This window comes from Prunus avium, chromosome 7, assembly GCF_965620075.1.
Source record: "Prunus avium chromosome 7, drPruAviu1.hap1.1, whole genome shotgun sequence".
NCBI lineage: Eukaryota > Viridiplantae > Streptophyta > Magnoliopsida > Rosales > Rosaceae > Prunus > Prunus avium.
The window spans coordinates 20178412-20247926 of record NC_142290.1 but is presented as its reverse complement, the minus strand read 5'-3'; the positions used below and the strand labels follow the sequence as shown (position 1 = coordinate 20247926).

The 69515-nt window shown below is 38.4% G+C and overlaps 7 protein-coding genes and 1 non-coding gene across 9 annotated transcripts; 2 read left to right on the top strand and 6 right to left on the bottom strand.

Annotated features, from left to right (window-relative positions):
- Positions 1-24339: 24339 nt before the first annotated feature.
- LOC110751703 (uncharacterized) lies at positions 24340-24702 on the bottom strand. The gene has a single exon (XM_021952209.1). It carries the CDS (start codon positions 24700-24702, stop codon positions 24340-24342), a length of 363 nt encoding a protein of 120 aa, XP_021807901.1.
- An 8604-nt stretch (positions 24703-33306) lies between these two features.
- On the top strand, positions 33307-34513 carry LOC110751709 (agamous-like MADS-box protein AGL82). The gene is made up of 2 exons (XM_021952218.2): positions 33307-33418; positions 33625-34513. The coding sequence occupies exon 2, from the start codon at positions 33630-33632 to the stop codon at positions 34323-34325; it is 696 nt and encodes a 231-aa protein (XP_021807910.2). The 5' UTR covers positions 33307-33418; positions 33625-33629; the 3' UTR covers positions 34326-34513.
- A 951-nt stretch (positions 34514-35464) lies between these two features.
- LOC110751702 (polygalacturonase-like) lies at positions 35465-37011 on the bottom strand. Its single transcript, XM_088244577.1, has 4 exons — positions 36547-37011; positions 36128-36417; positions 35795-36023; positions 35465-35683 (listed from the first exon to the last, which is right to left on the bottom strand). The coding sequence occupies exons 1-4, from the start codon at positions 37009-37011 to the stop codon at positions 35465-35467; spliced, it is 1203 nt and encodes a 400-aa protein (XP_088100703.1).
- Positions 37012-45550: 8539 nt separating this feature from the next.
- Positions 45551-49005, top strand: LOC110751701 (10 kDa chaperonin, mitochondrial). The gene is made up of 3 exons (XM_021952207.2): positions 45551-45790; positions 46386-46525; positions 48609-49005. Exons 1-3 carry the CDS (start codon positions 45686-45688, stop codon positions 48655-48657), a joined length of 294 nt encoding a protein of 97 aa, XP_021807899.1. The 5' UTR covers positions 45551-45685; the 3' UTR covers positions 48658-49005.
- Positions 49006-49071: 66 nt separating this feature from the next.
- LOC110751708 (serine carboxypeptidase-like 45) lies at positions 49072-51883 on the bottom strand. The gene is made up of 10 exons (XM_088244389.1): positions 51603-51883; positions 50976-51077; positions 50785-50880; positions 50598-50690; positions 50423-50493; positions 50054-50338; positions 49854-49978; positions 49647-49739; positions 49414-49531; positions 49072-49328 (listed from the first exon to the last, which is right to left on the bottom strand). Exons 1-10 carry the CDS (start codon positions 51847-51849, stop codon positions 49173-49175), a joined length of 1386 nt encoding a protein of 461 aa, XP_088100515.1. The 5' UTR covers positions 51850-51883; the 3' UTR covers positions 49072-49172.
- Positions 51884-53525: 1642 nt separating this feature from the next.
- On the bottom strand, positions 53526-56129 carry LOC110751711 (serine carboxypeptidase-like 45). The gene is made up of 10 exons (XM_021952220.2): positions 55797-56129; positions 55552-55653; positions 55362-55457; positions 55083-55175; positions 54932-55002; positions 54540-54827; positions 54335-54459; positions 54150-54248; positions 53930-54047; positions 53526-53839 (listed from the first exon to the last, which is right to left on the bottom strand). The coding sequence occupies exons 1-10, from the start codon at positions 56041-56043 to the stop codon at positions 53684-53686; spliced, it is 1395 nt and encodes a 464-aa protein (XP_021807912.1). The 5' UTR covers positions 56044-56129; the 3' UTR covers positions 53526-53683.
- A 1198-nt stretch (positions 56130-57327) lies between these two features.
- On the bottom strand, positions 57328-60705 carry LOC110751700 (uncharacterized). Of its 2 annotated transcripts, none has more exons than XR_015837074.1 (4): positions 60216-60705; positions 59303-59552; positions 58262-58370; positions 57328-58077 (listed from the first exon to the last, which is right to left on the bottom strand). It is a non-coding gene; the product is annotated as an uncharacterized LOC110751700 (transcript). The 2 variants fall into 2 exon arrangements; XR_015837075.1 differs by having other exon boundaries at positions 59303-59466; positions 60216-60703.
- Positions 60706-61612: 907 nt separating this feature from the next.
- Positions 61613-62450, bottom strand: LOC110751710 (microtubule-associated protein 70-1-like). Its single transcript, XM_021952219.2, has 3 exons — positions 62287-62450; positions 62012-62167; positions 61613-61910 (listed from the first exon to the last, which is right to left on the bottom strand). Exons 1-3 carry the CDS (start codon positions 62308-62310, stop codon positions 61803-61805), a joined length of 288 nt encoding a protein of 95 aa, XP_021807911.1. The 5' UTR covers positions 62311-62450; the 3' UTR covers positions 61613-61802.
- Between the last annotated feature and the right edge of the window lie 7065 nt (positions 62451-69515).

Below are 69515 nucleotides of genomic sequence, written 5' to 3'. Positions count from 1 at the left end.
TTTCGGTTTTCTTTTTTTTTTATTTTACTTTTTTATTTTCTCATGCATTGAGAGCAGGGTTTCCACCGATCCCCGGGTCCGGGGCGTGACAAAGCTCGTCGATGAAGCCTTGGAAAAGAAGACGATCGCGGCCAAGCTTGGTTGGAGGCTTTCCCGGAGTTACCTCGCAACACCTCCGATGCCATAGGGATCCTCAGCCTCCGATCTGCACGAATTTAGAAGGGCGCTGCCATTTGAAGCTGGAGTGTTGCCGACGCGCTATTAACAATGCCGTCGGATCTGTCCTTCATTGCCAACGACGTTCCTCTCATCGGCTTGTAACATCGCAACCATCATTAGAGTCGGAGGACTTGGAACTATTGACTCACCGGAAGATCTAGCCTCGTCTTCGACGCAACACTGATGATTAAGCTCCACGCACCGACAATGGTGCTCCACACGTTGGTTATGCAAAAGTTCCCCCATGTGTCTGGCTTTCAAATCCAGATAAATTTCTCTCTCTCTTGAGCCATTTTTGACATTTTCCCAATAATCATATGTTTGGGCCCAAATTTAGCACGCCGAAAACAAAAGCCCACACCATCTCCTAGGCCGCTTGTATCAGACGACCTCAAGCCCATCAGCACGACCCAGCCCATTAAACGAGTGGACAGGCCAAGAACACGGCCCAAAACATTAAAAGGCTTGGGAACAATAGGAATCAGAAAAAACTTGGGCCTCGAAGAAATCCAAAATTAGGCTCAAAAGCAAACTAGACTCAAGCTGGCCTTCAAAACGGAACAGTCCCACGTGATCCCTGACTTGGAGAAGTCAATAATTTCGGCTGAAAACTGAAAATAGAACAGGAGCAGGTATAAAAGAAGAAAAAATCTAAAGTAGCTTGTTGCCAGAAGATTAGAACCCGCTTAGTTTATCTAAAAGATATTCTGATATTTTGGAGGAATGCCATTTTCGAGGATAAGCAGACTCTGTTTTTATAAAAAGAGAGATAAGCGGGAAACAGGAAGCTGTCCAAAAGCTGAGAGCCAGCCATCTCCAAAACTCCAGACCTTTTGCAGAAGCAGGTGGAATGGAAGAACAGGCATGGCACTCCATCAAAAATACAGAAGTGGTCACCTCAGGAACTAATCGTTGAGTGCTTACTCGCCAGAAAATGGATAGAACCCCTGTTTATTTCATTTTTAAATTTAAAAAGATCTTTTGATTACTTGCCGCCCATTCTCGGAGGAACACTTCCTATATTTACAAGAGAGGGTGAACAGAGCAAGAGACAATCAATCAACCAACCAACCAAAACTCAGTCAAAAGACAAACACTCAAATGATCACTTGATCACAAAAATCCTAAACAAGTTCCAACAGACTTCGAGCCTGAAATATTCAAAAGCTTGCCAACAAGCTTGCAGAATCATCCTGTCTTCTCCCAGCAAAGACAAGTTTAAATCGCTACCTCTGGTTTGAATCCCAGTTCGCTAGTCAACAATAACGAGGTTTCTCTCGTTACAAATTTGGTTCAGTAAAAGCCAAGCTAAGCAGAGTTTCGAGTTTCCTCAAATATGAAAAACTCAACAAATTTGTGAAGAGCCCTGACTAAGCAGCACGGGTATTACAGCCCATTTCCAGCTCGAGTCCAGCCGCTTCTGCCCCTTTCAGACTGGAGAAGTCCCAGTTCTGCCCATCCAAAAGCCTTCCAGGGTTCGAAATAGATTAAAGCTCTGCCAAACTCAAGCTTTGGTATCGATTTGCAGCTGAAGCCTAGCAGTTGAAGTTGTTAAAAGTCCAGTCCAGCACAGGCGTACCCAGTCCAGCCCAGAACAGAGGCAACTATCCAGACAGAAATGGAAGCACAGCCCTCTTCTTGTCCTTGTATAGTCAGTTTTTCCCTTTTTGAGTCTTGTAAAAGGGAGTTCTGCCTGAAATTGGTTCAATCTGTCATCTTTCATTCTGGTCAGAACTGCCGGTTTTTATACTGAGATAAATTGTAAAAGTCCTTACCAGTCTAAGGCATAGAAAAGAACTTACTTGGGAGATATTCCTCACCCAAATTCACAATCGTTTGGTAAAAGTTAGTAACTTGGGGCGCAAGTTATTTTTACCATAAGTCTGTTAGGGTTGAAAAATTGCTAATAGTGGCACGCTCAACACATAAAGAAAGTTAATTCACTGACCAAAACATGGTCTTTGAATTAATGGGGAACTTTGCCCTGTCATCTCAGGAAGTAAATCAAAACGGGTGAACATCATATTAATATTTAATATAATTATTCAATAATTTAAGGATTTATAACTCTCAATAATAATGTTAATGTTTAATGTTTATTTTGAGTTAATACACTTTCCTAGTAAGTATTAGCACTTAATATCTATTTTGAATTTCTGTATATTTTTAATAAATATTAACAATTAATGTATTATTGCTTGAATTATAAAACATGCCTTATTTAATAATCCTATTATTTTATCAAGGCACATGTGATAAAACATGCCTTATAAGGACATAGAGCTGAAGATCATCCAAGTTTTGTTGGCATCAAGGTTGTTTGTGCAAATTTCATCCCGAGGAGAATATTCGCGGATGATCCTCTTAACACTCGATCCACTTTTCTTTTTCTTTTTTTTTTCTTTTTTTTTCTTTCTATCCTTGCAAAATAGATTCGGTCAACTGAGCACACCCAAGGGGTGTTGGCCAAATGCCCTCCGATGCATAAGTCAGTTAAATGGTCTTAAGAAGATACAACTTTAACTGAAAGGATGAAGCTTTCTCTACTGTACGAGAGAGAAGGGGGGTGGCGCATGGCCGTGAGAGTGGGAGAGAGAGAGAGAGAGAGAGAGAGTTTCCTATGGGGTTTTTCGAAGTAACCCATATGTGGTGGGATGCCATCTTTATATAGAGAATCCTCCTTGGCTAGGATTGGTAGAGATAATTCCTATACGGAAGGGAATTATCTTTTCCTTAAATGAGATGACAAGATAATATCAAGGAGATTTGCTGGGAATTAAATCCTTGATTTAGGGAGATATTCCAATCTTAAATCAATGATAATCAATTAATTACATTGGGTTTAATTAACATAATTATTTGACCTAAGGAATAATCCTTTATCCACATGTCACCTTGTGATTGGTTGTCAAAATTCATGTTTCCACAAATGCCCCCTAGCTTCTACATGGCGAGAGTCAGGCATGTAGGAGAAGTGAATTTCTTGTTCGGCTTTCCAAACTCCCAATTGCAGCTAGGTTCATTTTCAGACTTGGGCTCTTAACTGGAGGTTTTTTCTTTTGGATTCCTTCTTGGAGTTGGCACCAATCGTGGGATTGGCCAAGCATCTATGCTGTGTTGAGGTCTACTTGGACCAAGTAGCTATTGAGCTGGTCAACTTATGCAATGTTTGCTAAGGTATGTCTCGAACTGCTTACCTGCTTTACTCACATATCCAAAGTTTTGTTATATGTAAGTTCTTGTGACCAACTAACTTCTGTCTTTTGCTTACAGTTGACGAGATCAGTAAAAGGTTTGATCTTGAGCCGGACATGACCAAAGTTCGCCAAGCCACGAAAGCAGGAAGGTGGTCTGCCCCCAACTAGAGATGTTGAAAGATGGAAACGTCATGGTCCCAGCTAGGATGATCAACTCGATGAAAGGGATGAGTCCTTGAACGACGTGTCTGGAAAGAGGAGGCATGTTCCTGAGGGATCCAAGGATGAAGCATGTTTGTGACTAGTTGAATTCTCTCTTGTACTTGGACTGTAAGAAAAGGGCTTCTTCACTCTACCCTATTAGTGATGAAAAGGTTGAGCTGCTTTTTCCAGAGTAGTCTTCTGCTTAAGATGAGTAGGATACTGTCACGGACACAGATGCTGTTGAGGAGCTGGTAGCTGATGAGGCTAGAGTCGAGGAGCATGCTGCTGAGGAGAATACGGCTGAAGAGCAGATAACCGATGAAGTTGAAGCCCACGAGAATGTGACTAATGAGACTGGAGCTAAGGAGGATGTCAACAAGGGGGAGTCTCCTGCTGACGTCTCAAAGTAGATGAAGACTCTTTCTTCTTTGTAGCTTTATTGCTTTAAGTATTGGTCTTGGTTGACCTCTTCATCTGTTCTGCTAAACTTGGGCTTGTCGGCAGCTTATTAATATATTTGAACCTCTGAATCTGTTGATCGCCTGTTTTTTGTTGAGTTTTAGGTGTGCTGACCCCTTTTTGTCGGCTACTGGCGTTTTGAATGTGGATCTATTGATTGCTTGAGTAGCATGTTGGTACTCTTGGTTGGGAACTTGCGTGAATTGTCTCTTGAGTGAACTTGTTGGCTGCTTGGTTGGGCAACTACGTGAGTTGTCTCTTGATGGACATGTTGGCCTCTTAGTTGGGCAACTGTGTGAGTTGTCTCTTGAGTGGACCTGTTGGCTTGTTAATTGGGTAACTGCATGAGCCGTCTCTTGAGTGGACTTGTTGGCCTCTTAGTTAGGCAACTGCACGAGTCATCTCTTGACTGGACATGTTGGCCTCTTGGTTGGGCAACTGCATGAGCCATCTCTTGAGTGGACCTGTTGGCCTCTTGGTTGGGCAACTACGTGAGTTGTCTCCTAAGTGGACATGTTGGCCTCTTAGTTGGGCAACTGCGTGAGTTGTCTCTTGAGTGGACATTGTGGCCTCTTGGTTGGGCAACTGCATCAGTCGTCTCTTGAGTAGACCTGTTGGCCTCTTGGTTGGGTAACTGGCGTGAGTCGTCTCTTGAGTGGACCTGTTAACCTCTTGGTTGATCAACTTAGTGAGTTGTATCTTTAGTGGACTTGTTGGCCTCTTAGTTGGGCAACTGCTTGAGTTGTCTCTTAATCGGATGAATATTCAAGGTTTTAGAACCTCCAATGCCTAAGTCAGTAGATGGTATCAAGGAGATGCATATCATAGTGAAAGATTGAAGGTTATGTTCAGGTACTGAAGAACCTCTCGAATTCATCATTTTTTGGCTGAGTTAACATGTTAATCGAGAGAGTTACCATGTTATCAGTGTTTGAACATCTCCCTTAGGATGCTTAAATGTTTACCCACCTCTTACGTAAAGGGTGCCGTCCTCTACTGAGGGTTAATGTTTACCCACCCTTACGTAAAGGGTGTCTTTCTCTACTGAGGTTTAATTTTTAACCACCCTTACATAAATGGTGCCTTCCTTTGCCGAGAGTTATTTTTACCCACCCTTACAGAAAGGGTGTCTTCCTCTGCCAATGATTATTTTTACCTACCCTTACGGAAAGGGTGCCTTTTTCTGCCGAGGGTTAATTTTTACCTACCCTTACATAAAGGGTGTCATCCTCTGCTGATGGGTGAATATTTCTCGAACACTTCTTTTAATGAAAAATTGAACTTTCTTCGAATTGAAGTGGAGTGGACTTAGCCATCTGCTAGGAACTAAGCTGCACTTTTGTTGTAGTAGGACATCAATTGCTGCTGATAAGCTGTAACTCGTACAATGGGTTTTCTTGCTCCTCTTTGAGCATGTCAAAGTTGGTTCTCATATGCTCGGAGTTGTGATCAATGTTGCCCACCTCGATGCTTATGGATGGAATAGTGATGTGAGGAGGAATGATTTCTTTTGGACAATGGGGTTTCACGAGTTGATTACCTTTTGGTGGTGCTATAAGTCCATAATACTCCGGGCAGCTCGTCTACCCATTTTCCCTCGGTGCCTTCCAATCTCTTTTTCAAGTAATCCATCATGATCTTGTTGGAGACTTTTGCTTGACCATTGCCTTGCGGATATCTCGAAGTTCATAAGTGTTGCTTTATACCATACTTCGCGAAGAATATGGTGATATTCTTGCAATCGATTGTGATCCGTTGTTAGTGACCAGCGACTGTGGGCAACCAAAGTGGTGGATGATGTTCTTCGTGATGAATCGTTCCACGTCGGCTTCTTTAGTAGAGGAGAGCTTCAACCTCGATCCATTTTGTAAAGTAGTCAGTGGCCACGATCATCATTTCTTTTTTGGCAAGAGTCGGTGGCATGGTGCCTACTAAGTTAATGGCCCATTGCATGAATGATCATGACGATGGGTTGTTCTGCGAATGATACACTTCAGTTGGTAGACTAGGAATCAGCTTGCATCATTGACATTGATCACATCTTTTGACCTACACTATAGAGTCATGGCGCATGGTAGGCCATAATTAGCCTATGATGAGAGGTTTTTGGGTTAGAGACTTGGCACCAAAATGTTTTCCACATTCGCCGTTGTGGATTTTGTTGAGTATCTCAAAAGTTTGAAGGTACTTATGAGTGTGAGATGAGGACCAGAATATGATATGCGAATAAGCTTGTTATCTTGCATGTAGTACCTTGTGGCTTTCTGTTGGATTTTTCTAGCATTGGACCTTTCCTTTGGCAAATTTTTGTTTACCAAGTAGTCGATGATAAGGTCTTGCCAGCTGGGATCTTCATCGATCTGCATTAACTCTACGTGTTCTGCCTCTTCAATGGTTGGCTGATCAAGGTGCTCGACTGGGATTGAGCGCCCAAACTGGGTGTCCAGCACCAATCCTAGGCTTGCCAATGCATCTGCATGAGTGTTCTTTGCTCGGGGAACTTGTTGGATAGAGTAGGTCGACAATGCCTTCAAAATTTCTTGAACTTTGTCAAGGTATTGGATCATTCTTAGGTGTTTTTTCATGTACTCCCATAAGGCTTGATTAGCAAAATGCTAGGAGTCTGAATAGATGGCTAACCTTTTGCTAGGTGCAGTCCATCAAGCAATGCCTCGTACTTTGCTTCATTGTTTGAAGCTGGGAAGCCCATTGTTATGGCTTGCTCCAACATAGTTTCGTCCAGGGTGATTATGACGACGCTTGCTCCAACTCCCTTATGATTTGACGCTCTGTCTACGTGCAATTTCCACATGTCTTGAGTTGGTCAGGTTTTACGAAGGAGTTCTCGTCAGCTTTCGAACTGTCCTTGTCTTTGTTGGCCAACTTACCTTCTTTGGCTGAGGAGGAAGTAAATTTTGCAACTAAATCTGCTAAAGCTTGGGCTTTGATAGCAGTTTTTGGCTGGTAAATGAGATCATATTCACTCAATTCGATAGCCCATTTAATGAGTCGTTGAGAAGCATTGGGACTATGAAAAATCAATCTCAAAGGAAATTCGATCATGACGATTATCCGATGAGCTTGATAATAGGTCTTAAGTTTCTCACGAAAACTACAAGGGCCAAAATGAGTCTTTCCATTTTCGGATAGCGATTCTCTGCATCGAGGAGAGCTTTTGATGTGTAGAATACCGGATGTTGTGCCCCTAGATCTTCTCAGGTGAGAGCTGAGCTGACTGCTGAGTTGGGCACCTCGACGCCAAAAGAACACAACGACTCACAAAGGACCACATTGACTATGCAGGGGCAAAATGTCACATCCCAGATCGGCTCCGCCGTAGCACGATATTGTCCGCTTCGGGCCCCCCTCTCTGCCCTCACAGTTTTTTTTTTTGGGAGCTCACGACAACTTCCCAGTGGGTCACCCAGCCTGGGATTGCTCTAGCTCCCAACTCGCTTAACTTTGGAGTTCTCATGACTCCGAAGCCAGTGAGCTCCCAAAAGGCCTCGTGCTAGATGGATGCGGGCATGTACATATAAGGCACATCACCCCCTCTCCGTTGGTCGATGTGAGATCTTACAATCCACCCACTTTAGGGGCCCGACGTCCTCGTCGGCACACTCGCACCACACGGCAGAGTGGCTCTGTGTTCTGCTATCTGCCTTGTCTCTGTTAACCCTAAATAAAATAGGAAATATATCTAAATTACAATAGGAAGTAAATCTCTATTACAATAGGACTAAATAATAATTGGTAAGTAATCAAAATTCTAATGAAATAAGGAACCAAAATCCTAATTAAGTAAGGACTCGCCAATACATCACCCCCTCTCCGTTGGTCGATGTGGGATCTTACACAAAAGCCTTAATTGCGAACCTCAAAACGATTGAATGACCAGCCCTGCCTCATAGCCAAGAGGGCACGACACCGCATGAAGGAGAACTACTACGCAGGAACTGAGAGAGAGAAATGAAATGAGACTAACATAACCGGAATCAGTGCGATGAAGGTTGGCAAAACCTGGATGTGGAAAAGAAACAAACCCTAAAAATATCGCACGACTCTCCTTGCTAGCGAGAGAGCGACCCTCCTTTTACCCTGATGAGCCTCCTTGTTAAGAGTGATCTATTGTGATAAGGACCAAAAAGGATGGGCTAATGACAAAATACCCTCTGAAGGTTTGGGGTCAACTCAATATGGACCTTGGGGTTTCAATTTCATTAATTTACACCTCAATATTTTCAAATCTGACCAATTTAAGCCTTCCGTTAAGTTGACCATTTGGTCAGACGTTAACTGATGATGTGTCAACTATGGGACCTACTTACTAACCAATCCCAAAAAAAAAAAATTTATAAAATGATAAAATAAGAATAATCTGAACTTTTAAAATTAAAAAAAAAACTATAAAGATCCCAACCCCTTCCCTGCCTAGTGCCCCCTGTTCCCCATCCCCTCAACTCAGCCACCTCCACCACTAAGAAACATAGCAAGATGAAATCTCTGAATTCCTATTGATGAAAACACAATTTGACTCAAACAGATCATAAACTTATAATCTCATTAAATACATAGGTACAACATTTCCAACTGACATTTGATCGGTTCATAATTGTATATCATTTTGTACCCTTCTAGCTTATGATTTGGTTATGTTTTTGAGTTAAACTTGTGCTTTTAATCCTTTTTGTGTTTATCTTTCAGTTCATTGAGCTTTAGGTAATAATGATGGCTTTAGAGAGCATAATTCATGCAATTCAAGCCCCATTGAATAAATCTGGAGTCCGTTACCTAGCAAACACAGAACCATGCTTAGGATGGATCTTATCAGCGCGGAAAATGAGTTAGCAATTTGTTTTGGCCTTAACTTCCTCCTCCGACCTTGGATTGGCCCAAATAACATATGGCTGGAAAGAAGACATTCTGAACTTCAATTTCGAGTGCTTAAAGTCCTAATTTGATTAAGAGAAGCCCAAGTTGTAAGCCCTTGAAGTTGCTGGTCATGCTGACCTCAGCATGTGCTGGTTGGATGCTTGGTCATGGTGAGCTAGGTATGAGCTATCATTTCTGGTTGAAAGCTTGGTCATGGTGACATGAAGATGAGCTAGGGCTGCTGGTGGGATCTATTGGTGAAGTGCATCAACCAATTCAAGATTTTCTAATACAAGTGCATCACCCAATTTAGATTTTCTAATACAAGTGCATCAACCATTTCAGATTTTATAAAACAAGTATTGTATGCATTAGCCATATTGAATTCAGATTTTCACTTCCCCTAGGCCTATAAATAGGGAAGTTCTCTAAGCTTGTAAACACACCCCAAGGGGGGGAGCTCTCAAACACTTCTCTAGAGCTCCCTTCCCTTCTCTCCCTCAAATTCTCTTAGTTTCTCTTTCTAGTTTTCAATTGTTATAATGAGATCTTTGTGCTGAAATTCTCCTTAAGTTTTTCCAAGTTCTACTTAATTTTCATTGTTATGTAAATTCTTTTCTTTAGTTTCAAGTTTGATTAGTTTCCAAGTTTCAATTATGATTTTTGTTCTTATTCATTATGCTTATAAGTTAATATGCTAGTTTGAATGATTGATCACCATTTAGGCTTGCATGTTAGCTATCTTGGTTTGAATTAAGAGTATACACCATGCTTTAATTCGAATTGAACTATGAATAGGAAGAGTATGTATGGACATTCGACAACAGGGATTAGATACATACTTGGTTGTTTAAAATGTTCTTCTATGCTTAATGGGTTCCTAATGCTTAATTTTAGGTTAGACAACAAATGATCAAATTAGGGAATTAGGAACACAAGGTTATGACCACACACCATGGCTTAATCATACTTTAGCTAGAATCAATCCATTAATCTAAATTGAACTTGGGAACTTATCTGCTTGAGTTAGTTATTTCTTTCTTCCTTGTTTTATTTATTTCCTTTTGTTTTCATTTATGTTTTGTGTAGGGAAATGAATTGGATCATTCAATCACCAATCCTCGTGGGATCGACCTCGCACTTACATATGCTATACTACCTAACGGCTCGTGCACTTGCGAGTATCACAAGTTGAGGATGCAACTGAATCCATTTTGGTGCAGCTGTATCTACACAACAATATTTCTTGAAATCCAAGTCCAAGTATGCTATTAAATTTGGCTACCAAAAATGACTCTTGAAACAAACTACCTATATTATTAAAGGGAAACCACCAGCAAGAAGCTCCATTTGTATGATTAAACCAGGGCCCACACCTACCAAATCGCACCAAACTACAACGCGATCCACTCCACCCTTGACCATACAACCCTAGCAATAATCCCATCCCAGAAAAATCACAGAGAACAAACGAAAATACAGAACCACACATGGTGGCCCAACCCCTCCAATTCAATCTGGAGAATCACCCAACCCTTGTAATATTCTGATATAATTATAAACCCACAAAAAATGAATAATAATTACCATGACTGGCCACTAGTTTGCTAATTATGTAGCAAATCTCAGTGTCGGAGTTGAGGAGGGTGCCATTCTTGATCAAAATCTCGACGACGTGGCAGTAGAGGCGAGTGAGGATTGGGAGTCTGGTATTTCTGGGACAGCAAAACGGTGTCGCGGAGGGTCTGAGAAACGGAGATGAGGTGGAGGGAGAGAGCGTGGGAGACGGAGGTTGGGAACTAGGCGTCTGCGAGATGGGGTGGGGAACAGGGGCCACTAGGTTGTTGGGAAGGGAAGAGGCTGGGGTTTTTTAAGTTTTTTTTTTAATTTTATATTATTTAAAAATTATATATATATATATATATATATATATTTTTTTGAGATTGGTTAGTAGGTGGGTTCCAAAGTTGACATGTCATCAGTTAACGTCTGACCAAATGTTCAACTTAATGGAAAGCTTAAATTGGTCAGATTTGAAAACATTGGGGTGTAAATTGATGAAATTGAAACCCTAGGGTTCATATTGAGAATGACCCCAAACCATCAAGGGGTCTTTTGTCGTTAGCCCAAAAAGGATCATCATATTTGATGTAGAATATATGGCGGAAGCAAATGAAGAGGAGCTGGAGCGACGCGCACACAAAGGAAAATAAGTTAAACCGTGGTTAGAGTTATGTTTTGTTATTCTAGTTTATCAAATAAACCTTGAGGTTTCCTCATATCTTCCTGGTGGATTCCAGAGTTACATGTTTTAGGCTAAGGTTTAGGCAATTAATTGTCATGCCGGGTAGGTATGGCTGGCCCGATGAACAACCCAGATGGAGGTGATAGGACTCATGACACAAGGGAAGTTGTTACTCGAGTCAAGTTTGAGACCCTCTCTGCTATAGTGCTTGAGGTTCGGTGTTTATTGTTGGGCATGGGAAACCAAAACCCTCCACTGTACAACATCTTATTGTTGAGAGACGTCCTCTCCTTGAGAGTAACGATGAGTCTGAAGAAGAACTCCAGGAACAGCCCTCGATCGCACCTAATCAGAATAATCGTAACCAATACATGGATGATTTTTGGATTTAGGCTGATATTCTAGAGATTATGGTAGAGGTGGAGCGTTTCCTCGAGATTATGGAGGTTCTAGAGACGAAGATGGTGAAGATGGCTGCCTTTCGTTTGAAGGGTAGTATGGCTGTATGGTGGGACTAGCTTCAAAAATCACGGCATCGGTAGGGTAAGCAAGCAGTGAAGACTTGGTGCAATATGAAGTAACTAATGATGGGGAGATTCCTGCCTGCCGATTATGAGCAGTACTTGTATCGGGTCTACCACAATTGACACCAAGGTGATCAGACCTTTTCTAAGTATAAGGATGAATTTTTGCATTTGGCTGAGCACAATAATTTGGAGGAAACAGATGGTCAGATGGTCACTTGGTATATCACTTGGTTGAGAAGTTCTTTGCAGGAGAAAATTGGGCTTCAGACTTTGTGGACAGTTCATAAGGCACAAAATATGGCATTGAAGGCCGAATTACTAGAGAAAGATAAGCGTACTTGGTCAAGCATTAGTGGTATCAAGAAGAGCAGTTATGAATCCTCTACTCCATCCATGGAGAAAAACAAGGGTGTGTAGTAGGTTCTTGGGGAAAGTGATAAGCAAAAGAATTTTACCCCACGCGACGAAGGTAGCAGCAGAAATTGGGGAAGAGATTGCAACCAAATGAGTAATCCTTATGCTAGGCCGACGAATGATATTTTTTTATAGGTGTTCCAAACCAGGGCATCGCTCTAATGAGTGCCCAACCTGTAACAAACAGGTCAATCTAGTTGAGGCGACTAAAGACGGAGATGAGGATGGTAATGTTGATGCAGATTACGAAAGAGCAGAATTTATGGATGAGGATGGTGATGAGATGGTGAATTTAGTGTTGCAGAGAGTCCTCCTATCCTCAAAACAGGAGGCGGGGCAACGCAACAGGATTTTCCGTTCACTTTGCATCATTGACAATAGAGTGTGTAGTGTGATCGTGGATAGTGGCAGTTGCGAAAATCTTGTGTCCTAGAAATTGGTGGATTATTTACAGCTCCCAACACAGAAGCATGAGTCTCCGAATGCATTGAGGTAGGTAAAGAAAGGACTCGTAGTTTAGGTGACAGAAGTATGCAAGGTTCCCATCTCCATTGGCAAGCATTACAAATTGGAAGTTTCGTGTGACGTGATCGATATGGATGCTAGTCATGTATTACTCTAGGGTCCCCTTGGCAGTATGATACATCTGCTACACATAAAGGACGTGATAATGTGTATTTGTTCAATTGGGGTTCCCACAAGTTTGCTATGTCTCCTATCAGTGAATTTGGAAAATTAGAGAAACAAAAGAACTCGAGTTTTTTAGTGATGTCGAACAACGAGCAAGAGTTCGAGGAAGATATTAAAGAAGCTGATGTTGTGTATACTGTGTATGTGAAGGTGTTGTTAGCTGCCTTGCCAGAGGGTGTGTCTTGCCCGAGAAAGGTAAAGAAAATTTTAATTGATTTTTAGGACTTGATTTCAGATTATTTACCTAATGAGCTATCACCCATGAGAGACATACAACATCAGATTGATTTAGAACTTAAAGCTAATTTTCCCAATCTACCCCAATATCGTATGAGCCCTAAGGAGAATGAGATTCTCATAGAAATGATAGAAGATTTGTTGCAAAAGGGGTTTGTTTGAGAAAGTATGAGTTCGTGTGCAGTTCCTGTATTGTTGGTATTGAAGGACTGTACATGGCGCATGTGCGTTGATAGTCGTGCAATCAACCAAATCACCATCAAGTACATATTTCCAATTTCACGCATGGAGGACATGTTGGATGTTTTGGAAGGCTCTAAAGTGATTTCCAAAATTGATTTGAGGAGTGGGTATCATCAGATTCGAATCAAACCTGGAGATGAGTGGAAAACAACTTTTAAGAGCAAGATGGATTGTACGAATGGTTAGTGATGTCGTTTGGGTTGTCAAATGCACCGAGCACATTTATGAGACTTATGAATTAGGTTTTGCGTCCCTTTATTGGTTAATTTGTTGTAGTTTATTTTGATGACATTCTGATTTATAGCAAAACCAAAGAGGAGCATCTGATACATTTGAAGGAGGTTTTGAAGGTTCTGCAAGAGAACAAGTTGTTTATTAACCTGAAAAAGTGTACTTTCATCACAAACAAGTTACTTTTTATGGGATTTGTTGTTAGTGCAAATGGTATCCACATGGGTGAAGATAAAGAGCGAGCCATTCGGGAGTGGCCTACCCCAAAAACAACTAGTGATGTGAGGGGTTTCCATGGCCTTGCAACCTTTTATAGGCATTTTTTTCGCCATTTCAGTACCCTGACTGCACCAAAAACTGAGTGCTTGAAGCGTGGAAAATTTAATTGGGGTGAAGAGCAGGAGCACAACTCTGCCCTCATTAAAGAAAAGTTGAGCACATCATCGATTCTAGCCTTTCCTAACTTTGAGAAGTTATTCGAGGTCGAATGTGATGTGAGTGTAGTGGGTGTGGGAGTTGTTTTGTCTCAAGAGAAGAGATTGGTTTTGCATGTTTTCAGAAAAACTCAGTGAAGCACGCCAAAAATGGAGCACTTATGACCAGGAGTTTTATGCAGTGGTTCCAGCCCTGAAACAATGGGAACATTATCTAGTGCAGCGGGAGTTTGTGCTTTACATTGAACACCAAGCCCTGAAATTTATCAACAGCCAGAAGAGTGTGAACAAGTTGCATGTCAGGTGAGCTACTTTTGTGCAAAAATTTCCATTTGTTATGAAACATAAATCTGAAGTTCTTAAACATGTAGTAGATGCATTGTGTCGTCGAGCAACTTTGATTATTACTTTGGCTCAAGAAGTTGTGGATTTTGAATTTCTGAAGGAACTGTATGAGACTGATGAGGATTTTCAGGAAATTTGAGCTAATGAGGGCAATCGATTGTGCATCCCTATTTCTTCTTTAAGGGAGAAACTGATTCGAGACTTGCATGGGGGTGGATTGAGTGGCCATCTGGGCCTTGATAAAACCATTGCCAGTATGGAGGAACGTTATTTTTGGCCACACTTGAAGTCAGATGTCAGCACTATTGTGCAAAAGTTCTACATTTGTCAGGTATCTAAAGGGCAGTCCCAAAATACTGGTCTTTATATGCCTTTCCCTGTCCTTGATGATATTTGGCAAGCCTTGTCTATGGATTCTGTTTAGGGAGGTTGTGTGGTTGCATGGTGGTCCTAAATCTATTACGGCATACTGTGACACCAAATTCCTTAGCCACTTTTGGGTAACCTTGTGGAGGATGTTTGTTATGGACTTGAATTGTAGTAGCATTGCTCATCCGCAGACAGACGGTCAAACTGAGGTTAACAACAGAACCCTCGGAGACATGGTTAGGAGCATTTGCAGAGTTAGGCCGAAGCAATGGGATGTTGCACTACCATAGGTGGAGTTCGCTTACAACAATGCTATTCATTCTTCCATAGGAAAATCACCCTTTGCCATTGTTTACACTTCGGTGCCTAGGCATGTGGTTGACCTAGTCAAGGTTCCAAGAGCCCAGAAGACTAGTGTAGCTGCTGAAAATATGGCTAAATAGGTTCAGACTGTGAGTGAAGAAGTGAAGGACAAGCTAGAGAGGACTAATGCCAAATTTAAGGCCACCGCTGACAAGCACTGCCGTGTGAAGTTGTTCCAGGAAGGAGAGTCCGTGATGGTCTACTTTAGGAGAGAACGTTTCCCAGTTGGTACATACAGTAAACTGAAGCCTCAGAAGTATGGCCCTACAAAGTTCTGAAGAAAATAAATGACAATGCCTATGTCATGGACCTTCCTTTTTCCATGGGCATATCAAGCACTTTCAATGTTGCGAATCTACATGATTTCCATGATGATGAGTCAATTTATCCTAATGATAACTCGTGGTTGAGTTCTTTGAAAGTTGAAGGGACTGATGTATAACAAAGGGCGGAAGCAATTGAAGACGAGCTGGAGCGACGAGCGTGCAAAGGCAAATTGGGTAAACTGCAAATTTGGGTTCTGAGCTCATAATTGGGCCCAACACCCGTCGATTCAAAGAGAATGGCGTCATGAGTAAAACACATCACTTTGCCATGACATATGGGCTTTTTCGGGCATCCAAGATTGTTTACTAGCTCGAAATCTAGTTTTAAAGTTTTTATAGTTTTTGGAGTATTTAAGCACACTTTACCCGTGGTTAGGGTTATGTTTTGTTATTCCAGTTTATCAAATAAACCTTGAGGTTTCCTCATATCTTCATGGTGGATTCCATAGTTACATGGTTTAGGCCCAATCAATTGTAACGCCGAGTCAACATTAACATTGTGGCAAACTCGCAATATGGTCCATTGATACAATCATAAATTTTTTATATCCCCATTTAAAAACCATATTTCACAAAGTTAACTTTTTTTGTCCAAACAGTTTTCCTTTTCTTTTCTCGGTCCATGCTTTTTCCTCCACTCCTAATATTTGTAATTAATAAACAGTGGCAGATCAAGAATTTTTGGTATGAGAAGTCATGGTGTAATAGTTCCGAAATCAATACTGTAATATTGACGTTAATCCTTGAGAAAGTAGACAACGCAAATATTAACCTTTTGATCAAGGTAAAAGAAAAAGAAAAGAGAGAGGAAATACAAATGATCTAATTGCACTTGACATACATTATCAGAAATTTCATCAATAAAAACAAACCCCATTTTCAATCAAATAAACAAAACAAAGATTGATTAATTTTGAAGTTGGCATGGAAAAGAAGGATTAGAAAAGAAAAGGCAAAGCAATAAACTGAAGAAAGAAAAAAATTCGAAAAGTCAAAGAATTAGAAAAGGACTTGGTCTTGCAAAGAGCTGACGATTTGCTTGAGCTCTTGGCCAAGTTCCTTCCCAGACATTAAAGAGAAGGCAAATAGAGAAATGAATTGAGGGTTGGGTTAGGGTTTAATGAGGAATTATGTGAGAATTAGAGAAATTGGGGTGGGGGGAATGTCGTTGCTACTGCTGAAACTTGGGAAACGCTTTGGAGCTTTCCGTTGAACTCCTAGTGGGCAACCTCAAGGGGTCTCACCAAGACCTCACATCCGTTTTCATGGCTTTCACGGGGTTGATCAACCCCACCACTACAATCAACGAGATTAAACTTTGGTTGGAATTGAATGCTATTATGAACATTTTCATATGTAATAAAAATACTGTGTTATGATCAAATTAGCACTTACTTTTGAGAAAGCAAACCATAACACGAAGTATTTACAAAATATAAGGGCTCGTTTGGTATCCTACTTGGATCAAATTTTTTAAAGTAAAAAATAAATTTGAGTCCAAAGCCCATAATTCTCGTTTGGTAAAGTCCATTTTTCAAAAACCTAACTCAACAACTTAAAAAATGCCTAATTTTAAAAATAAAAAAAAAGTGAGGTTTTACAGTTCTCTCTCTCTCTCTCTCTCTCATTTCGTTTATTAATTTCAATTTGGGAATCTAGGGTTTTTTTATTTTAATTCAATTTTTTTTTAGATCTTAAAAATATTTTCGAGTTCAATACCAAACAAGTTTTTAGATCTTAAAATCAGTATTTAAAAACTCATGTTTTAAAAATAAAAAAAAATCATGATTTTTGAGTTCATTTTTTTAGTAGGATACCAAACGGGCCCTAAATTTTGCTTCTCAACTGGTATTTTTATGCATGCTAACTAAATTAATCATTCATATGACCGTCTTGCTTATTCTTCTCCCTCTCCAATGAATCCTCACTAATTGCAACACCTTTTGGTTCTAGGGGTTTCCCTTGGAACCAAACCTTTTCGGGTAATAAAGGCATCTCTCTCTTTTGGCTAATAAATTGGGTCTCTCTCTCCCCTGTCATGTTGTAGAGAGCTTTTGTCTCTAGGTTTCCACTGGATTTTGTCTTCCCCTTGAGTTTGCATTGGATTTTATCTTCCCCTTGAGTTTGCAAGGGTTTTGGTCTCTTCCTGATTCTTGGGGTGTGCATACTAGCCTTTTGAGCAAGATTTGTGGATATATATAGTGTTTGTGCAAATTTCTCACTGGAGAATATTCGCTTGTAGATCCTTCACCTTTTAAGCTTACTTCTCTCTCTTCCTCGGTTCTTGTGAAACAAATAGGAGTAAAAGACCACACCCGGTGGGTGTTAGCCAAAGGCCCTCCGATGCCTAAGTTAGTTCGATTGAATCCTTGAGAAACAATAGCTAAAAACGGTATGGAGTTTTCTGTATGGGGAGAACAGGGTGGCCGGAGCTGTGTGTGATGGTGCTTGGCCGTGTGGGAGAGATGAGAGTGGTGAGGCCGGCGGCTAGGAATGTGGTTTGCTAGGGGGGAGAGAGAGAGAGAGAGAGAGAGAGAGAGAGAGAGGTTTCGGGTGTTTAGGGTTAAGAGAGGAATTTAGAATTACCTTGTGTGTTGAATTTGGCCATGTATTTATAGGGCTCTAGCCATCTAGGGTTTTTCAAAGAATATCTTCTTATTTGAAAGGAAGATATTTTTTCCCCAAAATGTAGAGATTGAGTCTCAATTAGGGATTTGATTAGGATCAAATCACTAATTGATGATAATATCCCCAAAATGAGATATTATCCTAAATTGATGATATTGTCTTTTAAATAAAGATAATATCTCATATTTAAGATAATATCCCTATTTTTAGTATCAATTAATTGGCCAAATAAATGGGCTCAATTAATTGACCTAGGAGATATTCTTCTTGTTCACGTGGCACCTTGTGATTGGAAGCTGGATTATTTGCTCCGACATGTAGATTAGCCACTCTTGGCCTCTTAATTTTCTGGTTTGCACTACTAGAAAACCTCAATATAAGCCACAGATACACTTGTGGCTTATATTCATGTTCGCCACAGACAACCTGTGGCCATAGGCTATTGGCCACATATAAAGTGATTGTGGTAGTTGTAGGTGTTGCCATTGATTTTTTGTCATGACTAGGGGTGTCTGTGGCAAATAAAAAGCTGGGCCCCACCCATACTCCACCTCTCCATCTGTGGCTCTTTGAAAAGATAAAAATACATTTTTTTTTTTTATATTTAACATGGACACAGATTCATTGATTGTGGCTAAAATGCAAACTTCTTTAAAAAAAAATTAAAAAAAAAAATTAATTTAGATACCAAAAAAAGTAAACTTTTTATTATAATTATTCTTTTGTACAACTAGGAATTGGTTTTTATTTGCTATTGATGTCTTTGAAGGAGGAGTTGATAGATCTTTGATGGATTTGCCTTTAATGGGTGTTGTGAGATCATGTGGGTTGCTGGAGGCACTGTGGTCTTCTCTAGCCAAGTAATTGTTGAGTAGTCATGCCCTTTCACTTGTTGGTGTTTTTGGTCTCTAGATATTATAGAATTTTATCTACCATGGTCTCTTTGATGCACTGGTGTTGCAAGGAGTATCATGATCCTCTCTCTTTCAACTCTCAGTGAGCTGCACTTTAACTTAGGATTTAATTTCCTCACTGTTCTTGTTGGTTTTCTTTTCCAGATTATGTATGCAAGAACCTCCTTTGGGTGTGTTCTTATTGTAAATCTATTTTATTTTCCCATGGTATAATGAAATTCTGCTTGTTTGAAAAAAAAAAAAAAAAAAAAACCCTGATATTTTTATGTTGGTACAGAGGACAATGCCCATTTGAGGAATTTGTCAATTGGGCTTTCTTGAACTTTTAAACCTTTGTCAAGGGACTTCTAGATTAATGTAGGCCCATACAAATGTATTTGTTACCAAGCAGCGGTCATCCTAAGTTGCAACTTTACATAAAGTTTAGATGAAGATAAAGAAAAATGTTGAATAATTGAGTTGCTTCTTTAATGTTTTCTTAGGAAAATGATTTTTAGTTTATTTTTTTCATTAGGCCATCACATGTTTCTCATATATGTTTGATCTATATTTTACTTATAGAGTCTTATACTAGCAGCTTTTCACCCACATCCATTTGCATGTTAACTGAGTGCGCTTTTCCACACCTATCCCTAAACGAGAATTTATTAAAAATAGCCAAAACTTGACTCCTAATTTCAAAAATATCAATTTTTGTAAAAAATTTCAAATTTAGCCAAAAACTCACCTAAATAGACACAAATATCCTCAAATTTTAAAACCCACATAAACCTAAAAAAGAAAACCCTATTAGATTAGAAATCTTTGTACGTCCGTTTGTAGAGAGTTCGTTCACAGACGTATTGCTGCCATAGTCAAACGGTGAGTGCAGTTCTTCCTTGGTTATTCGTTCAGTTTCTTATTCATTTCTTCATTTATTCTTCATACTATATTTATAAAATTATCAAACTTGTAAAAGTTTGTTTTATCGAGTATTTATAAAACTAAAAATGGTGTCCTGTTTTTGTATCTTTTATTCTTGCGTCGTCCAAAGTTTAGAGTGCTTAGAAACTGTCATTTCCTTAGTATTAACAGTAGTCATAGTGGAGGTTACAATTTAAGAAAAAAAAAGAAGTTGTCATCTGGAAAAGAGGAATCGTATTTGTGGTCAAATGTGGATTTGGAGTTTCCATGTTGGGCAATACTTTGGCCTCTGGTGGTATCATGAAAGCTCGTTTAAGTAATGCCTTCTTTTCCTCCTATTTTTTTCTCTCTGACTTCGTTCAAACTACAAATACAAAAACATACCCACATGTAAATATACATATGTATGCCGGAACTTCCATTTTATTCATGCCAGTGAATAAATGTTGATGTAAAATTTTTTGAAGTGTATTTTTGTGTCTTTGTGTAACTGCTAACATATTCATCTTTAACCTTTCAATAGTTCGAGGGGAATCAAATGCCTCCGATTTGCCCATTGTTCCATAGTTTAAAAGCTGTATTAATTTCTACTTTGTTCCATAGTTAATGTTTTTGGCTTCATCGTCAATTTTTGGTCTGTAAGGTTATTTTTTAATTAATGTTGTTGTTTTACCTTTTCAGGCAAATGTCTAGTTTGACAATTTTGATTAACTATGGTGGGAGGTGGGCTAACTCAACGTATAAAAATTGCAAAAGTAAAGGACTACTTGTTTTAGACAAAATTACATTTGAGGAACTCCGGAATAAACTGTATGACATTACCAATGTGGACCGAAATGAGTATGAGTTAACTATGAAAGTTATATATGCTACAATGAAAAGTGCACGGCCCACAGAGATAGTCGATGATGATGACGTAAGAGCTTTTATTTTTGAAAGCCTATCAAAGTCTTACAAGATTCCATTGTGCATTACAGTGAAATGTAAAGTATTTTCTTACGGAAGTGGAAGCAATCAACAAACTCCACTGGTTGAGTTCGAACCCATGCCAATGAACCTCAACTTGGGTACTCAAGGTGATTTAGAAGATTATGAGCAAGATAAGGATTCATAATATGACTTGGGAATCGAAGAATTTGTGGACTCAGAATATGAAGTGGAAAATAATACAACACATGTAGATGAGTTGCGTTCTTAGAACATGCAATTTGAGGATATGCCACATGTAGAGGTTGATAATATTTTTCAAGATAATGTTGCCTTCGATGAAAACATGAGAAGTGACGAAGTGCCAACTATCAATGTGCAATGTGATGAGCCTAACTCTAACAATCCAATTGCTCCAAACAAGGATAAAAACATTCTACATGGATCAGACATGACAGAGCTACGCAATTCAAGTGGAGATATAATTGTAGGTCAGGTGTATGAGACTAATGAGGATTTAAAAACAAAGTTGAGTATCGACATTATGAAGAAAAATTTTGAGTTCAAAGTGAAGAGATCTAATAAAGAAAAATTTGAAGGTGGTTGCGTGGATGATGGATGCATGTGGAAACTGCATGCATCAAAGGTATGAAAATCCTCATATTTCATGGTCAGAAAGTATGTTACTAAACACACTTGTTCATTGGATGTTATCATTGCGATCATCGATAGGTAAGTAGTTATCTTATTTGTCAGTGCATAAAGTCTAAGTACGAGGGTGTATCACGAGTACATAGACCCCATGACATTATGCGTCAGGACATGGGTGTGAGTATAAGTTATGTGAAGGCTTGGAGAGCTAGGGAACATGCATTGGAGTTGGTTAGGGGATCACCAAAGGAATCTTACATGAGACTCCCATCATATTGTGCTATGCTAGAAGCCAAAAATCCTGGTGCGATAACGCATATTGAAACTGACAGTAATAATCATTTTATGTTTTTTTTTATGTCTCTTAGACCTTGCATTAGAGGATTTCACAGTGTTATCAGGCAAGTTATTTTAGAGCTGCTAAGACATATCGTGTTCCCAAATTTGATTGTCATGTGGTGCAAATATTTAATGTTGACCCTTACGTGGGTAATTATCTTCATGCAGCTGGATATGAAAAGTGGGCTCGTGCGTACTTTAATTAGAAGTAGTACAACCTAATGAATACAAATAACCAGAGTATTTAAGAATGAATACACTTCAAAATTGGTTTCATAAGCGTCGAATTGAGGCAGCCAAAACGGATTCACATTTGACGGAATAGGCTGACAAGTTGGTGCGAGAAAATAACCAAAAAGGATTATCATTGCACATATTTTAAATTCATTACCTTTTTTTTTTTCATTGTTGCAAGTATTTAATTTTAAAGAAATAAAACATACTGGGAACTTATCCTTGGTATCCTTGGCTGCAAACAAAGCTACCAAATGAGAAAGAAAAGTTAGTAATATTAATGGGCATATCATGCAATTAAAAAATATATTTTTATTGAATTTCATTTATTCTTTTCTTTAAGGAACAAATTTGTTGAAAAGATTTCCAATAAAATGGTTGGGGAGTATTTATAATGCATTTCACTTTTCTTGAATTTGTAGGTTTCTCCTTTTGAGGCATACTCATTTCATGTATACGATGGAAGTTGTGTTGAAATTGTAAATTTAGAGGGGAAGTGTTGCACATGCCGAGAATTTGATCTTGACCAACTACCATGTGCACATGCTTGTGCTGCATGTAGGCATCGACAAATTTCGTGTTACCCAAAGTGTTCAAAATATTACACTACAAACTCATTGGTAATTACGTATGCATAACCTATATGGCCAGTTGGGGATCAAACAGATTGGGTGGCGTTTGATGATGTACGAGATAGAATTGTGCTACCACCAATTACACGAAGATGGCATGGCAGGTGCAAGGAAAAGAGAATCCCATCACGAGGAGAAGAACCATCAACTCGTAGGTGTTCAAGATGTGGTTCAACTGGCCATTATCGACAAACTTGCAAGAATTCAATTGCACTTCATCCTACCTCGTATACAGAGTAGTGTAATATTTTTCTCTTTAACTTTATGAATTGTAATGAATGAATGTATATATATATATTTAATGTACATTGTTTAATTGAATTTTTGTTCTACAGATTACGTCTAAATTTGTGACAATTTTTGAAGAATTAAAGTTATGTGAAATAAATTTTTTTTGGGTGAGAGGAGGAAATTATACTTGTGCATTGATTCAATCATTTTCTGAATTTTTTTATTCTAAATACATTTTTTTGGCCAAATAAATACATACATTTACTTGGAGACAAATGGGAGAGAAGAAGATGAGAAGAAGAAGAAAAGAATTTTTAATTTATTTATTATGAATTTTAGAAGTTAAGTCCAAGAAAAATAATATTAAATAATATAAGTGGACATGTGGCAGTAGCTGAAGGTGGTGGCGTTAGTGTTTCTGACAGGTGGCATTCTACAATTGCGCCACATTCCATTTTGATTACCTTTTTCAATTTTCTTTGAAAAATTTCATAACAAATTAATTAAAAATCAGACAACTACACCAAAAATTGCTAAAAACTCCTTACAACATTATCTTCGACTATGGATGTCTAAAATCATGATTCCACATATATGTTTCTAAACCATCTAAAACACTAGTTGATGTTTTATAGCCTAGCACTCATGTTGTTTGATCCAACGATAATTGTGAACTCAAATATGTAGAATCATGATTTTGGACCACCATAATTGAAGATAATGTCGTAAGCAGTTTGTAGCAATTTTCGGTGTATTTGTTTGATTTTTTATTAATTTTTTAAGATAAACTTAAAAAAGTAATCTAAATGACATGTGGCACAATCATAGGATGCCACCTGTTGAAAACACTGACGGCCCCACCTTCAGCTGCTGCCACGTTTTATTCACTATAATTTAATATTAATTTTCTTTGATTTAACTTCTAAAATTCATAATAAATAAATTAAAAATCCAAAAAATACACCAGAAAGTCCTACAAACTCCTTGTAACATTCTCTACACAATCAAGCTCTATAAAAAAAAATTTCACTTATAAAAATATAAATTGATAACAAAAACTAAAATTTGTTTCTAAACAATCTAAAACACTAGTTGATGTTCTATAACCGAACATTTATGTTCTTTGATTCGATGATTACCGTGAACTTAAATATATGGAATCATGATTTTAGACCTCCAAAATCGAAGATAATGTCGTAAGGAGTTTGTAGCAATTTTCGTTTTTTATTTTATTTTAAATTATTTTTGATGAATTTTTTAAATATAAATATGAAAAAGTAATCAAAACAATAGGTGGCACAATCGTGGGATGCCACCTGTCGGAAGCACGGATGGTGCCCACTTCAGCACCCGCCATGTGTCGCGATATACTATTTAATATTTTTTTATTGGATTTAATTTCTAAATTCTACTTTCTCTTGTACTGTGAGGCCCAAAGCTGCTAGCAGAAGGCTTGATGATATCAACCAATATTTTGGCTTCTCTCTTGATGATTTCCTTGTCAATCAAGGTATCTCAAAATCACATTCCATTTTGCACTTACTGCACGAAACCACCCCAGCCACGATAGAGGCTTTTGATCTCTCTAGTTGCTTTAAGGTCACTATTCTATTCCCTTCTTCTCCAATATCTACAATGAGCTTTCTCTTGCCTCTATCAGGCCAGTTTATCTCAACCATGTTGACATGCATATTTGGAAAAGGATTGGAGTCCACCATAGTTGGTGCAGGTTTCTCTAGGGTGATATCCCCTTTGACTATCATATCTTGGACTATGTCCCTGAATTGAACACAGTCGTTAGTAGAATGGGAATAAGAATCATGAAGCTTGCAATCTTTATTTCCTCTCAATTCTTCAGCTTTAGGCATTTTCTGTATAGGGCCAAGCCCAAATGGAGCTTGTGAATGGTATTCCAAAGCTTGAGAAACCTTTACAACATGTTTGTGAAAGTTTTCAAATGGGAAAACAAACTAGGGTGCCTCATAAGAAGTCTAACACCATTCATACTAAAGACATCTTAGAACTTGTTCACTTAGATCTTGTCGGACTAGTTAAAACTATGTCCTTAGGAGGAAAAAAATACATTCTTGTCATTGTTGATGATTTTTCCAAGTTCACATGGGTGTTGTTCTTGCATGACAAATATGAGACCTTTCAAAAAATTCAAAAACATGTGTCACCTTGTTCAGAAACAAAAAATTACTAGTCACCTTCCCATTGTCAAAATTAGAACTGATCATGGAATCGAGTTTGAAAACTCTCAATTTGAAAATTTTTGTGATGAAATGGGGATCAAGCATGAGTTTTATGCCCCCATTACTCCTCAACAAAATGGTGTTGTTGAGAGGAAAAATAGAGTTCTCATAGGAATGGTTAGAGTCATGTTAAATAGTATGATTTTAGCCAAACATTTTTGGGCTGAAGCTGTGTTCTAGTTAAACAGTATGATTTTAGCCAAACATTTTTAGCCAAACATTCATGAGGAGTGGTTTCTTGCTACTCTAGAAGAACTCAATCAGTTTGTTCGAAATGATGTCTAGTATCTTGTTCCTAGGCCTACAAATACAAATGTCATTGGAATCAAGTGGATCTTTAAAAAAAAAATTGATGAACTAGGTTCTGTTGTTAGGAATAAGGCTTGACTAGTTGCTTAGGGATTAACCCGGATGGAGGGTGTTGATTTTGATGAAACCTTTGCCCTAGTGGCAAGGTTGGAGTCTGTTCGATTGCTTCTTGCCATTGCTTGTAATCTAAATTTCAAATTGTTTCAAATGGATGTTAAGACTGCATTTTTTAATGGAATTCTAAATGAAGAGGTTTATATTGAACAACCTAAGGGTTTTGAGGACCCTCATCATCCCAATGATGTGTTTAGGCTTAAAACTTTACGGTTTGAAACATTACGGTATGAGAGATTATCATCTCACTTACTAGAAAATGGCTATGTTAGAGGATTTGTGGATGAAACATTATTTGTTAAACAAGTTGAAAGAAATGTGGTGATTGCTCAAGCCTACGTGGATGATATCATAGTTGGGTCTACCTTTGAGTCTTATGTCCAAGAGTTCATCCATGTCATAACTAGTGAATTTGAAATGAGTCTAGTTGGTGAACTTAATAACTTTCTGGGGCTGCAAATCAAACAAGGCCAAAATGGGATCTCAATTTCCTAGTCCAAATCTGCCAAGAATTTAGTCAAGAAATTTGGTTTGGAGTCGGCAAAAACTGTTCGAACTCTAATGAGCACTAGTGCTAAATTGCATAAAGATTTAAGTGGGAAGTCTGTAGATCAAACTCTTAATAGAAGTATGATTGGCAGTCTTCTTTATCTGACTGCTAGCATACCTGATATTGCTTTTAGTGTGGGGGTTTGTGCTCGGTTCCAAAGTGATCCAAAAGAATCTCATCTCTTTGCTGTAAAAAGAAACAAAACTCTATGTCTCTATCTGTTACAAAGGCATAATATTTTGCAGCTAGGAGCTGCTGCACTCAACTCCTTTGGATGAAACAAATGTTGTTTGACTATGGTTTTTGTCTATCTACCTTTCTTGTTTATTGTGACAACATGAGTGCAATTGATATCTCAAAAAATCTTGTCCAACACTCAAGAACTAAGCACATAGATATAAGGCATCACTTCATTCGAAATCTTATAGAAGATAACATTTAGATTTTGCACTTTGTTCCCTCTGAAAAATAGTTTGCTGACATACTCACAAAGGCCCTAGATTTTCAAAAAAAATTTGGCTTGAGAAAGTCTATTGGACTTTGCTCAATTGATTGAATTACCTTGGTCCATCCATGTTTTCATATTATTATGGTTAGTTGAGTTGTTCTTGAAGAAAGACTCAGTCGAATTTTCTTTCTGTGAACAATGGATTGCTTTAATTTTGAAGTTGCCTACTCTACAAGTGTTTAATATATTTTTCTTGTGTTTGTTGTCATTTTTTTCCCTTTTGATTTTTTTTTTCCTTTTGTTTTGTTGTTGTTGTTGTTTGTTTGTTATTGTTGCTTTCGATACCTGTGTCGCCACATGTCTCTTCCCCCTCACGTCTTCTCTATCAAAACGGGTGTTTCAGTTTCAATCTGTCCAATTTGTCTTTTACGACCGGGAATCTAGGTTTTGTTTCAAAGCATCGTTTCGTCCCATTCTCTAGATCTGAGCATCCCACCATGTTTGTGTTGTCTAGGCTTTGCTCTTCTACCAAAAAGGCATGTTCCTCTCAAATGGCGTCTAATCCTTCGATCACCATTCAAGGCTTGTCTAAGTTCACTTCTCCCAAGGCTTCTGAGTTTTTCTCCTTAGTGTCCAAAAGGCAATTTGTTCCAGAACGCAGGTACATTCTGGATGATCTCTACCTAAGTGACATGTTATGTGCTGATGCTCTATTCACACATTATGGGTTGCACAAACTCAATTATATTTCTTGTCGTTTTAATGCTTCAGTAGTGCATGAGTTTTACTCAAATTTCTCTCACATACATGCACACACTAAATATCATGTCTCTGTTCGTCACGTAATGGTGCCGGTTTACCCTACTGTCATTGATAGGTTCCTAGAGTTTTTGCCCTGTCCTAATGTTAGTTTTGATGCTTTTGCCTTAGCTGCCTCTAAATACACCATCTCTTAGTTTAGGTCTATAGCCTATGTCGATCCATTTCTACCATTAACTGCCAACTCTTAAGTCCTTCTTAAAGCAAATGTATAAGTTTCTTTGGGATTTTGTTCGCCGTAATATCCTGCCTACTGCAAACAATTCCAATCCCACCTTGTTTGGCTGTCAAATAATGTTGTCCCTCATCAATAAGGATCATGTTCCTCTTAGTGAAATCATATTTCATGCCATCTGCTCCAAATCCCAGAGTCATGGCAAGGCTCACAAGGGCTCTCTGATATTTCCTTCTCTCATCACATCCTTATGTGAACTCAACTCTATTCCTGTTCTTGGTGCTGATATCTGGAATGATGCCCCTGTTCCCTACTCTAGATCCTTTATCTCTTTAAGTGGCAAACTATCCTCTCACTAATTAGTTCAAATTCAGGGTGATTCCTCCTTCTCGTCCTCTATCATACAGAAGAAAATTCTGCATTATGAGTGCAAAATTCAATACTTGAAGGGTTTGCTTCATAATGATCCTTCAGTGGCCTCTCCCCTTGCAGACTTAGCTGATTCGGACTCTGCTTCCAAAGATTCTGCTGACTCTGTGGAGCTTACATAATCTCTCTGATCATTATGATGTATCTTTAAAGCATGTTTTGTGTTATGGGGGAGATTTTGTGTTATAACCTAGGGACCTCATTTATGGTTGGTTATGGGGGAGTACCTTCTTTTGTATGGACATGTTTTGTAATTTTGGTTGGCCTGTACTTAAACCCCTCTAACCTGTATTGTGCTTATCCTTGTTTAATGCAATGCTCTTTTAGCCTGTTTTCTCTTTTTGGCTACCTCTTGTCAAAAAATGGGGGAGATTTTGTTTAACTCATCCTATGAACTATCTGCACTTGATGTTTTTCGAGATTGTGTTTGTCTTGCAGGTTATTATGGTGTTTTTCCTTAATGGTTGGGTTAGTCACTCATAGGTTGTGTTAAAATAGTTTTGGTCAAGGAAAGCCAAAAAAGGGGGAGTTTGTAAGGTTTTAATATTACTTAGTTTTTTAGCTTTCCTTGACACCATTAACACCGTGTAATAAGCTGCTTAAAGAGGATTAGGATTAGACTAAAGTTGTTAACTTAAAGTGGTCCACACATAAAGCGATTGTCTGCTCCTCTCACAAAGCGTGTGCCTGCTCCTCAACAATCAGCTTTTGGCATTACTCAACAAAGGTAAAATCATGCATTGCATTTCATTCTGTGTTGTTGGTCCATTTTGAATAAGCTGTCATAAGGATGGTACAATCTTACCATTTTCTACCAGCCCTTACACCTCTATCCAGAAATATTCTCTTTGTCTTATTTGATAGCCATTACATTGTTGACATCTGTAGGTCTTGTCCTAGGGCAGCCTTTCTTTCTCCTTACTATAAAGGAGGCATTTATGATAATCAGCCATCACCTCTTAGAAAACATTCGTTGGCACTTTTTGGAAAGTTTGCAGGCATAATCTTTTTCATTGTGAGGCCTGTGATGTTGCATTTATGAGATTTTAGGAAAAATCAGTTTTTCATCTAGAATTTCTAAATCATACACATCATTTAGATCTAGAGTTCATATTTTAAGATTGATTTTCTCCAAGAATGATTTCTTGAGAAAATTGATCCTTTCTTAAATCTACATTATCATCACTGCATTTGGTTGAGTAGTGCTGTATTGTTGGTGCCATGAGATGTTTGAGCTGAAGGATGAAGCTGCCATTGTCATGATATACTAGCTGCAAGCAAAGTTATTGAGAAGAAGAAGATAGCTTGGAGAGGTATAGCTGCTCCTTTATAGAACTAGGAAACTTGAGTTGTATCTGTTGATCTTTGTAACTATTTCTTCTTGTTAGTGGATTGCTTGGTCGGATTGATGACCCCCAGTTTTTCCCAGTGGTGGGTTTCTGGGTAAAAATTTCTGATGTGATTCTCTAGTTTATATGTCTAGTCATACTGTATGCATTATATCTGAAATGTTGATGAATGTCCACACACCTATCACTCTAGTTGTTGCTAGCACAGGGGATGCCTATATTGACGGTCCTTCTAAGTGCATAGGTTGTCACGTAGCGTTCTTCTAGTTTTGCAAGGGTATGAGTATTGCGTATGAATGTGCTTGGTTTGATTAGTCTGCATTCATAAGCTTTGTAGCTAAGGTTTATCTAAGTCTCATATTGGTTTGGAATCCTTGGTATTTGTCTTCCACGTGCCTGTTTCTATTCATTGAGGGTTTTAGTTTACCCTCCTCACCTAAGTACCAATTACATACTCTTCATTTTAATCTTCTTGAAAATGGCAATGAAGTCATGAACAAAAGTGATCTATGGTTCATATTGTTTCAAATCAGTTTAATCATTAATGGTGATCACTGGTTCAGGTCCATAAAACTGGTCATAGAAAGTAGCTTCCATCTCAGGCCAAGTCCTAACAGAATTAGGGGCCAAACTAGAATACCAAGTAAATGCCTAACCAGGCAAAGAGCTACCAAACAATCTTAATTTATGGAGAGGTTGTGTTTCTATAGATACACAATGGGCAGAAAATCGCCCCACATGGTCTAGTGCAGAAGCATAACTATCTTCTCCATTAAATAAATTAAAGGATGGTACCTTGAACCCTATTAGAAAAGGCATGTTATCTATAGCAGCAGGATAGCTTTATGTAAGTAGGCCTAGCTAGTCTTCAGACACCATTTTGTCCATTCAAGATCATCTGCCTTAATCAGCCATCTCATTATGTATAACCATATTTTGGTCATTATTATCTGTCATAAGAAAATTATTATGTTCCATATGAGGAAATTCCTTAATTTAACTCTTCATCGGACTCATTAACCAAATCCACAGGAGATAGAGGTTTGGAATTCTGTTCTACCATTGCCCATATTGCTACCATTACTGCCATTGCTGGCATCATTGGTTTGATTGATTGCATTGTTGGTGGTAGCAACTTGTTTCCATCTTTCTTTGTATTTGCCCCCTTGATCCAAGTCTTGGTATACCTGGAGGAGGTAAAGCAGCTCCATGCTTTGGAGCGTGATATTTTGCTTGAACCACTTTTGGTTCTGTTGGTTCAGACATAGCCTACTTGTCTTTACCATTGTTTGGTTGGATAGTCGTTGTAGTATTTTATGGGACATTTAGACCCAGGACTGGCCCAGTATTTGGCAAAAAAGACAATGGAGAGCTCTGAATAGTATTCTCATGACACTAGGTTGGCCTTGGAATAGAATCGGACTCTCAGTTGGTGCTGCAATAGCTTGGAGACTAACGCTCTCTCTTCTTAGACTAATGGACTTTTGTTCCAACAGTTCAGCAGCTTTGTTATAACTAGCCTCAACTTCCATTGTGATGGCATTGTTCTAGTTTTGATTCAAACCACTAAGACTTTCTTGCATTTTGCTGAAACCTTCCCTCATGATTTGCAGCATATTGTCGAATTGCTGTGTAGAAAGGATTATTGCGACTTGATGTTCCTGTTCACTAGTTTGAACAAAAATAGTATTAACTCTAACCTCCTTGATGGGTTCCATTTGGTGAACTGATTCCTTCATGTAAATCTTCCTCCGAGTTTCGTTAACCATACAAGTGGTCCCATCAGGTGTGCCAAAAATATGTATGGGCCAAAAGTGTGTTTATGGGCTTTTGGTGAACACTGCGATGCCCCAAGTTCTTTGCTGCTAGTATTTTGGTTGTGATGTGTTGCTTGCTGGTCAAGAAATGCTAGATTGGGCCCTTGGAGTGGGCTCAATACTGGCCTTTAATTTTGATGCGTTTAGGCGTACCACTACTAGTGTTTTACTCCCCTAGTAGGAAAAGGTGATGAATAGTTAAGTGATGTAATGATTGTATTGCGCCCGTTGATCTCAACCTCTAACCAAAGCTATTGTACTCCAAGTGAGGAATCTGGCTTGGATAGGTTCTTTTCTATGCCTCAATTAAGAGGACTTCAACATTTCACTGGAATGGAATAAAACTCAAAAGAAATAATAATTTTAAATTAGTATCAGACAAAAAGTAAAATATAAGTTTAAAGACAAAGGTGTCTGATGGACATAGTATCGTTACAAGTAAGCAAATACAAGCTCGTATGGACTCAAATACACTTAATGGAAACAATAAAAAGCCTAACAAGGCCTAGGAGGACCTTATCGGACAGAAACAACCTTCAAACACCACTATAATCTACTTGAGACAGTACAATGAGTCAAATATGCAATGCACAGAGAGGCATGTAGATACGAATTTGCTTTTATATAAGTTAGAACAAGTGACCAACTTATAAAATCATACCAAGCATTGATGTTGGCATAGCGTTAAGATTACAAACAATATCAATGTAATTCCAATCAGCAGTTCTCAATTGAGAATTAGACAAAGTATGTGTTTGGGAAAAGAATAGAACTCCAATCATGAGTGATCAACTAGGAACTCAAAGAGTAAGAGACGATTTTGATTCAAGTCTTGACTTTAGTCTGCTATGAGACGCTTTGATAAGGTGTTTGAGTCGAGAGTATTTGAAGGTTGTTCAAATAAGTTGTTTGTTATTGAGAGAAATTGGTTGTCCCTTTAATCAAATCTTTTGCTGCTATTTATAGTTCTTTTGGCTCCTTGGCTTTGCACGCTTGGCAAAGGAATGTTCCAACTATGTACCAGTCTCTACTTTGTAAGTAGGATTGATTGATCTCTCGTTCTTTCTTAATCCTCGAGATTTAGCTCGCTCTAACGAGTTGATGCGGTTGTCTCGCTCCTCCCCCTCCTCTTTTTTTATAATGATGTGGTTGTCGAGATCAACCTTGAGTTTAAATCTAGATGTTCATGCTTTTAATCGGGTAAAAGCAATGGTCTATTGGGAATAACCTAGGTCTTTCAAATAAACAAGCTTTTTGGGGCTTTTTTTTATTTTAATCCAGTTATCTCTTTCATGAAGTACCACGTGTTGGCATGACATTTTGATTTCTTTTTCAAGAAATATATTCCCTAAATTTAACATTGATTGTTAATTTATGAAATTGAAATAAGAATATATTGGGTACTCTGATAGAAATAGTCTTTTATCTATTTTTTAATAACCTTTTTTAATTTTGGTTTAAAAAACACATTAATTGACTTTTCAAAAAAACATATCTTATCCGATTTAGTATTTAACCCCCCTCTGACCATTCGCTGGCCCATTTTCCAATCTAGTTTGGGCTTTTAAACGTGTTCAAATAGTTTGGTATGTTGGGCCTTTTAGCTATTTAGACCATTGATTTGACCCAAATGGCTGGGGAATGGGTACAAACAGACTCTCCTAACTTCAGAGTAGCAAGGAAAAAAACGCTAGAAACAAGAGTCGTCACTTGGGACTGCAAACACGAAATACAAATTTCTAACACAAAGGGAAAACTAGTTAAGTGAAAATAATACAGTTAAACAAGCGGCGTTCTTGTTTCTGTTTTAATTCATCAAACTCAGTTTCTCCTTTTCAATTAATCAAACCTAGCCAAACCAAAAAAGTACTTTTATTTATTTTTGCTACAAAAACCAAAAAAATATTAATGAAACCCAACCAAACCAAAAACAGATTAATCCCACCCAAGAGAGAGAGAGAGAGAAGAAGGTGCAGAAAGAGAAAGAGGAAGAAGATGATATGACTTGTGCTATCTTTCGGCAAATAAGTGTCGGCATGAGACAACGGCTAAACCCTAGGAATAAAAGCAGACGTGGTGGAATAGAAATAGGAAACTGTAGAATATAGACGGCGTGTTAATCAAGAATTATATTTTGGGTTTTCCTCATGAAATATGGAAACTACATTTCTATAAATATTAAAAATTAAATAAAAAACCAGAAAAATTCCCATTTGAATTGAGTTTCCTTAACCGCCTCCTCCTTCCTTCTCTATAAAACTCAATCACAACCCCGACCTTCACTCTCATATTAAGATCTCCCAAAAACCCAAGTCACAGGTACTTTCGTCAACTTGAACAATCCAAGTTATGTTTTTTTGCCCTAGTTTTCTTTTTCTTTTTTCTGTTTTTTCAAACAAAAGTTTTGCAACAAAGCTTCTAGTTGTTCAGAGTCTCTAGATCCAATTAGATCTCTGCTATTATTTTCTTGGGTTCTTCTAATCTAAACATCAAAATTTTTGTCTCTATGTTTTGTGGAATTATAGAAGATATGGTGGCCCCTCGAAGAAGAAGCTTAGAACTCATACCTAATGAGGGCACTCGGAAGATGACCTTTCGGAAGCGAAAGAAGAGTATATATAAAAAGGCCGACGAGCTTTCAAAGCTTTGTGATATTGATGTTTGCTTGATCGTCTATGAAGCCGATCAAAAGAAGGGAAGGGCAGTTCAACCGGAGACGTGGCCGCGAGATCCAACTCAATTCAAACGCATTCTCAACAAGTACAAGGATTCTAAGGATATGTCTGCGCCCGGATTGAAGAGAAACTTTAATATGTCCGATTTTTATGAGGACAAGAAAGATTACAATGACGAAAAGTTTCAAAATTTAGGGAAGAAGATTTTTGAGGAGGAATACCCGACAAAGTTTCAAAATTTAGGGAAGAAGATTTCTGAGGAGGATTACCCGACATGGGACGATCGAATAGATGATTTTTCGCAGGACGAATTGACTAAGCTCATTGCTTCACTCGAATCTAAGATACAAGTAGCAACCAAGAAGATTGATTCTATGGAAAGATATATGGGGTTTGCTAAGAAACAAAATCAAAGTTTGGTCCGGGAAGAGACTAATCATGATGAGCAGCCGGCCTATGAAGTCCCTGCTTTGAGGTCTCCTCCATCACTTGTGCATTATCCAATGTTGCCAAGTGCATGGGTTTCAAGCTCAGAATCGGAGAAGAGCTAATGACAACTCGACAACCTCAGTTTGATTTTGATCCTTTGTAATCAAATTTCTAGTATTGTTTAGTTCGATTTTGATGTACCTTTTGGCTAGGGATAATATAGCCTTATAATTTTTGTTCACCTTCCCTCAAGGTCTCATATTTAAGGCCAGAGCTTAGCAATTATTTCATATATCTATTCAATTTAATTATGGGGTCCATAAAAATATATGGTCTTTACCACGCGTCCAATATAGTTCTGTCATACATGAGCAGTGAGCAGTTCTTCTATCTCTCTCTGAGGTTGTATGATGAAGCTAAGATTATTCTCTGAGTTGGTATGATTAAATAACGAAACACATCAGTGGACAAGCCCTCTATATGTTGATGAATTGGTGGGGGCTCAGAACCGATGCCAATCCATAAAGCTTGTTTTCCTGCTGCTGCTCATCAAGGGAAGGTTGGTTATGGTTGTTGTGTATGGTTTTGGACAGGTTATGATTATATTCGGTTTGATGGTCATTATAATTGTTTCATATGACAGGACGCTGTTGGTGCTTTGGTTTGCCCATTTTGCAATGCTTGTTTGAGGAAAGAGAAAACAAGCTATGAAAGATGCTTGAAGAAAAGGGGAAGGAAGAAGAAAAAGTTTGCTCCAAAAGGACTTTTATAGGCACTTATTATTACTCCCACAAGAGAGCTTTCACTTCAGGTAATATAATATTGTATTGCAAGTTGCTGCTGGAGGTTGTCAAGTTTGAGTTGAGGGGTTGGTAAGAAGTAAACCAAAGACAGATGGAAAACTACAGTTTGCCTTTGTTGAAAATCTTATTAATTATAGCTCTGTTTTTGTACTTAGAATCAAAATGAGCAGGAATCAGAATAAAAAGGAATGGCAATGGGAAGTAATCAAAACAAGTCATTTCCACTCATCTGAATGAGGGATTTCTTGAGAATGATTCCCATTCCATGTAAGTAAGCATAAGATGACGGGAAAAAATGAAGTGATTTCCAATGTATTGAATTCATTTCAGAAAAATATAATTGAGTTATTATTAACTTACTAATGTATAAAAAGAATGATATTTATGTACAGACTTGCTAGCATTTTGTGTGTAGACTATGCACATGTATCTCATTATGCCTAATCTCATCTTCAGTATTACAAACAACTGTTTGGTTGAACAGTGCCAACAATCTTTCCATTTGCATTGGCACAATGTGACTGAACCTCTTGATTCCTGCAGGTCAAACTCACGTTTTCGAGTCTTATCCCACTACATGGATTTGTTGCGCTACAATCAAATTTTATTGCGATGGCTGTAGCTGATGTTCCTTGAATGTTCCGGTACATGACATCACTAACTTTCACACCTGATGCCTATAATATTGAAACAAAATGAAATGTGCATTAGACATTTAGTCAAGACATACGTTTATGAATGAATTCATGATCAATTACTACGTACATTGTGATTATAGTTTTCATTACCTGAGCAGGGCAGTTGATGTTGTGTGGGCAGTAGTTTTGGTCTATTACGATAGGATTTTGGACATTTAACATTACGACATCAAGGAATTGAACACCTTGAACAAATCCGTTGCTCGGCCTTGCCCAAGACTTAATCCTCAAACCATTTTGAGTACCCTTGAAAATTGCATTTTTAACTGTCACATTTTGGACCCCTTCCTCTTCCAAGTCTTTGGCTAAACTCCCTATGCTGCAGTCACCACATCCATGTATGTATAAGCTAACTATAATATTAACTGTTACGAGGTTTTCATATGGAAGCAATGCAATATTCCAAGAGCTATAAAATCTGACCTAATGCCATGGCCAGGACCACAAGTTATTTTCTCTATCCACAAGTCCTTTGTTCCAGGGCCAATCGAGACACAATCATCTCCAGTTTTGATAGAGGTGTTGAAGATTGCAACATTTCTTGACAATTGGACATGGATGCCATCAGTGTTTGGGCTATTTCCAGCTGCATTGACTCTGACCCCTTTGATGCGCACATCTTGGCAGCCGTTTATCACAATGTGGAACATCTGGCTGTTCAATGACATTAGTCCATTGATGTTAATGTTTTTGGAGTTTGTAAAACTCAGACTCTGCGTATCAGTGGGAACAAAAATATCAGAATTTAGGAAACAATAGAACACGAAGAGACTGGTAGGGTAAGGTAGACAACAAATTTAAACAACATTCACTTGATCGACAAGAAAGCATAAATTACTAACCGTGGCTCCTCCGTTGGGGCAATCAATGCTTCCAGCTAACTTGCATGCCCACAAGGCGGTACCTTTAGCGTCGAGGGCACCTCCGATAATGGACACACCGGTAACTCCTTCGAAGCTTAGCCAGTTGTTAGCTTGGCCAAGGATTCGGTAATCAGACGAAGCTATCAATGTTCCATCAATTCGAAAAGTAATATCTGTGCTTTTGCAGTTATCACCTTTGAAAACCATAGCATTGCGAAGCAAATACCTCCCTTTTGGTACACGTATAGTAGTGGAATCAGAGGAGGCGCATGCTGCAGTCCATACATCCAGAAAAGCTTGTGTAGAATCTATTACACCGTTAGGCTTGGCTCCAAAGCTTAGGACATTGAAAATTAATGTACTCTCAGAAACACATGATTGGTGTAGGATATATAGGATGAGTAGTGCTACTCTGCTAAAACAACTTGTTGTAACCTCAGCCATTTTCTACTTTTCTATTTTTCCTTTTCTGTTTGAGAGAGAGAGAGAGAGAGAGAGAGAGAGAGAGAGAGAGAGAGAGAGAGAGAGAGAGAGATTAAATTAAACCGATGACGTCGATGGTAACGAATGAAGTTGGGAACTGAGAGGTTGATGTGAAGAAAACTTGAACATTGTAGGGTACTTATACTCTTGATGATACATGCATGCAGTAAGTAATTAGGTTGATATAAGTATAAGGGATGTTTGTATATGATATTATATATACAGAGAGAGGTGGTGTAGGTTTAAAGAAAATACATATGGAAAGCATATATGTATTAAGAAAGCTGCGCCGGCACTAATTTGGTAGCTACTCTTTTGTGTTTTACTGTATATATAAGTAATATGGATGAATCAATGAATCATATAATATTATATGAATCGATAATAATCTAATTAAATATTAGTTTGGATATGATTACTTCTGCCGTTGACTTGTTAATGAATCAATTCATCCCAAGTGGGACACACTTCCTGTACTTAAATCCCTTCATGGCTACTCATTCGTCAGTGGAGTAACGCGCAGGATAATTTGTAATTTCAGTATTGTATAGGTAGTAGATAGATATATGATAACGAGCATTTTGAAATCACTGCTGGGGTGTCCTAATGCTGGCATAGGCTTATTGTAAAGTCCCACATTGAAAAAATACGCAATAATACGAATGCTTATAAGGACTTACATGACATCTTGTAATTTCCGAGCCTAGTAGTGTGGGTTTGTAACTAAGCAGAGCATTAAAATGATTGGTTATTTGAGCAAGCCTTGTTAGGTAAGGTGTGGTGGTCTTGCACTGTTCACCTTGGTGAAGTCGCACAAGGCACGCCCCCTACCCTCGGGTTAGTAGGGCAGCCCATCCTCAATGGGTGGGTAGCAAACCTCAACTTGGTATTAGATTGGGGTGTTAGGTACGAATGCTAAACCTCACAGGTCAAGAGCCATCACACCACAGCGTGCTGCCTAGCTTGGCCTCTCATCACACAATCACTTTTTTGAGAAATTGGAAGTGGTCTCTCATTTTTGTTCAATAAAAATTGAGATAATGTCTATTTCTTTTTTAATGCTGCCAAATCATCCTTCTTATTTATTGTTATTTTCCAGCAATATGTAGACTGTGTACAGTATTAATTAGGCTCCATTTGGATTGATTGATATGAAAGAAAAGATTTGGATTTGACAACAATTTGCTTAAAAGACAAGAACCCAATTAGATTAAATGTATATGAACTAACTAGATGATCTCGTATATTCAAAATGGATTTTGAAATAACTATATCCAAAGAATAATTTGAAATTCCTTCGTTTTCTTTGTTTCTTTATAGTCCCAATCATGTCATTGATGTCCAAACAAACATGATGGGTGGTCCCATTTGGTTCGGGAATTAGGGACTAAACTAACCAGATGATAATTTTGAAGAATACTAGTTTTTAAAACAATGTAAATTCGTTGTGTTTCCACATTCTTCTTCTACATTAATCTTGATCATTGGAAAGAGCATGAATTCCAGCTTCACTATCCGGAGAAGAGCTAATGACAACTTGACAACCTCAGTATATCTAATCCTTTGTAATCGAATTTCTAGTCATGTTTAGTTCGATTTTGATGTACCTTTTGCCTAGGGATAATATAGCCCTATAATTTTTGTTCACCTTCCCTCAAGGTCTCGAATTTAAGGCTAGTGCTTAGCAATTATTTCATATTTCTATTCAATTTATGGGTTCCATAAATAGATAATGGGCCAAACCACATAAGTATAATAACACCCGATACACTATAGTAACAAAATTACGGAAATTCTCCTATTCGGACGTCTTCACGTTATTACAATGCGATTGCCATTGTAAACAAAGAGGAAAGTAAGGAGGGGTAATACATGGTGTCCACACAATAATAATTTCCAGACTTTCTCATAGAGAATTTCTCTAGTTTTGTTAGTTTAAAATTATATTTTTAACATTAAATTTATCTTTGTATAATGTTTTCCACATTATCATAAGTTTTTTAGTACGTATGGGACTATTGCTAACCCTGGCCCCCTATCTCCCAACAAACAACCCTAGAGTCGTTTTCACTTTGGGGGGGAGGAAGAACACTCCCTTCTTCTCTTGCTCCCTTTTCCTCTTCCCCCATTTTCAGAGATAGAAGGTTTTTCCTAGTTGTCTTCGTTTTGTTATGATTTTCCTCCAACCATCACAGGCACATGCGTCTCGACGTCGAATCTCCACTTGCTTTTCGGTGTCGGATCTCCACTTACATTTTGGCGTCAGACACCATCTTCTTTCTGGTTTCTTTATGTTTAGAATAAGTCATAGAGACTCTTTGGGTTCTCTGTGTAGTTTTAACCTCTCTTTTTGTGAGAACTTTTCACCTCTCCTTTGTGAGAGCTTTTCACCTCTCCTTTGTGAGAGCTTTTCATCTTTCCTTTGTGAGAGTTTTATTTGTATTGGTATGACTTGGTTTTTCAAGCTTGAGCTCTTTTTGATTATTCTGAGTTTGCAATCTTAGTTGGGATGCCTATTCCAGAGTTTCTTCTATCATGCATGATTGTTAGTGGCAGCGCACCAAATTGTCTTAATTTTGATGTTAGATCGCTCCATTATTTTAATGCCCTTTTGTGGCTAGTGGCTTTTTTTGTGTGACTAAATTATGAATGCAACCCCATCATTTCTAAAAAAATATACTAAAAGGGTGTAAATATACTAAATAGGTTCAAGGAGTTAATGGGTTAACCTAAATATTAATTCAACCAACTCATCTAATAAACGGGTTACTCCGTTGTGAGATATGTTTGGATATAGGATTTGTTAGTTGGTTTTGTTTTTGTTTTGTTTGCTGCCAGGTCTTGGGTAGCTATCGGTGGTGCTCTCTATCTTGACAGAGGTGGTGGCATCAACGTCAGTGGGTTTAGCATCGGTTGCTATGCTGGTTTGTTTTGTGTTGTTGAAGCAACCACCGCGAAACACCATTGTCTTCATGATATAGTTTTCGTTTTGGCCCACATACACAAGGATTTGGCTCTAGTTCATACTTTGGAGTTACAAAAATTGAAGTTATCGGATTGTGTGGGTTGGGTTTAGCCGGTGCGGCACTAAGGGTTTAGTCAGTATGGTGTTATGAGTCTCTTCAGTTGCTGGAGAGGATGTGTGAGCGATGATCATTTTTCTTTGTATGTCTTAGTCTAATAATTTTCAAGAACTCTTTAGGAGTTTGTTGTGTTTTATATATTAGTTTTCAACTTTCAATACATTTTGCCGTTGCGCGGTTGATCTTTATTATAAGTCTGAGTACATGTGCTTCGGGCTAATAAATCAAGGATTTAAGTCTTTTTTATTTAGGTGTAATTCTCTCCAAATCAAATCAACATGTTGTTGTGTTCGGTCACTGGAGATATTGTACTCATATTCGGCACTATGGCTGCTTTGTACTTGTTCTGTTTCATCAATAATTATTATCGTTTTTTGTTTAAAATAAAATGGATTACCCGAGTCATGTTGTGTTACCCCTGTAATAAACAGGTCGTGTTTGAGTTGGGTATTCCTTACTCATTTTCGTATTCGGATTGGAAATACAACACAAACCTGGCACAACCTATTCATGTTAGAAGTATGCCCTAGAGCTAATCATGAGATGTAAACTCTAAGGACATTTCACCTAATTAATTAAGGGCATTATGTTGTTTTGAGTAATAATCTTAGTCATTGACTTAATCGATAAGTCCGTAGATCGTGAGACGAAGAAAGTGACTTAAAGAAGTTAAGTTCAGGAGACCTTTCTGTACCATGTCCACATCATAAATAGTTCATGGACATAGGATAATCAACTGGGCATTGATAATCTGCAAAGACCATCATGCACAAGTATTTGCTCAATTAAGAGGACGACTGGTCTCGAGTCATTCATGTATAGACACTAAGATAAGTGTATGGGTGTTTAATAGAGAATGGATTCATTGAACACGATCAATAGAGAGAACTTGAATGGAAGTTTTACCTACATGTTAATCAGGATCTCTCAAGTTGGAATAGTGCAAATTAGTCCCTGACCTGAGGCACCACAAATTGTCTCATGGAAGTGCCGTGGGCCCTTGGCCATGTTGAAGCGTTGTGTTCCTCTGTGCAAAACCCAAAGATATAAATATGGTTCATGATCAATTCATGGAGACATGGAGTGTACAACAAGTGAACTCTACCTTCAATAAAGGAGGAGAATGCTCAAAATATGTGACTCAAAAGTCTTTGACCAAATTAGCAAGTTAGATCAATAATAGAGATTGTGATCATGCTCTAATGAATCACATGAGACTTTAGATCACGCTAAGGGCTTGACACGAATTCCATGCCCCAATTAGCATGATCAAGAGCATTAATTAAGAGAAGAACAGTATTGCCACTACTACAAAATAGTTAACCCACGACACAAAGTAGACGACGGTGCATCTTAAAACCGTCGTTATGTTTTAAAAGACGACGGTGTTTTTAAAACCGTCATGATATATCATCTTATACACTACTAGCATTAGATTATTTTTAAAAGACAACGCTTGTCACTAACAAGCGTTGTCTTTTAAAACACGCTGAACAAAAAAAAGGCCACTTGATTTTTAAAAGACGATGCTTGTTTTGACACGAATTCCATGCCCCAATTAGCATGATCAAGAGCATTAATTAAGAGAAGAACAGTATTGCCACTACTACAAAATAGTTAACCCACGACACAAAGTAGACGACGGTGCATCTTAAAACCGTCGTTATGTTTTAAAAGACGACGGTGTTTTTAAAACCGTCATGATATATCATCTTATACACTACTAGCATTAGATTATTTTTAAAAGACAACGCTTGTCACTAACAAGCGTCGTCTTTTAAAACACGCTGAACAAAAAAAAGGTCACTTGATTTTTAAAAGACGATGCTTGTTAGTGACAAGCATCGTCTTTTAAAAATCAAGTGGCTTTTTTTTTGTAAAGACAACGATTTTTTTTGAAAGAACTGTCGTCTATTATATGTAAAGATGACCCTTTTTTTTTAAAGAACCGTCGTCTATTATATGTAAAGAACTGTCGTCTATTATATGTAAAGACGACGGTTTTTAAAAAAAAGGGTCGTCTATTATATGTAAAGACGACGGTTGTTTTTAAAAAGCATCGTCTTTTAAAACACGCTAAAAAAAAGGCCGCTTAAGTGAATTCACGCTCGACAAATTTTCAAATTTTCCCCAGTCTTTGAAAACCTTATCTCTCATTAACAAGCGTCGTCTTTTAAAACACGCTAAAAAAAGGCCGCTTAAGTGAATTCGCGCTCTACAAATTTTTAGATTTTCCCCCGTCTCTGAAAACCTTATCTCTCCCTCCTTGAAACCCTCCTGAGCTCTCTAAAACACCCTCATGAAACTCTTTACAAAATCATCAAAAAATCGATATCAATGAAAGAGTTGAGAGATTGAGGTCTTCGCAGATCCATAAGATGGAGAGGGAGGTTCTGTATTTGAGAATCAAAGCTGGTTGAAAGTTTTGATTTGAAAGTCACCTAATCTCTCAATACCCTTCTATATCTTGCTAGTGAATTCTGGATTAGTCTCTTTGCGTTTCTGGTATGTTCTTTGTCTCCCTGATTTTAGATTTTCTGTCTCTCTTGATTTGTCTGGTTTGTTTACATCTTTTTTTTATTTCTGGTTTCTTTTTAGATTTTCTGATTTGGTTCTCAGGAGATGAGGAGGAAGCTTGCAGATTTATAACTTTTTCTTTTGCAGGTTTTCTATGTGAGTCGTATGTTTTTTTGTTGTTAAAAATTTGCCCATAGGAAATAGTAATTTTCCAATACCTACCTTTACCTGTTGGAAATAATAATGTCTCAATGCTCCCTTTTACCCATTGGAAATAGACTAGCTCCAACACTTCCTTTTACCTTTTGGAAACCAAAGAGAGTCTTCACCTTCTATAAATTGGGAGGCATTGCCCAGGCAAAAAAGACCCTTTTGGTTGCTACAAGCCTCTCAGTAACCATGAGAACTCACATTTCTTCAACTGCCACAAGCATTCCAGTAGCCATCACAGTCATTCTTGAGCCATCAACTTCCATCCTTTGGCTGCTACAAGCATCCCAGCAACCATCGACCAACATCTCTTGGTTGCTCAAGCACCATAGCAACCATCATACCATTTTCTTTCCTCCCATCGGCCGCTGCAAGCATCCCAGCGGCGATCCTAGCCATTCCTCAGCCATCACAACCATGTCTTCTACTTTCTCCCCCTTGAAATCCTCCATCTTCCCTATAAAGCCTCACCAAGCATAACTCCAAGCTTTTCCTTCCTCCTCATACCCCTCCAAGCTATAAACACCATAGCTTTCAAGCCTCGAGCTTTTCCTCCCATCCTCCTTCTCTTGAAACTCTTAAATCCCCATAGCCATAGCCACAAACAACAAATTATCAACACCCAACCTCAAGCATATCCAACACCAAGCTAAGCACAAGCATTCTCATTTGCTAAATTTGTGGGTCTTTAGCTCCCACACTCCAAGCTCTCATGCTAAGCTCACACAATCTTTATTCAACATCAGCAAGTCATCTTCAACCATTCCAAAAGCGCGACCAAGCATTCATCAAGCTGCTGGAAATCTACTCAAGCCACCCATCCTTTCTCTCTCTCTCTCTCTCTCTCTCTCTCTCAAAAAGCTCCATCCCAAATCTGAAACACCCATCCTCTCAAGCTAAGTTGAAACCGTAGTCATTACCCTTTTGGTAAGAAAATGCAGATATCGCAAGCTCTTCGTCTAGTTGCCGAAATCACCCAAAATCTCAAGCCTTAATCCTTTCTTTATACTCATTTTCTTTATACCCTTTTGGTGCATTGATGTTGCACATCTCCAACTTTTCGTCTAGCTGCCGGAAACGTCAACACAGAACAAGCAGCCATTGGAAGAAGAATAGAGTACTCCCCTAGGACTTACTTCTCCCTCAGGATGCTTTGGGCCTAGTTCTCGCTAACTCAAAAAAAGGGGCAACGAAGGCTTGATTCATCACTTTATGGCAATCCAAGAATCAACAAGCTCGGACGAGCCTTCCGACTGAAAAAGACCCCAACACCTCCATTGGTGATTTGGTGAATCTAGAAGGCCTTCCATAAGGTGATCAACTCAAAGGATGTCAACCTTGAGTAGCGCTTCAAGGGTAAAGTTTATACTTTCTCTTTCTCTTAATCTAGAATGTCCAGGAGTGGAACAATCTAAACCAAGCCTCAAGATACTTGGGGTTAATTTTGTTAAAGCTCAAAGATTAAATTTTAAAGCTTTCGTTTTCTAAGGTTACTTGTAACCTTATCTTTTTGGCTAATTATAAGTAGGATTTTAATGTTTCCTTCAATTCCTACCCGTACTTACACTTCCATCCTCATCATTTTCTAGTATTCTGTTGATTTAATTACATAAGCCCCACCTCCTAAAACAAACCAAAACTCTAATCCCATTTGCAATCTCTTCTAGTCCTTTGTTAAAAACATTTCACACAAACACCTCAAGACACAATGAACAAATAATCTACATCATCATTGCAATCATCAATGCCAAGAAGAACCCATGTTAGCTCACGGTCAGTATAGTCCAGATGCTCATCCGCAACACCATTCTTGAGATCGCAGTGTGTGTGTGGCAAAATATTCGTTTGGTTATTGAATTTCTTAGGAATAAATTTCTTCTAATCCCACGAGATTCCCATGTTTGGGAACTTAGAAATGATGAGGACTAGAAAATGTCGTTTTCTCCCATTCCCATGTTTGGTTTGTGCAATATTAGGAATGAAAAGTTGATTGGTTTTCCAACAATATACCTTTGATTTTTTATTGTTAAAATTTATTAATATGAAGAGTTTTTTAAAGGTCAAAAGTGGTATTCTAAAATAATCACATGGGTAAGATAGTCCAAAAAAAATTGCATTAAATGCTTTCCTAAGTGGAAGGAAAAAGTTTCCCAAGGTGAGTTAACGGTATGAACTTCCTCCCTTACATGGGAAGTCCATACCCATGAGTCCATAATTGCATTCCCAAGAGTGCACTTACCAAACATGAGAATGCAATTTGAAATCTATTCCGAAACTCCTAAACCTTGAACCAAACGGGCATATTACGGTAAAATAAGACATAAAAAATATATGAAATAAATTAAGATTTTAATAAAAGTACTTGGGGCAAAACATTAAGTAGCCTGTTCAAAATTCAGTTTATTATTAATAATTTTTTTATTTATAGAAATGATGATATATTTATAAGATACTTTTATAATGAGCCAGTATATCCCCAATATTGCTTGTTAAAGAAACAATTTCATCATGCATCTGAAGTCCGAGTTTCAATTTCCTCCTCCCCATATGACTTGTATAAAAAATTAAAAAAGCTATACTAGAACAAGATATTGAACTCATCATAAATATATATATCTTTTTCCCTATTTATGTGAGTTGAACTGAGGTTTCCTCGAACTAATGGGAGACAAATAGTTGGTCCTTTTCAAAGAGGGGGCATTGATGTAAATTTCGTGGAGAAACGATAAACCCAGGCCCAGCAGCCTAAACCCCACACAAGCCCAGAAGCAAAGGGGTGAAGATTCGATTGAAGGTCTTTAGCAGTTCAGGCGAAGCTTTTCCTGATGGCGAAGCGTTTGGTTCCATTGTTGAATCGTGTTCTTGTTGAGAAAATCGTCCCTCCATCCAAAACCAATGCTGGGATCTTACTCCCTGAGAAGTCCACCAAGGTATACTTGCCAATTTATCCACTCCCTACTTTCTCAATGTTGTGGTTGTTTCCTGGGAAACTTGGGTAATAATATAAAATGAAAACTTGAGTACTCTGTGGTTTCTAGGATTTGAGTTCACTTTGGAAATGAATTGGGTTATTGGCGTTTGATTGATTCAGTAGCTCTGGCTGTGCGTTTTAGGGAGATTGAGCTTTTCCTGTATGTGGGTACTATTTAACATTGCAAGCGTATTGTCATTGTCGAATCAGTACATCAAAAAAACCCAAAATCAAAACCATTAAGAGATTGGTTTTTCCTTATATAAAAATCTTTCACTTTCATAGATTTGTTTGTTTTTTTGGTGAGGACTCTAAATAGGAATTTTGTTGCACAGTAACATGAACTTGTGCCTTGTTGTTGTTGTTGATGGTATAAAGCCAATCTTAATGCGGCTTTGCTGTTACTTAAACTCCAGTCGGTCTCAGTTAGAAAAGTCCAAAAGAGATTGGGGATATGTTATCTTTTCCTCAAGGAAATTAAAAACAAGCATTCTGGATAGAAATAAGGTATTGTTTCTGCAAAATTGAATGTTTTTCATTTTATTATGCTTTAGTTGAACTCTGGAAAAGTTGTTGCCGTCGGTCATGGGGTTCGTGATAAGGAGGGAAAGTTTATTCCTGTTACTGTCAAGGAAGGTGACACTGTTCTGTTACCGGATTATGGAGGAACTGAAGTGAAGCTTGGCGATAAAGAGTATGTATATATTTCTCAAATGGCCTTATTGTTCATATTTCTAGATGTGGCATATTTTGTAGTTTTTTAATTTCCGTATTCAATTTACACAGTGTTCGTTTCTCGTCTCCTTTTCTTCCTTGTTCGTCTAAATTTTACACAGTTCATTGGTTTAAGTTGATCAATATTGTAAACATCTTTTAAAAATTCACAACCATCCGATGATTGACATCTTGGATCTTGCTCCATATGATCTTATTGGAAATTTGTTGTGATGCTTGATATTATTAATAGCAGTGCAGACCATGGAAAGTTTTCATTAACAAATCACTAAATTAGGTTGCCTTGTGTGTGTGCATGTGTGGGTGTGTATGTTTGTATGATGCACGCAAAATGTATATGTTGTGGACACTTAAATGATGTTTATTCCTCTACTACGAACTTGAGCTTTTTGTTAGTTCAGCCACTAGTTTTCTTGTACAGTACTTAATGTTTTAAGGAATCTACCATTGATTTTATGTTTCATAGTCTTCTTTTAGAGACACATGATACACATATAACTTGATTTTGACAGTCATAAGCACAAACATTCTTAAATGAGGTCTTAGTCACTCGATTGACTATTAGTATAAACTGACTAGGGCATGCAATTTTAATTTGTATGTAGTTATTGAGTTGATAATTTATCTTATAAGGATTAGAACTAGGGTAGAATTATTCCTCTTATGATGCACATTGGTTGTCCATCAATTTTAATATAAATAAACAAACCACAATTCTATCCATATATGAGGAAAGCTGAAACTGGGAGTTGCATACTCCTCATGAAGCATGTTGGCATTTATTTTATGTTAAATTCTGTTTAAACTTTTTGTAGATAAAATATTCCTAATGGCAGAACTTTGTACCCAAAAGAATAACATGATATTAGATTTTGTGACTTGAAATGGTACTAAATACTTAGGGTGCCATGGCTTTTCAAAAAAATAAAAATAAAAGTTACAGTGGCATGCTTTTCATTCTATGATTAGCATTTATGCAAATCAGCTACACAGAAGCATGGATACTAATGCATGTACATGCACCTCACATATGCATAAATATTGAAGTGTATCTTTTTTATGGTTGATTCCGTTTATATGTATATGTCTTGCATGCATATATGTATCAATATGCATGCATCTATCTCTCAGTAAATAGATGCATGTTATACACACAAATAGCTCTAGGTTCAAGCATGTTAGTTGAGTTGTTTAGTAGGATTACGATTCACTCAAGAAGGCATTTTTGTAATTTCACGGTGAATGCCCATCCTAGTCTTACTGAATGTTTTTAGGTCTGTAAAGCAGAGAGGAGATTTGGTTAGCTTTGTTTTGGCTTTTTTGTTACTATATGAGCTCAAGCTAAATTTTATAGCTCAGAGAATGATGTGAGCATGATTTGAGTAATCTTAGGTAATTTGAGCTGAGGCTGATCTCATGGAAGTCAAGCTGAACTTTCAGGCAAGTTGGAGCTTGCATTGGGTCGGGTTTGATTAATCTACATTAATCAAGCTTGATCTCGCTTTGTACTTCATTAATTAGCAATAATGTTCTAAAGGTGTTGACATTTATCTAAATGGAAGTGACATGTAGACCATGAGATCACTTTAGGTATTATAATCACTTCAATGTCTTTTATAATAGTTGTCTTTTATTTATTAGCTAATCACAGTTATGGTAAAGCCCCGTAAGTTTGTTGTTGGGTTACAGTAGCAAAGGTCAAGTCTCAAATGCAAAGTTAAATTAAGGGCCCAGTCTGTTCTGGCAGTGAATGTCTTGCCTCAAGGATTATTTGATGTACCTCAACTCAAATGTATTGCACCATAAGCTCTGAAATGCTTTCAAAGTGCTGTCTAAACATTTTCCTGCTATGATTTCTGTTTCTGACTATGAACATCTGAGAATGTATGCTATGTTATATACGTTATAGGAACTTATGACAGTAGCTGCCGTACTGCAATAATGGATGTACTTCTGTTACCCCTTACTTCATTATTATCCCTTTGGACTTTCATATGGTTTTTCTAATTACATGCTCATGAAGCTGATTTCTGCCATTTTAGGTACCATTTATATCGAGATGAGGATATACTGGGAACCTTGCACGACTGATGTACTATATGACCTGTGACCGTGTTAAATTTTTTCATGATTTAACGTAGTGATTTGAGGAGTTCGGTAGCATGTATTGGAGTCGTCCTGGCTGCTGATGCGCAAGAGTTACATCTGTTATGTGCGTAATATTAGATGAAAGAAATATGCAACACTTATCTTTTTCTGTTATTGGACAAGTAATTTTAGTGCAACTGTGATGTTTCTGGTTTACATTGGAATATCGCATAAGCTCTTTTAACATAAGGAAGAAATTAAAAATGTTATCCGAACTGTAATTTCATTGGATATTGCCGCAATATTGCTAATAAAGAGAAAAAGTACAAACTGAGCTTACTCTTCCCAATATACTGATATTATTATTATTATTATTATTATTATTTCGAATTTTGCACTTTGTAAGGTTTTATTTTCGGAATGCTGATCTGTATGTAGCTAGCAAATGAATCTGCTTCAGTTATTATGCGTAATGAATGATGTAAGACCTCTGCTCTTCCTTTTATTTATGAATTTGGTCAGTGAGTGAGTGCTTCTGGCAGTGGCTTTCCTCCCACAAATGAACTAAATAGAAGCAGTGATCTCTCTGGCTGTGTATATGGAGCTGTATGACCTGCTCCTCTTATGGTGGCAAATGATAGAACATCACCGTATACTTCTGTCCATCCAGCAACCTGAGAAGTTAAGAAAGAAATGAACAATGGTTAAGAAGGGAAGGCAAGAAGCGGAGTCCTTTCAAATCTGGTTTGGTTCACAGACCTGTTTTTCTTCAAACCAGACTCTGTAAGGCACAGTCGTATTCAGTTCCAAGAACTCTGCCAATCCATCCACCGCTGCCCGTGTCCCAGTTAGTGGGATAACAGAATCTTGATCTCCACTGTAGAAATTCAAGATATAATTTTTAGAATTTGTAAAAGCATTTAGGACGTCGTGGATGACGAAGAGTTTTTGTACTGCGATGAGTATAATGCGGACATAAAAAACATGGTTACCTGTAAACCAAAATCCGGATTCCAGACCGGGAAAGGTAACCCAAAACAGGAAGCATTAATATTTCCAGGTTTTGCCGATGATAATTGACGACACTGTTGTAAAGAAGATGATCGAAGTTAGAAAACAGCGGCAGGCAGTGTAATATTACAAGGTGGAACATTTCTTTTTCAGGTTGTGATTATGAGTATTTTAGGTGAGATGATTACTCGCTGCAAATGGTCCAATTCGAGACTCCAATAAGCCGAGCATGAAGTGCATCCTGTACATCTTGCCGGTTTAAGTATTTACTAGTTTCATCTTCAAGACAGACATCTATCTTCTCTGTTTCTTGCTGTAGATGTGAGTGAGTGAGTGAGTGACTTCAACAGAGGAAATGAAAGGAGAAAAATGCCAAGTCTTCAATTACCAGTTGAGTGAGCTTCCGAGATTGAGCAGCAGCGGAGGATAAACAGACGTCAAGAGTAACATCGTACTGATCAATAAAGTCACTGACTTCTGTTTGAACTTGGTTAGATACTGCAGCACAAGTAGGGCTAAGTGTACCGGTATTAATTATCTGCCTAACGATTTGAGAATAGTTGCAGACAGAGGTGAAACTTTCAAAGGTGGCATCTGATATTAATCCATGAGACCAGTAGTACTCTGCCACTGAGTTGAAATCATTGTTGAAGTCCAGAAGGGGGTTGCCTATCTGCATTACATAAAAAAAAAACTCTTAAGTTTATTACTTAAGAAACTTCAATTGGTCTCAGTTTTTCAACTTTTATTTGCTTACTGCTATGCCCTTGAGATTGAAATTCAGTTTCGATTCGACAACCAGATGTGCAAGCTCTGGAACGTAGTGGCCTGGGAACAAACAGCAAACAGGGTTGTTTAGACGTTGGAACCAACGATTCATGCCTTAACAAATTTTTTATCTGGTAACCGGTGTTTATTAAGGGAATGGTTACCTCCATAGCTCTCTCCTGTGATGAAGAAATCCCTGTTCTTGAACTCTGGGAATTTGTCAAACCAGCGCTCAAGGAACACGAGATTATCATTTGCTAAACAGAAGAGAACAGACTCACAAGTCAGAAAGAATCCGTTTAATTTTGATGTTCTTCTTAGTTTGATGAAAAACTGATATGAAGTGAAAACCTGTTATAGCATCATCCACATAACCATAGAATGATTGGTTTGATGAGTAGGAGAAGCCAACTCCTGCAGGTGATTCCAAGTAGAGCATATTTGCTTCTGCAAAAGATTAAAAAGGAAGAAAACCATAACGAGAATTAGTATAAGCTCATTAATTGATTAAGCATAGCATAGACTTTAATGGGATTACTTACCTTTGTTCCAACTAAAATCATTCTTGAGCAGAATGTCCCCACTTGGTTTAAAAGGTCCATGCTCAATGAAGGCTCCAGCTCCAACAGATGAACAGCCAGGCCCTTCATTACTCATAAAGTTCATTACTAGTTGATTACATGTATGTAAATGTAAGGATAATATAGATGTAGGAAAATTTTCAAGTGAGGATTTCTCATTCCTCCCTATGGCTGCCCCACAATGTAGTTTAATGATCGTAATCGTCAATATTTTAGGTCATTCTTCAAAGATCATTGTTACAAAAAAGGGCCAACTTGGAAACCATTTTGTACTTTAAATTTTGTAGACAATTACAGTTTCTCAGTCAAGAATGAAATACTAATGACAATAATCAAATAGTAGTTAAACAATTTTAAATTTGACTGATTTTTTGGTATGGATAATCTTCGAAAAAAAATCTAAAACTTGAAAGCTCCTAATCATTAAATTGCAGGCCAGAAGATATACGTTCACAGTTTTCTTTAATGCTACAATTCTAACTCGAAACTTCTTGCATGTATGAAAGTACGCTCGCTTACGTGTATATACGCGCTCACATAATCTAGTAAGATTTCTAAATGATGCAAATAAGTGAATGGTAAGCTCACCTCCATTTAGCCAAAGAACAAGAGGCTTTGAAGCAGCATCAGTTTCTGCTTCAACGAAGTAGTAGAAGAGTGCCCTTTGTTGATTTTCGTCCACAGTTACATATCCTGCATATTGCTGGAAACTCACTTGTGGCTGACCTGGCAAACTGGTGATTTTATCAGCTTCTGGGAAGGAGTTTGCTGTTAAAAATGCTTGGATGAGAGTGGCACATATTGTCAGGAGGATACTCCATTGTTGACGTTCCATAATGAGAGAGAGAGAGAGAGAGAGAGAGAGAGAGAGAGAGAGAGAATATATGAATGTGTTTTCTCTATGGGATGGTAACAGAGGTATTTATAAAGGGTCTGTTAACTTTATCCTAATTTTCTTTTACTTTTTATTGGCAGTGACTGTGGATAGAACTTAAGAATGAGTGTGCACTTAACCTCAAACAGAATGCAGCTGTCTATTGGTTTTCACGACCAACCAATAAGTCAAGCAGCAAAAGAAACAAATAAATGAATCAAAGTCGAAGAATGTTGTGACATTGTTGTGAGAAGTTCACTATTTTTTTTATTTGAAAATAACAATCTACCTACCTTGTCCCTTTTTCTATTCTGACTTTGTGACTTTGTATATTTAAAATTTGCACAGATCAGTGCCTATAGGAATCAAAATCAAAGAAGCGATAAAAAGTGCATTGACTTAGTGTTTTCTTCATTTTTCTTGTTTCCTCTGTCTATCTGTCAATGGCCGGTTCTGTTGTCTTTGCTCACAACTCAAATTGGACTATCTGCTTTTCTTTTTCCCCATGGCCACATCCTTATGACATATATGTTTTCCCTATACTTATTGTATACAACGTTTCTCTTACATTGTGATCAATTACTGTATATAGTGCAAATTTACTTGGGACCTTCAATGTTTTATAATAAACAAGAAAATAATTTTGAAATTTCAAAATGTTCAGCTAGATGGATTAATGGCAATATGAAATTTCTTAATATTCATAAAACCACATTTCTGTTTACAATTTTAAGACAAAATTCCATACCTGAGTGCGAAAAAGAACTTGCATGTCACGAGCTGTATATATAATTCTCTCTCTATCGATGTAAGTAAGTTTTTCTCCTTTGTGTGGTAGCTAAGTTAGATCATCCTTGCAAACATTTTATGATTTTTGCTCTGTTCACATACAAGAATAGGTGGGAGAGTATGACTCCCAAATATGAAAGCTGGCTGGTGATTTGAAATTCAAACTGGAAAGCTAGAGGCTGGGCTGACTTGAAGAGTCGTCTACAACATCTATATAAACTAACTAATTTGGGACGACTCATGATTTTCAGGCTCATTATAGTTTCATGGCTGACTGGAAAAGAAATTTTTGGACAATTGCACATGATTTTCAGGCTCATTATAATTTCATGGCTATTGTGTGTACAAATAAAAACAAACTAAGCCAGATGGATGCACATAATTTTATATTTGCAAAGTGTGCCAAGGTAAAAGTTGGTGGTTTACTACTAATTGGAACGAGTACTTTTGTGATAAATCCGCACATCTAAATAGGTTCATTGGACCTAATCTCACCAAAAAAATCATATTTGCCATTCTCGTCTTACCGAATTTTTTCTAAGTCCGCAAAGTTGAGCATGTGGTCAAACTCAATTGCATATAGACCCCATAACATCTCTTTCAATATTATTAACACTTCAATGCCTTTTATGATTTTTATTTTCTATCGATTATTAGCTATCCAGGTTTTATGGAAGATAGAGAAATTTTAGTTAGAAGATAAATGGAGAAAGAGAAGATAGAAGAGAAACTAGAGAATGGGAGAATGGAGTTTAGAATATTGCTAAAGAAGCACAAGTAGGGTTTTATCTAACATTCTAAAGTGTGCTTAGTTTGCTTGTAATTCCTCCTTCACATGTTCCAACTGGTAAAGAGAAAAAGCACTCATTGCGCTTATTATTCTTAATAAACTGGTTTTGTTACAACTTGTTCACTTTTATTCCATAAATACTGATCCGATGAAGCTTGTTTGACATGACAAGCTGGTGAATAAATCGATATCCAGATGATGAATGATACGAGACCTTCAGTGAGAGAGTGCTTCTGGCAATGGCTTTCCTCCCACAAATGAACTAAACAGAAGCAGTGATCTCTCTGGCTGTGTTATTGGAGCTTCATGACCTGCGCCTCTTATGGTGGCGAACGATAAAACATCCCCGTATACTTGTGTCCATCCAGCAACCTGACAAGTTAAGAAAGAAATGAACAAAGGGTATGAAAGGAAGACAAGAAGTCTGAGTCAAATTATTTATAACTTATCTGGTTGACATACCTGTTTTTCTTCAAACCAGACTCTGTAAGGCACAGTCGTTTTCAGTCCCAAGCCCTTGGCCAATCTATGCACCAGTGTCCGTGTCCCAGTTAGAGGGATAACAGAATCTTGATCTCCACTGAACAAATTTAAGATATGATTTTTATGATTTGTGAAAGACTTTATGACGTTGTTAATGACCAAGAGTTTTTGTACATCGATAAGTATGGTATAGATATACCTGTAAACCAAAATCCGGATTCCAGAGTTTACAAGTGCACCTAAAAGAGGAAGCATTGGTGTTTCCAGATTTTGCATTTCGTACTTGATGACAATTCGGCTGGGAAAGAGGATAATCAAAGTTAGAAGCCGGTACGCAGAGGCGAAAGCACAAAGAACAGAAAGGACTTGAAGTGAGATGATTACTTGCTGCACATTGTCCAGTTTTCGACTCCAATTAGACGAGCATGAAGTGCATCCTGGACGTCTGGTCGGTTGAAGTATGTATGTGTTTCATCTTCAACGCAGACATCCAGCTTCTCTGTGTTTTGCTGCGGATGTACGTGAGTTCATATTAAACACAAAGAGTTCCAAACAAATTAAAGGAGAAAAAAAAAAAAACAAGTCTTACCAGTTGATTCAGCATCTGAGATTGAGCAACAACTGATGATAAACAGACGTCAAGAGAAACATCATAATTGTTGATAAATTTACTGACTTCTGTGTGAACTTGGTTATTTACTGCAGTACAATCAGGGCTAAGCGGAGCATTTTGAATTACACTCTGTCTATAAATTTGAGAATAGTTGCAGACTGAAGTGAAAATTTCAAAGGTCGCATCGGATATTAACCCATGCGACCACAAGTACTCCGCTTTTGAGTTGAGATCAGTGTTGAAGTCCAAAAGCGGATTGCCTATCTGCAAGCATAAAAGCTCAAGCATGACAAATCTTAATCAAAATCATCAACACCAAAGTCACTTTAGAAACTTTCATTTCACTCTTTCAATTTTCATTTTCTTACAGCTATTGCTTTCAGATTGAACTTCAGTTTTGATTGGACAATGAGTAGTGCAAGCTGAGGAACATAGTGGCCTGGTGACATATCGAGTTGTTTAGACTGAGTGCTAGTTCGTCAGCGATAGAAAATGGTGTTTATAAGTGAATGATGTTACCTCCATAGCTCTCTCCGATGATAAAAAAATCCCTGTTTTTGTAGTCTGGGAATTTGTCGAACCAGCGCTGAAGGAACACGAGATTATCTCGTGCTAAATAGAGCAGACATAATAAGTATTTTGCTAGATATGACCATTTATATGGCATAATTTTATCTCTATGAACATGAGATGTTCAATGAAGTTTAAAAAATTCTTAATTTGAGATGTAAAAAAAGTCTCTCTATTTGGCTTCTTCTTGGTTGGATGAGGATTGAGAAAGTCATATGAAGTGACAACCTGTTATTTCGTCGTTCACGAAACCATAGAATGATTTGTTTGCTGAGTAGGAGAAGCCAACTCCTGCTGGTGACTCCAAATATAGCATATTTGCTACTGTAAAGATGACAGAGTATCAACGTGAATTCGGAGCAGAAACTAACATTGGCAGTGCCACAATTGTGATAATAGAATTAATGGGATTACTTACCTCTGTTCCAACTAAAATCATTCTTGAGCAGAATGTCTCCACTTGGCTTAAAAGGTCCATGCTCACCGAAAGCTCCAATTCCAACAGATGAACAACCAGGCCCTTCAAAACTCAGAAAGTTCAGTTTCTGTCTTTTTAGCATTGCTTAACGCACATATAAGTTCTCAAAACAAACAAAAAAAGCATATAAGTTGGCCAAAGAACAACGTTCTTTAAAGCATGTGGAAGAATTAAGGTAAGCTCACCTCCATTAAGCCAAAGAACAAGAGGCTTTGAAGCAGGATCAGTTTCTGCTTCAACAAAGTAGTAGAAAAGTGACCTCTGTTGCTTTTCATCCACAGTTATATATCCTGCATATTGCTGGAAATTGGCCTGTGGTTGATGTGGCAAACTGGTAATTTTATCAGCCTCTGGGAGGGAGTTTGCAGTTAAACATGCTTGGATGAGAGCTGCACAGATCGTGGTGACGCTAATCCATTGTCGAGGTTGCATAATGAATTTGTGTGTGTGTGTGTGAGAGAGAGAGAGAGAGAGAGAGAGAGAGAGAGAGAGAGAGGGACTTTTATTGGATTGACTAGCAACTTGCAAGGGAAAAGAGCTAAAGAGCTCATATAGTGGTCAAAGTCATATTCTACTTTTCCAGTGAGATGTTAAGATTAATATTCCACTGTGCAGTTGTCTAGTGTAACCGGCTATGAAGGTAATTGATAGGAACCATGGGAAGAACTTGCTTGTACAAAACTGGCTTGGAAATAAAGGATGTTCAAACTCATATACTAGCCGAATATGTTCAATAGGTGCACCACTCTATCCACCCCGTTGTGAATAATTAATCTTTAGCATTCACATACAATAATCAGATCATTTTTTAAAATCACCATATATTCTATGTACAAAAATAATTAAATTGGAGACTTTCTAGTAACTCATATGTATTCAACAAATTGAACGTTTTGGTAATAATTAAGTTTCTCGTGATGAACCGTACATTTAGTTGATACATTTAAATGACTAAAATATCTTAAATTTGATTGAGTTTTTCATAGCGAGGATCTTTAAATTGTGATTTAGAAAATGAAAGATTTCAATTTAACATGTGTATGATGAAGATACGCTGTAGTCACAATGAGGTGGACAAGGAAATACTTCCAACGGATCCACTAAGTATTTTCATATAATCCTTATATTGGTGCTAGTATACTTATTGACTAATTCTTAAAAAAAACTTCAAATAACAACTTCATTAGATAAGCTTTAATAATGAGGCTGATATATGACATTCAAAGGTACTAGTATACTCATTGACTAATTCTTTAAAAGAAAAACATCAAATAACAACTTCGTTAGACAACCTTTAATAATGAGGCTGATATATGACATTCTAAGCAGGAAGTCCAAGAGGGCGATAAACCTAATATGCTAAAAAAAACAAAACTAAAGCGGACAAAACCCGTAAAAAACAACTACAAGCCCAAATTACTAGCTCTTGTTCATGTAGTATTTCTCTTTTTAATATTAGTACACTACTCAATATAGCTCAATGATCTAAACCGTCTAGTTTTTAGCTCACCGTTTAAGAAAAATCGCTTCAAAAATTTCAGCAAAATCCAAAATCGTTTGGACCATTTGATTATCATAATGAAATTTTAGCTATTTTGGCGGAAACGTCATGTGCGTTTATTTCTTGTGCTATTGTTAGATGACTAAATGCTTTCGAATAAGGATTATCATTGAATGAGGTCCTTAAAAATGAATGGTTCATATTATTGGATCACATTGATGATTGGGACCGCTAACGATTCCATTTGGTGAATAGTATTGAGTCTCAAAAAGTCTTAACAGAGGCCCAAGTGTATTTCAAACCCAACATAGCATCTTGTTGTAAAGAAGGCCCAACTTGTGTAAGCAGAAACCCGTCAAGCGCGGCCCCGAAGTGCTTACACAAGCTTCAATACCCATGTCATGCCAGGAAAAAATATAACTTGGAACGTGTAGTGTAGTCCCCTGTTTCCTCCTCTCTCTTTTTTAATGTGAAATAAATAAATAAATAAATATATTTTTAATGTAGTCCCCTGTTCCCCATATTTTGAACAACATTAGGCCTTTCTGAAGATGAATTATTACACTAAGCTTAATCTTGCCCGGATATCCTCTGACGGAAATCTTCATGGACTTGCTGCTCATGGGACATGTTGGCCTGTCTGTGACTCCCATCTTGCGATTGATGATGCCATTGACCTTGCAGTACTGGTTCTGATTGAGCTCCAGCAGGCAACAGGTTCCCTGTGTTGACTGTGGTAGGTGCAATGCTAGTACTTCCTCTTCTAGTGTTCATAGAAGCATCCACAGAAGAAGTAACCATCATATTTGAGTTCTCCCATTGTGTGACATACCAGGGGTCGGTATCATCGTACCAATAGGCGAGGAAGAAATAACAAGCTGTTGATACTGTTGGCTCTGGTTTTGGGGTCGCTTAATCAAATTGTGCAAACGACTCTCCAACGTTTCCATGTTCATATAGTCATCCTAAAATAGTATTTGCAAACAACACAACCGTAGGTTACTAAATGATAATTATTTCAGATAAAATAAGAATAATACCAGGTAAGAACCCTTTGCAATACGACTGATAAAAAAGATAAACAACATCTACCTAAATAGGCTAAAAGAGACGTGAATAGAAAAACAGATAGAAAAGAAAATGAGAAACCTTTGTGTGCGCATGTCGCAACAAACCCTCATCCAATTTTTTAACAATCTCCCTAAACTTTGTGTCACTCATTGGCTGGGGATGTTGCTGCTGCTGTATAATTTGACAGCTGAAAAGCAAGATGATAACATCAGTACTCAGGTAAAAAATGCTCAAACATAAAACGCGGAATACTGCATTTGAATCAACAATAGTACAATTATGAGACAACTAAAACACAAACAGCAAAAGAAAACTCCAAAATTTGTTTTCCCTTTCAAATAAATAAAAGAACTAATTAATCATGCATTATTGGATCTGAAGCAACAGAAACAAAAATGTAATATTCATTGTTAAGAAATCAGGAATATTTTCATAAAGATGGAAGAAGAGAGAGAGAGAGAGAGAGAGAGAGAGAGAGAGAGAGAACAAGGCTTCAAATACTAGATATTGTGTTGCACTCATAGAATTCATCTGTGGTTTGCAGGACACAAATCTTGTATCACATAAGACATACTACATAGACATGAAATGGCAATCCACTTCAAAATGCAAGAACAATCAGGATATGCAAAATTGACTCCCCATAGAAGGCTAAATAACGTTTACAGAAAAAACAGTTTAGCCTTCGTTATATGTGCATTAACTGTTTCTTGAATTATTCGGTCGATCATATGGGTTAAGATTATATGGACACTTTGATAGTTTGTATTTTTTTAGTCTGTAGCATGTGGATATCTTGTCCACTTTGTATTTATTCTTTTCAAATGAATAAAGCGCATGTTATTCATCCAAAACAAAAATCAAGCATTTCTTAATATTTCCCCAAGGATCTGAAAGCATATGTACAAGTCAATGCATCTGATATTGAAGATAAAGGCACATCAGCTACTATTTTAAAAGAAATGAATCAAACAAAAATAATCATATATCAAAAATATCTTTGAACAGACTAAAAACACACTTCAAAGAAAATGAGCAAAGAATAAAGAAATCGACATGATAACAAGCAATTCAATATCCTTATAAATAAGGGTATAACACCAAGGAAATGCATCTTACATCTTTTCTTGCATAATTGAACGTAATGTGGGAAAGGAATTTCCATTATGTTGGGGCAGCACAGGCATCTGAGTGCCTGCCTGATTGGGCACCTGCCCAGATATCTGTCCTGACATGTGTGTCTGCACATTCATCTCCTTCATCCTTCACCACGCTGACTCTAACTGCCAAGTAACGCACAACTTAAAAAACGAAAACTTTTGAACTGCACTGCCTACTCATGCTTTAGCCACAATAAACTCCCTCCACACTGTACATACAGTGACGAAACAAAGGAATCATATATATTCAGTCAGCTAAAGAACATAAATCATGAGTCTCATTTAGAGGAGAAATAGCACAAACAAATAAAACTAGTACTTGGGAAGAAAAAACAGAATTATCACGACATGATGAGAAAATTGTTGTATCAATAAACAACCATTTTCTCTTTAAAAAATAATAAACAACCATTCAAAATTGCAAGATAATTAGTAGCAGAAAGCCAAGTAAAAATGTAGAATTGGGCAGGTGAATACAATGGAAAACAATACATGAAAAATGTGAAGCATAACAATAGCTTCGAAATTGATATTGATATTGAACTAGGCAGAATCGAATGCCATTTTCACGTAAACATTGCAAATTTTGCATATTTACAATGGGATATGATAAGCAGTGAAATATTGAGCTTTGTGAGAAATGGATAAAACAATCAATCAGCAAAGGGGAAAATTGGGGTCAATCAACAAGGGGGGAAAATTGGGGCTAAGAAGATCGTAACCAAAACCTATGCAGTCGTAAGAGTTAATTAAGTAATTTCAATAATAAATAAAACAAGCTGAATTTCTAATTTCATAATAATCCCAATCCAGTAAGTAACCCTAAGATAATAAATCGAATCGAATCGAATCGGAAAATGAAAGCAACCCACCTGAAGGTACAACGAAGAGCAGCAGCGATCGGAGCTCCGAATTGCTAGAGGGCTTTGAAAAAGCACAACCAGTATGCGAGACGGCGACGACGACGATCGGCGATTGCGAGTAGTAGATAGAGAACGACGAAGAGAGCGAAGGTCGGTTCTCACCGTCCCCAAATTTATCTACGCACGTGCGAATTGACACGAAGCACAAAAAAGGGTCCCAATCGAAGACGAAGAAAGAGGATCCACGAGAGGTGGTGCATTTCTGAGTCACTGAGGAACCAATCGAAATATAGCTGCTACACCAAAACTGGGCGCCAAAAACCAAGCAGACTGACCTAGCGGATAAATTAGGAATACAGAAACAAAAACAGCAATTAGACCGGAGAATGCAATTCGCATTGAACAGGAAGAATCAATTACAGGCTTATTGATAATCTGTCACGTGCTTAGTGGAAGTGGTTACATGAGGAGTCATGAGGAGTCTGCATGTCCCTAGATTTTAGTTGTTGAGTATTTGTAGGAGTCATGTTAATTTACTTCAATACAGAGTCTGCATAGTCCTGATCTCTTGGACTACAGGGGTTCAAGAGATTTGTGGTCACTCACCGTTGGATGTAAATTCAACGATTCACTTACTCTTGCATTCTTTTTAAGAAACTTTTTTAAACCATTAGATTAATATCCAACGGTGGGTGACTATAATCTCTTGGACTCCCGTGGTCCAAGAGATCGGGACTGTAATAAAACATCAGATATTATCCTTTACTATTAGCTTGTCTAACTTGGAGGTTTTGGGTTCCCTCGAAGCAACCCTTATCGTCCAATTGTTATCCCAACTGAGCCTTCTAAATATTGCTGCAACCACAGGTGGCTGTAAGAAGAAAACTACATACCAACTCCATGTACCTAATCGCCCAATCACACGAGCCTTGTCCCAAGCACATAACAGCTTGGTATCAGAGCCGGGCATGGAGGAACAACGGGTAGAACGCCTGGAAATTGAAGTGAGCTCCCTAGCCACTGGAAACGGGAATTTCTATATACATATATATATATCCCGTTTTCTAGTAACTACTCAATTTGCAAATATTTGAGGAAAGCATTATATGTGGTCTATGCAATAAAGAACCATTTTCCAGATGAGATGTCTGTTTCAAGGTTCTGTATACAGAGTAGTCTCTATCACTATCCTATATGCATCTTGACAGTAGGCCAACAATAATCATTGCAGGTCATCTATGGTACTAGATGATAATTCCATATGTTAAACCTCTTGGGTTAACAAAACATAGATAATCATTAAATACTTTTAGAACGATTTAAAGAAGAAAAAAAATCCAATTCATGCTTTCTTTTTGGGTTGACGAGGCATCTGGTCCACATGCTAATTGATAATAACTAGGTCCATGCAGTTGCCTCATCCAGCATGAAGCGCCTAAGCCCCATTCAATTGCCAGAATGCCAACCTCTTGGGTTAAGGATGCAACTTGAGACAATGAAACGAAATGACTATTTGTACACTACAAATTAAAGGAATTGCATGCAGCAATGATGCCTGAAACAATCTCCTTTCTTCAAGCCATTGTTTTACGGGCGTCACTTTGTCACTGGAATATTTCCACTCATTTGCAACAACAGTGGCAACCTTATTTGCCAGAGACCTTTGCACGAGCCACCTCCCGTTCCAACAGTTTTTTTCTCCTCCTACGCAAGCTTGAAGGTTAGAGGCAGTTTGCATTTGTGACAGACTCAGAACAACTACGAAGAGATTTGCAAGAACTGGAGTTCCAAGAAATGTTTATTACATTCATCTCCTGCACTTTACGCTGGTAATCATGCACAGCATTGGCAGCAGCTCCACCGGCTAAAACAGCCTCCTCAAGCTCGTGAACGGTTTGTGTTAGCTTCTCAACCTCAGCTACCTTTTGCCGGTGCATTTTGTCAAGGATTTTGTTCTCCTCCTGATAATCCACTAGTACATGTTACAAAAAATAGTGTCTAATGCTAGTACAAAACCCACGGTACATTCCCTCAATCACACACATTGCCTGCAGCAGGAAAACTCAGAGAACATACATACCTGGCATATTTCAATCTGTTTCATCAGCTCTTAATTTTTGTTTTGCAGATCGTCAACCAAGGATGCTTTTATATCATAGCAATCTGAACAGTTCTCTCGGCCTCAACTAGAGCAGTCTCCTTGGATTTAGTAAGCCAATCAAGTGCTCTGTTGTCGTCCTGCAACTTTGCTACCTAAAAAACCAAGACATGAAAAGGTATAAAAATAAAAAATAAAATTAACTCGTTATTTTTCTTTTCATGTGCATCAATCAATAGACCCATAAAGACAGTAAGAATATGGAAACCCAATACAGTATCAACATTCTAAACCTCACATGTATAAACCAATATGGAAACCAAAATAGACGGTGAAAATTGACACAGAAAATTTCAACATCAAAAGTTTTACAACAATCCTATCTGTCTTAACAATATTGAATAAAAGAATAGATGAAAATACAAATTGAGGTCATAGTATATACAAATTGCGATTGCGAAGGCGTGCCACTGTTGGCACTGAAAAACTCCAACATAGTGAAAATGGTAAGACTGGAAAATGCGCACCGATATTGACTTTAATTAATCAATTGTGGATTGGGTGGGGAATTGATCCAATACAAGTTCTTTTCTATGCCTCAATGAAGAGGATTTCAATATTCATCTAGTGTGAAAATGGTAACTAAAAGAAGCTGAAATTAAATGGTAATGGAAATGACAAAAGTTTATCATAATATTTCTTTATTCAGACAACTTGAAGGAAAAAGGAAATACATAAACAACACAGCCTAAAGATTTCTCTATTCAGATCTGGATAAATAAAATTAAAATGGACATTGAAGATTTCTCTATTCAATCTTGTACAAGGAAAAATCATACCAAGAGTTGGCAGAGTAAAATAAAGAAAATTCCTCAAGAGTTGTCAACTGGAAATTCAAAGAATGAAAAAGGAAGGCTGTTTCAAGCTTTTGAGCTGGGCTTATGAACGTTGAGTTTGGTTTTTGTTGGTTGAGTTGTTGTAGTTTGAGTTATTGTCTCTTTGTTGATGATTTCTCCTTCAATTTATAGAGAATGAGGTCGGTTGAGTGTTGGGACCATCAACCAATTTGAAGTACCCAATTGCCATTGATTTTGGTGAGTGGGTTGCTGAAAATACAAGTAAACCCAAAAAAGTTGCTAAGAGGCTTTGATGAGAAATAACAGAAGTTGTCACTATTAGACTTAAAGAAATCCAAAGTATTAGTCCACTTGACATTGATTGGTGAGTGACAGCTAAGAGGCTTTGATGAGAAATGACAGAAGTTGTCACTATTAGACTTAAAGAAATCCAAAGTATTAGTCCACTTGCCATTGATTGGTGAGTGACAGCCAAAAGTAGCTGACTAAAAGAAAAAATACATGGAAAGATAATGACCATCTCTACTACTTTTATTCATTCTTTAAGTCCACTTGCATTATATCTTCTCTTCTTTCAACCTTTTCACGTGTATGTTAAGCTTTGGCTTTATTTTAATATTCTTCATCACAAAGAATATAAAAATGTTTCCATCCACCCCATCATTATTTTATTCTTCTTTGAATCAACTCACTTGTGATGAAGTCCCTCCATTGATGAAGTGAAACTTGATTAGCAGCTACTAAATTTCTTCTCCGAACATGCCTTGATGCATAATAAACTGGGAATGCTAGATTGATCCAATTGCTGCCAATTTTGGATATGTTGTTCTCCACATAAGTAGGAACAAAATTCATGAAGAACTTAATTCCATTTGAGCAATAGAAAATCTGCTTTAGCATGGTTGCAACTGACTGGTCATCACAGACTGCTGTCACAAACAGAAATTATGATTAATGCCCTGAAGATTCAATACTTGTGCAAATGAAGCCAAATTCGGATATGTCGTAGTAGACATCAAAATAAACAACTTTCATGAAGAACGAATGTTCATTTGAGGACCGGAAGCTGGCCCGAATTGGGCCATAATCAGGCCCGAATTGCCACTGTTTTCAGCTTTCCCTGTTGCTGGTATGCTTATGATGTTTGATGTCGCGAGGATTCCACATTTATCCAAATGATCCCAAATTTGGATATGTTGCAGTAGGCATTCTAGTGAAAAACTTTCATGAAGGAAAAAAATTAATTAGAGCATTGTAATTAGGCCCAAATTGGGCCCTAATTAGACCTAAATTGAGCCCTATAAGCTTTTTGTTGGCATTGTGCATCTGCTGTTTTCAGCTCTTAGATTCCACATTTGTCCGAATAAACCCAAATTTGGGTATGTTGTAGTAGACATAGAGATGAACTGTAATATCCCACATTGACCAACTGAGATGGGGTGATGTGCCTTATATATACATGCTTGCCTCCATCTAGCAGGAGGCCTTTTGGGAGCTCATTGGCTTCGGATTCATGGGAACTTCGAAGTTAAGCTAGTTTGGGCTAGAGCAATCCCAGGATAGGTGACCCATTGGGAAGTTGCTCGTGAGTTCCCAGAAACAAAACCATGAGGGCAGATAGGGGGGCCCAAAGAGGACAATATCGTGCTACGGCGGAGCCGATCCGGGGTGTGACAATTTGGTATCAGAGCCACTCTGCCGTGTGGTGCGAGTGTGCCGACGAGGACGTCGGCCCCCTAAGGGGGTGGATTGTAACATCCCACATTAACCAACGGAGAGGGGGGTGATGTGCCTTATATGTACATGCTCACCTCCATCTAGCACGAGGCCTTTTGGGAGCTCACTGGCTTCGGATTCATGGGAACTCCGAAGTTAAGCGAGTTTGAGCTAGAGCAATCCCAAGATGGGTGACCCACTGGAAAGTTACTCGTGAGTTCCCAGAAACAAAATCGTGAGGGCAGAGAGGGGGGCCAAAAGCAGACAATATCGTGCTACGGCAGATGAAACTTTCATGACAGATGAAACTTGATTTGAGAGCTGGAAGTTGAAGTTTGGGCCCACTCCAACTGACTGCAGCAATGCATGTAGGAAATAGACTTTGTTCCGATCAACCATGGTAGGAAATAGACTTACAAGGAGTATGGTCACCACGATGTTGCAATCCACAACGAGTCCACAACTCCCACCTCACGGCTACCTAGCCGAGAGCCAAGCGGCTCACACCGCTGCACCACAGCAAGGTTTCACAGTTGAAACCTCTTCATAGTCGCCGAAACTAGTGACTGGAAATGTGCAACCGCATGCTGTTGCGCCACCACATGGTCTCGTGGCCTCCACAGCCTTGTAGCCGTAAGCACAGGCTGTTGGAGCAGTTTCACCGCACCATCCCACCGTCGGAGCACAACAGTAGTAGTACCATGTAGCTGCCGAAATTTGCTGCACAGCCCCACGACTACTTCAACGCCACCTTGGGCCATGTCCCGGTCTTGACGTATTGAAGCGAGCAATCTTGACCGAGGCTACTTACGAGACAGAGGCAATCATCCCCCCACACATCATAGTTCCATCCATGAGCATTGAAGCGGGCAATTGTGACCAAAACTGCAAACAGATGAAAGTCAACCCTGATATGCTTAAAGAAGCCTTGACCATTGTTCGAGTTGCAGCTTACCAGCAGCAGCTTACATCTTACTACAATAAGAAGGCCAAGATCAGACAATTTCGACTTGGGGACCTTGTGCTCAGAAAAACTTTCATCACAGCACCAAGGCAGGGGTCGAAGAAGATGATGCCCAATTGGGAAGGCCCCTACGTGATCATCTGGCCTGAGGGGCAGAGGAAGCTATACCCTTGACACCTTAGAAGGGAAGGAAGTTCCAAGACAGTGGAATGCTCACCACCTACGGAAGTACGATCCATGAAGCCCCTTACTTTCTAGCTTGGCTTCGAGCAAGCGATCGAGCCTCCCACACCTCCATTAAAGACAAGTTACTTTCGATGTTATCCATGTTGTCCATCTCTTTTATTTAATAAAGCGATGTAATCACACCAATATCAATACAAGTTTGAGCTTTTCTTTCAATGAAGTATCTTACGAAAGCTATCGACATGTCTTCGGACATAGGCCAAATAGGCCACTCTCATCTACATGTCTCAAGACAAACACTTACGGGGCCACTCCCACGAGAGCTATCGACATGTCTCCAGACATAGGCCAAACGGGCCACTCTCATCAACATGCCTCAGGACATAAGCTAAACATGCAGTTTACAAGATGCAATGCAAATTGAAGTTTGAAAAATAACTGGAAATTCCATAGCAAAGCGGCCAACAGACCAAGTTCAACAAGAAAGAAGATGGTCGACTAAAGACCACTTATTGAAACAAGAAGAAAAAATTACAAGGTTCAAAAACAATAAAGGAGTCTACATCTACTCGATGACTCCAGTAGGTGACCCCTTAGCTGACCACCTCCTTAGCTGCGCTGACCACGGCCCCCCTCTGCTCAACCACCGCCATATGCTCAACTGCCCCAGTTGCCAGCTCTTGACCAACCTTATCCTTGGCATTATCTTTCTCCACTGCAGCCTCATCAACCATGTGCTCTTCAACTACATCTACATCCACAACATTGATCTGCTCACTTTGAGTAGGGGCACATCGAGGCAGAGTAGCTCAGCCTCTTCATCATCGATGGGGCAACAGGGAGTAGAGCCGTTCTTGTAGTCCAAGTGTCTCAGCTTTTACGCATTAGCAGCAATCTCATGCTTGGATGCCTCCGTGGCTTTAACATGGGTGTCAAACTTGACCAGCAGCTTGTCACGATTTTGGGCCAGAATGACGTACTTATGTTCGTGTTGAAAGTAGTCCTTCTTACGTTCGAGCAGGGTAGCAACAAGAGACTTGAGCTCACCATCTTTTTGGCCAAGAGAACTCTTCAACACAGACATACTCTCTTTCATCTTGGACATCCTGGCATCATGGCGAATCCGCTCGTTCGAGAGCTTGTCAGTCAGATCAGCATTCTTCTTCATTAGCTCATCAAGTAGAGCAGAAGAGAGGGCAACATCAGGCGAGTTCCACATGGTCCAACAGCAAAATCCATTCCCTTTTGAAGGTGATGTTAGAAATATGCTCTTAAAGCCAACTAATTATGTAATAGTTATAGTTAAGGACATTTTTGATAAAAGACACATTATGTTATCAATGGGCAAGAAATGTTGTTTTATGCATTAAATCATCATGTATTATCTTTCAATATGTAGAACAACCATAGTCCAAGGAATACACAAGTGGATATGAGAGCTATGTAATTAGATTGCATACATGGAGACTATACGGTCATGCTGAATTAGGCATAGCTTAAAGGTGCCATCAGGATTCTCAATAGAGTCGTGGAAGCAAATGAATGTACAACAAGGAATCTCTACTCTCAATAAAGGAGAGAGAATACTCCAAGATATGATTGTTTGTGCCTGATAAATCACGGCCATAAGCTGGCCGAAGGAGCCCCTTCTCTCGGCCCTGGCACTTGTTCGTAAAAACTGAAACGCAGCGTTTCGCCAGGGTACTTCGCCTTCCTAAAGACAAAAGAAGAAATGCCAAGGCATGATCATCTCGGCCTCAAGCGCAGGCCGAGGCTGAGGCCGAACAAAATCACGGTCAAGGCATTAAAGGCAAATCATCACGTGATAGCAGGGTCCCAGGCTTCATTTAATGAAGTAGTGCCTGTTTAATGCAGCAAACCCATTGGCCACAAAGAAGCATTTAATGCATGAGGGAAGGTGGGAAGTGACTGAAGTCAGGATTTGGTGATGAGGATCAGAGTGATTAGACGTGGAAATTCTCACAAAAATTCTGACAGTCTGGGATATTGGTTCAACAGCTATCCAGGCCATAAATGCGTCTCCACGGCCAGAAGCTCAGAACCCACGATCAAGAGCGGCGGCCGAGATTCACCGGGATTTCTGAGGTCACACCACCATACTTCACGATCCCAAATGTCGATTGGACACCCACTTGCGCTAATCAGACTCCACTATGCGTAAATTCAGCCTCGATTACTCATCCAGGGACTCTTCCTATAAATACAAGACTCGAGCTACATTCAAAGGGTTCAACACCAAAACAAAGCCTCCCACGGAGCAACTTATTTTTTCCTGTAATGCACTTTCAATATCTTTACTTGCTTTCCTAGGAGTAGTGTTAGATTGTAAGGAAAATCCATTCATCAAAATATCATACGACCCTTGATTTTCAAGGCGCCGGAGCACCATACTTTTTGTCCGTTCACTCACCTCATATATCACACGACCGTCGCTCCCTGAGCAGCGCGCCGGAGCACCGCCCAAAACCCACCACCAACACCATCACTCAACGGCCTTGTAGTTCAGGCCGTGAACCTAACAGCCGAGACCAGTTCCTCTCTCGGCTACAATCGTTTGATTAGGAAGACGAGTTCAAACAGGCGCACCACTTATTCATCCAACACTCATCAACACATTGACGCACGGTAGACCGTGCTGGCACGCCCGTGCACAACCGCACCGCACCCAAAAGCAGGAAACCGCGTGTTAACACACATCGCCTCGGCCCGGAACTCCAAGCCGTGAGATTTGCGCGGCAGACAATGATTGGTCAAATCTCTGCGCAGAGTAGTGGATAAGACTTGAAAGAAGAAGTCTTAAAATCTTATCAAGATAATCATATAAAGGTGTTGGCTGCGCAAATCTCACGGCCTGGGGTTCCGGGCCGAGGGGATGTGCGTTAACACGTGGCTTCCTGCTTTTGGATGTGGTGCGGTTGTGCGCGGGCGTGCCAGCACGGTCTACCGTGCGTCGATATGGTGATGTGGATGAAAATGGTTAAGTGGTGCGCCTGTTTGAGTTCGACTCCTAATCAAACGATTGTGGCCGAGAGAGGAACTAATCTCGGCCGTCAGGTTCACGGCCTGAGCTACAAGGCTATTTAATGGTGGTGTTGATGGTGGATTTTGGGCGTTGCTCCGGCGCGTTGCTTAGGGAGCGACGGTCGTATGATATATGGGGTGAATGAGACAGAGATGGTGCTCCGGCACCTTGAAAATCAAGGGTCGTACGATATATTGATGAACGGATTTTCCTTACAATCTAACACTACTCCTAGGAAAGCAAGTAAAGATATTGAAAGTGCATTACAGGAAAATATAATTTGCTCCGTGGGAGGCTTTTGTTTGGTGTTTGAACCCTTTGAATGTAGCTCGAACTTGGTATTTATAGGAGGAGCGCTTGGAGGAGTAATCGAGGATGAAAACCTGCATGGTGGAGCCTGATCAAAGCAAGTGGGTAGTCTAATTGACATTTGGGATCGTGAAGC

What these genes read in the sequence shown, in the direction of transcription:
- LOC110751703 (XM_021952209.1), bottom strand. Translation starts at nt 24,702, where the DNA reads ATGCCTAAAGCTGAAGAATTGAGAGGAAATAAAGATTGCAAGCTTCAT.
- LOC110751709 (XM_021952218.2), top strand. Translation starts at nt 33,630, where the DNA reads ATGGTGGCCCCTCGAAGAAGAAGCTTAGAACTCATACCTAATGAGGGC.
- LOC110751711 (XM_021952220.2), bottom strand. Translation starts at nt 56,043, where the DNA reads ATGCAACCTCGACAATGGATTAGCGTCACCACGATCTGTGCAGCTCTC. An exon ending in CATCGGAGAGAGCTATGGAG is followed by an intron (nt 55,003 to 55,082) that starts GTAACATCATTC and finishes ATATGTCACCAG; the next exon opens with GCCACTATGTTCCTCAGCTT. An exon ending in TCAATCTGAAAGCAATAGCT is followed by an intron (nt 54,828 to 54,931) that starts GTAAGAAAATGA and finishes TTATGCTTGCAG; the next exon opens with ATAGGCAATCCGCTTTTGGA.
- LOC110751708 (XM_088244389.1), bottom strand. Translation starts at nt 51,849, where the DNA reads ATGGAACGTCAACAATGGAGTATCCTCCTGACAATATGTGCCACTCTC. An exon ending in CACAGGAGAGAGCTATGGAG is followed by an intron (nt 50,494 to 50,597) that starts GTAACCATTCCC and finishes GTTTGTTCCCAG; the next exon opens with GCCACTACGTTCCAGAGCTT. An exon ending in AATTGGACCATTTGCAGCGA is followed by an intron (nt 49,740 to 49,853) that starts GTAATCATCTCA and finishes TCTTTACAACAG; the next exon opens with TGTCGTCAATTATCATCGGC.
- LOC110751701 (XM_021952207.2), top strand. Translation starts at nt 45,686, where the DNA reads ATGGCGAAGCGTTTGGTTCCATTGTTGAATCGTGTTCTTGTTGAGAAA. An exon ending in TCCCTGAGAAGTCCACCAAG is followed by an intron (nt 45,791 to 46,385) that starts GTATACTTGCCA and finishes ATTATGCTTTAG; the next exon opens with TTGAACTCTGGAAAAGTTGT. An exon ending in GTGAAGCTTGGCGATAAAGA is followed by an intron (nt 46,526 to 48,608) that starts GTATGTATATAT and finishes CTGCCATTTTAG; the next exon opens with GTACCATTTATATCGAGATG.
- LOC110751702 (XM_088244577.1), bottom strand. Translation starts at nt 37,011, where the DNA reads ATGGCTGAGGTTACAACAAGTTGTTTTAGCAGAGTAGCACTACTCATC. An exon ending in GGTCCTGGCCATGGCATTAG is followed by an intron (nt 36,024 to 36,127) that starts GTCAGATTTTAT and finishes TGGTGACTGCAG; the next exon opens with CATAGGGAGTTTAGCCAAAG. An exon ending in ACATCAACTGCCCTGCTCAG is followed by an intron (nt 35,684 to 35,794) that starts GTAATGAAAACT and finishes TCAATATTATAG; the next exon opens with GCATCAGGTGTGAAAGTTAG.
- LOC110751710 (XM_021952219.2), bottom strand. Translation starts at nt 62,310, where the DNA reads ATGAAACAGATTGAAATATGCCAG. An exon ending in AACAGATTGAAATATGCCAG is followed by an intron (nt 62,168 to 62,286) that starts GTATGTATGTTC and finishes GTGGATTATCAG; the next exon opens with GAGGAGAACAAAATCCTTGA. An exon ending in GTAAAGTGCAGGAGATGAAT is followed by an intron (nt 61,911 to 62,011) that starts GTAATAAACATT and finishes AAGCTTGCGTAG; the next exon opens with GAGGAGAAAAAAACTGTTGG.